This window comes from Leucopleurus acutus (genome assembly GCF_964270905.1).
Source record: "Leucopleurus acutus genome assembly, chromosome: 1".
NCBI lineage: Eukaryota > Metazoa > Chordata > Mammalia > Artiodactyla > Delphinidae > Leucopleurus > Leucopleurus acutus.
In genome coordinates this window covers 21,496,939-21,554,094 of record NC_139142.1, presented here as the reverse complement: position 1 = coordinate 21,554,094, position 57,156 = coordinate 21,496,939, and the positions used below count along the sequence as shown (strand labels likewise).

At 36.5% G+C, this 57,156-nt stretch overlaps 1 protein-coding gene across 1 annotated transcript; it reads right to left on the bottom strand.

The window, feature by feature from the left end:
* Window positions 1-3,709: 3,709 nt before the first annotated feature.
* GTF2A1 (general transcription factor IIA subunit 1) lies at window positions 3,710-48,927 on the bottom strand. Its single transcript, XM_082846232.1, has 9 exons — window positions 48,513-48,927; window positions 44,556-44,657; window positions 35,298-35,499; window positions 33,566-33,630; window positions 29,637-29,712; window positions 27,251-27,384; window positions 24,381-24,701; window positions 16,020-16,109; window positions 3,710-8,005 (listed from the first exon to the last, which is right to left on the bottom strand). Exons 1-9 carry the CDS (start codon window positions 48,540-48,542, stop codon window positions 7,898-7,900), a joined length of 1,128 nt encoding a protein of 375 aa, XP_082702358.1. The 5' UTR covers window positions 48,543-48,927; the 3' UTR covers window positions 3,710-7,897.
* Between the last annotated feature and the right edge of the window lie 8,229 nt (window positions 48,928-57,156).

Here is a 57,156-nt window from a genome sequence, read left to right as displayed (position 1 = left end):
TGGCTTAAGCTAACCAGGACCTCATCTTTATTAAAATACTATCCTCTTTGACTTGTAAAACACCAACCTCTCCCCTTTCTTCCTACTTAACTGGACTTGTCCCTTACTGACTCCCAGGACCAGCTTCGAAGGTATGTGACAAGTGCAGTCACAAAGGGCTCCACTGTCACCATCTTGAAATTCTTAATACATTTTGAACAATGTGCCTCGCATTTTCGTTTTGTATTAGGTTCTACAAATTACGCAGCCATTCCTGTTACCTAATCCTTTTCCCAATCTGTCTTGGGAGTGCCTTTAGGGTTGGTCCTGGATCCCTCTCTTTTTACATTCTTGCTTAGGTGAATCATTTCTATGGCTTTAAATCCTCTCAATATGTTAATAAATACCAATGGTCTTATTCAGCTCAGACATCCCCGCTGAGCTCCATCTGCTTATATCTTGCCTTCTTGATACTTCAACCTGAATGTCTAATGGGCACCACAAACTTAATATATCAAATATGGATCTTTTTATTTCTCCCCCAAATATCTGTACTCTCCCATGCTTACTACACTTGAGCCTCTTAGATAACTTTTGTACCTTGTAGATACCATCCCCCTGTCCTGACTTGAAGCACTTGTGTTTCTTGTTCCCTCTGTCCACCAGAAAGCTGTTACCATTTTGCACTCCTGCAAGCAATGCATCATAAGGGCCATTTATCCACACCCTGACCATGACAGGGTATTTTTTTCTGGTCATTGGGTAGATGGAAAAATGATTTACTATTATTGTCTTATTTTGTATTCCTTCAATTATTAAAAGGGTCAATTAATTGACATCTGCCTTTCTTCTTAGATGAATTGACTTGTTATATATATGTATTTTCCCTAATGGAGTATTCTATTCATTTTTAAGAGTCCATTATATTAAAAATATCAATTGTCTTCATAAAAAGTGAGTTAGAGCAAACCTGGGATGAGGAAGGACAAATCAAGAAATGTCAATGTAAGACAAAGCATGGTAGAAGCAAAAGAAATGTTCTTGACAATGGGAATATAAAGATCTAAAGGGAGAATGTTGCAGGCATAGGGGAAAATCAGGTGTAAATGCCTTGCTTAGGAACTGAACTTTGTGTTACTAGGTGGGTCCCCCTATGTAGTTGCCACCTGCGCCTCCAAACTGTGACTCACTTCCACGTGAACATATATTAAGAAATGGGCTTTGGTGAGACAAATCTACTAAGTCAGGGTCAGCAAGAGAAGAACGAGCAGGGGCCCACATCCTGTCACAGAGAGGCAGGCCAAGGCCAGGGGCTCTGATAGACACAGTTGAGATCCAGTTGAGGGAAGTTGCCCCAGGTTCTCCCTTCATAGGAAAGGCCAAGTGTAACCTTTGTCAGACTAGTTGATGCCAGTCTGGTTTTGGGGTGACTCAGACTAGGTACCCGTGGAAAAAAGAAGGGAATCAGGAAAAACTTGTGGGTTTTGTTTTGAGCACCTGGTAGGCAGTGGAGCTATTTCCTAATATTGGTGAAGACTAGGTTAGATGATACTGAGCTTCAAATCCCAGTGACTGGGAGAACAGTAGTCACTGATACACACAAGGTTTGGGAGTGGGGAAATAGAAATTGGAATGAATTCCATTTCTGTCACATTGTGTTTAAGAAAGCAGGCTATTCCAGAAGTGATCAGGAGGTAACTGGTATCATTTCAACTCAACAACCTTCAGAAAGATGAAGTTTGAAGATAAGATCCAGAACATTCCTGATTCAAGAACACAGAATTCATTTCCAATGTGAAGACCACAATTATAAGTAAGCTTCTAGAATTATCTCCATTGGCAAGCTCAATGCTCTCTATAATTGCTAGTTTTTAGTCCTCTGATCTCTCACTTTAATCTGCAGAAGCATCAACCCAGACGGTAAATGTGTTTCTATTATGACAGGAAGATAAGGAAAATTCAAGGTAACCTAGCCAGTCTAAGATCTTTTCTGTGACCATTATGCCTTACTAAAACATATGGATATATACACATGTGCCAAGGACTGTGCTAAATGCAATGTATGCATCATGTCATTATCTTATCTTCACAACAACTCTATGAGGTAGTAGGTTTGGTAACATGCTGAACCTCACACTGCTGTCAATCCAATCCACACTGGGATTAGAACCCAGACAATCCAACCTCACTGCTTTTAAAGGCAGCAACCATCTTAACTCATCTCTGGCTCAACCAATAATACTGATCATAATTCCTGGCCTATGGGAGATCACCAAAAAGAGTTGAATGAGTGAATTAATACGTGCTCTGTGCTCGATTCCCTTTCAAACTAAGAAAACTTGTATTTCAGAACAGAAACAAAAGTAACCGATTATTTATATATGCATCTTCTTCCTTGGCTGGGAAGTAGAAGCATTGACACAAAGGTTATTTGCCTCCAGAAATAGGATTGCCAACAATCCCTAGGAGAGGGGTTCAGGTCAGACTCAAGAGTGATGTAATCATAGTTTCAATGTCTTTCAATAACAATAATACTTCATTATCATTTTCTCCATAAATGAAATGAGCAGAATCCACTGATATTTAGGAAAATCATGCAATTTTTAAAATGTTGTATTGCTACTACAGTTTTAGCTTTGGGAAAATTCAACCTATTTTAGACATATAGTTCAAGAAATGTTTACTTTAGGGGTAAAAAGGCTTAAAGCCTTCTGGTGTGTTTCATTATTCCTATCCATACCCATCATTCCCTTTTCTTCCCTCAGGCACTTTCTGCTACAGACAGATGCACTGCTTCACTAACTCAGCCTCCCAGGCTTAATTTGCTTGGCTGTATCCACATCTTTCACTGCCCCTCCTTAAATCAGACCACATTCTCTTTTGCTATTTTTGACCATTTAAAAACATTTTTTCCACTCCACAGGTCATTTTAAATTATATAATTATGAAATTAAGTAAATAACTGGGATATCTGAGTGCTTACCATGTACTACAAAAATCTTTACATGTATTATCTTTAACCCTCAAAACCATATTGTTGTCATTTTACATATGGAGAAACTGAGGCCAAAAAGGTTAAGATCATCAATGTAGGAGCTTGAATTAAACTGCAAAAATACAAGATTTGCTGGCAATAAACAAAATATCTTTATTATGATTGTTTTAATGGTTAAAATTTGCATGTTTCCTAGATAAAGTAGTCCATAACAGGATTAAAAAATTACAAAAAAGCAAGCTTCTTAATGATTCATTTGAATTAACTATAAATTAAAATACTTGCTAATTATTTAATACCTTCTAAAATAACACAAAATATATTCAATATGTAATACAAGCCTTAATAATCTGATTCTCCTTTTATGCAATTATTTACAAACTCTGAACTAAAAGAAAAACATATGGCTAAATGGTGGAATTAAAGAACAAGTATGTTCTCAAATAATTTTATCCTAAGTAATCTATTCTTTGGAGTAGAAATACTCACTTAATACAGTATGTTAATTATAATCAATTTTAGCTACACTTTGTTGGTGCGAATTTAGCCCAATTTAAATTCCTGTGTGCCTAGAAACCACAACTATTCTCTTTAAAAGCTACTAAGAATTTATAACACAGTGTAATATTCAGACTGATATCCCACCCTACTTATTTTAAAGGTACAGAATTTAATGATACCTTCTTTTGATAGATGGAACTTACTAACAATGTAAAGCATTTTCCTTTCTAAACTGTATAGTTTTATTCAGTTATCTATATAACAATGTTATAAACTAGTAAGCAAAGCAAGCAGCATTACTTTTTTTAAATAACATCTTTAATTAAAGTTTTTGCAAAGGTAAAATATTAAACTTAAAATAGGTCTTAGTACATCAAAATACTAAGTTCTCTAATTGTATTCCAAGATGGTCTTTAAAACATAATATCCCATATATCACAGAAGAGCAACCTTGATCTGCAATTGTACAGAATGAATTTTACAAACATAATAAATATATTTACGCCCTTACACATAACAGTATGTACAACAGCAGTTGACGATAGTAGCTCAGAACAGCAAAAAGGATTAGCCCCTCCCCCCAGTTGTAGCCCTGATACATACTGGATGATTTAAGGAAACTTGAAATAGTAGCTACTAACTCAATGTAGTTCTTCCCTTAAGAGAGAAGAAAAAAACAAGTTTATCTTGTTCCTCAAAATAAACAAAAATATCAAGTTTGGTGTGCTCTTCCTTAAACCATAAAAAAATGACAAAAAACAGACTAAGGCAGGCTTAAAAAGGGAATACAAACTTCAGAATAATTTCCATAGCACAATAGATTAAAATGCAAAACTATTTAAAATAAACCCATGAGGAGATATATAAAGTAACTATTTTTTAACCAATGAATTCAAAATCTGAAATAGCTGATTCAGACAGATAGGTGGGAAATAGACATATGAAATAAAATGAAAATGTACAAAGATGGATCAATAAAATATTACATTGCACAAAAGCTCAAAAAAGTTCAAGATGAAATAATCTGAAAATATAGGAATTTCTCAAGTGGAAGAAAAAGCTAAGTTATAAAGGAGACTCCCAAGAAAATTATGTCTGATTTCCTATACAAGGTGTATTTATCTTCTGAAAAGAATGGTGACGTTATTGCTATAAGATAATCAAAAATTACTCTTAGAAGGAGATAACCCTCTTCATTCCTCCATAAAAGCCAGAAAAAAAAGAAAACCAAATCCTTGATTTTCATATAGCAAAAGAAAATCTTTATACAAAAGCTATTATATTTTTATGTTCTTGCTGTCCAAGCCAGTCGATTACAGTATGCTCTTCAAGAACACATTTTAATCACTATACACACTGCTCAAATCTTGATGTATCCCTAAAAGAATAACATCAAGGTGGCTTTGATTTTAAGAGAGGCAACAATATAAACGTGGTATTATGGTGGCATTTAATAGAAAGAAATGTGAACATTTAAAAAAATATAAAAGCCCAATATAAAGATCCCCCTCATATAACAGACATTTTACTCTAGAAACTAATTGCACATTAAAGAGTTGTTTCAGCCAAATGTGGCGCTCCACAGAATTTAAATGTGCTCTCAGCCATTCAAATGGTCTGATTATCCAAACGACCACCAAAAAAGAGTACATACACTGAAAGGCACGCATTTCCACACTTTTATCTAGTACTTTTGCGTAAATTTCCTTAGCACTGCTGATTGTTTTTTAATAAAAGGTGCCATCACCATCTGTGCAAATCTAAACAAATCCTTTTCTGAAACCTTTACTTATTTCATAATACTAAGTCTGAACTATTTTCCCTCTTTGAATAAACATGTTATTTTCATTTCAAAATTCTGAAAGTGGGAATCCTTGCCTTTTCAAAGGAATGACAGAACCTAATGAAACGATTTGTTAAATAAAATGTTAAAAGCATGATTAAGAATTCAAGTACAATAAAAGATAAGCAAGTGGCATTCTTATAGCAAGCCACTATAATAAAACTAAAACATGCTATTTGATTAAAAAGGAACACGATGCAGTAATATATAAGAGCACAATTTGGTATGCAGTGTTGTTTGGACCAGCTTTCAGAATATTCACAGGTAAAAGAAAAGCACTTGCCAAGTATGTCATAATTAATATGCAATATACACAGGTGCAAATATAAATGGCTATTTCCTGCTTCAAAATAACCCTAATGAGTCACTCTGAAAGCAGTGGTTGTTCATGTTTGAGTATAAAAACAGGCCAGTATACAATTCTATTATGAATACGAATGTTTTCGTCTACATAGAGAGCCCAAAATATAAGCTGAGTATCATACAGTAATCCAAGGTTCAGTAGCATAAGAACTACTAGATAGCGAAAGGGTTTTAATCAACACTGCAGCAATGCTAAACTTTTATAGGTAGTTCAGGTCATTGACTTCTTCACTGGGTAAATATAAACCTACTAGCAACTATACTCAAGGGCAAACAACCAACAGGACTTCTGTGATTTTACCCCCTCTCCCTTCTCTCCTCCCAGTCTCATTAATTAAAAAAAAAAAAAAACCTGTGTGTGCTTTGAGCATAGTGGGGTAAACAAATAAACCTCCAGAAAACTAAATTAATATAGTAAAAATTAAAACCGTATCACCAGTTATGGCATCTAAATAAAACCTAACTACTAGCATGCTAGAAACCACATTTATACCAAAGTTCAGAACATAAGTTAAAGGGACCAAGGTGGTATGTGGGGTGGGAAGCAGGCAAAAAAAAAAAGAAAAAGAAAAAAGATTAGCCTTTTCAAGAAAGTTTAAAGATTTGTGTTAAAAAAGGAAAAACAATATATAATACCTCACAGTTTTTCTTTGCAATGTACTTTAAAGTGTTTCTATGTTACTTCTGGAAACACAAAGGCAAATAAAAGGAAGACAAAAATGGAAGACTTAAAAAAAAAATCAATATACAAGTAAGTTAAACACATGTGAATTTTGTCAAAATAAACCATGAAAAGAATTAGGTGTAAGAACAAAGGTGAATACACAAGTTCCTACAGTTCTCCCAAGCAACTCGTTCACACTGAACATAGCACTGCCACATTGTTCTTTATAGCCCCTTACAGAATACAGAGCTATGCATTCTTAATATCATATAACATTTCTATTATTTTTAATATACAAGTCAAATTTCTATGCTTTCTTCCCGATGTGCAAACTGGAGCCCATGTCTATATTATCAATGGCCTGGAAGGGCCACCAAATGAAAGAGGTAAATATGTACTTAGTGGCCCACCCTCCTCTAACCCCAAAATTTCTCCCTCAAATTACAAAGTTGCATTTTAAAAGTGTGTTCACTTAGAATCATTTTAAAATTCTTTACTAGTAAACACAAAAAAACTTTTATAATTACTAAATTGTTTAATAAAATTCCAGGTCCTCACCACCTGCCCAATGCTTCAATCAATGCACAGAATGTTATCTAAATGTTTGTTTAGCTTGAAGACTAAACACATATATAAGCATATACTCTTCAGCCCAACAGGAAAAAAAAATCTATCTATTCACATGTATATAATTTCAGCTAGATGGTACCTTTGTGCAATAACACTGTATTCCTGAGGAGCCACTGGGGTTTCTTTTTAAGGTGGGGGGGCTAAAAGAAACAAATACAATTTTTCTGTTAGGAAATTGAAGTTATTTTAATTCTGCTCAACTCAGATGAGACCCAAGTCTTTAAACTACATTTAATGAGTTTCAAAACCTAATTAAAATAAATACCCATTCCTGGGTAAATTTTGTCTCCAAACTGTGATCACTGTTTACTTCCTTTAACTCTTAAATAGATGTTCCATAAAGCAGGGAAGGAAGAGGTATATATTACTGAAGGAGAACAGCAAGTAAAAATATTTAAGACCTATTATGAGAGTTCTAAATTGTTTCCTTATACAAATGAATTAAAATTCAACACATATTCTTACCCTTTTGTAAAAAGCTCACACGCAATTTTTACCAAATATAACCACGTACAATAAGCAGTTTCGGTTCAACCTATCAAAAGGGAAGTTTCTTCAGTTCATTCCAACAAGTATCTTCTGACTGAACTCAAGTTGGAGGAAGGAATATAAACCAAGCTTTACATGCTAATTACCAGTGGCAGGTACCTGTATTTAAAATCGACAATTACGGTTTTCTTACACAAAATCCCAACCCTCGCCACCCCAACAACCCCAGGTGCTACAGTTCCATGGCTTGCCAGTTAGAAGTAGTGTCTGTGTTGTCAAGGTCTCTTTGTTCCAGTAGCTCTGCTTCTACTGCACTTCTCTGACATGCAGAAGTTAAGTTTTGGTTGGTATATGTCCCAAGTTTCAAACTGTCCACTTTAAATTTTTTTTTAAGTTTCTTTTGTTTTATTTATAAAAGGAAAGAACCAACTCTTCACCATTCTGCATCTCCAATGGCTTTGGAAAATATATAATCTCTTCCATTAAGATTCATAATGCCATCCTTGAGATGAAATTTCCATTTGTTTTTACTTCTGTGTATCTAAATAAATAAGTAAAAAATGTATGAGATAAAATAAAAAGAAAACAAACAACCACAGAAAAATCATTCACACATCAAACTTGTGTATTACTGCAATTGCAAACTGGTTTCTTTTTTAACTATAACTGACATGTAACGTATTAGTTTCAGGTGTACAAAGACCATAAATAGTTACAAATATTTTTCCTGTGACAAGAACTTTTAAGATCTACTCTTTCTGTAACTTTCAAATATACAATGTTATCAACTGTAGTCACCATGCTGTACTATATCCTCCTGATTACTTATTTTATAACTTAAACTTTGTATCTTTGACCACCTTCACCCATTTCACCTACCTCCAAACCCTCATCTCTGGCAATCACCAGTCTGTTCTCTGTATCTATAAGTTCACTTTTTTTGTTTTAGATTCCACATGAGATCACATGGCATTTGTCTTTCTCTGTCTGATACTTCACTTAGCATAATGCAAAGTCCATCCATGTTGTCATAAATGGCAAGACTGCCTTCTTCTTAAAGGCTGAATAATATTCAACTGTACATATACATACACCACAGCTTCTTTATCCATTCATCCACTGATGGACACCCAGATTGCTTCCATTCTTGGCTGCTGTAAATAATGCTATAATGAACGGGGGAATGCACATATCTTTCAGAGTCAGTGTTTCTGTTTCCTTTTAATAAACACTCAGAAGTGGAATTGTTAGATTGTATGGTAGTTCTATTTTTAATTTTTTTTTTTTTTTTTTTGCAGTACACGGGCCTCTCACTGTTTGTGGCCTCTCCCGTTGCGGAGCACAGGCTCCGGACGCGCAGGCTCAGTGGCCATGGCTCACGGGCCTAGCCCGTTTTTATGGGCCTGCCCATTTTTAAATTGGGTTGTTTGTTTGTGTTTGTTTTGATGTTGAATTGTGTGAGTTCTTTGTATATTTTGGGTATCAACCCACTGTCAGATATATCCTTTGCAAATATCTTCTCCAATTCAGCAAGTGGCCTTTTTGTTTTGTTGATGGTTTCTTTTGATGTGCAAGAGCTTTTTCGTTTGATGTAGTCCCACTTGTTTATTTTTGCTTTTGTTGCCTTTGCTTTCTTGTCAAATCAAAAAATCACCAATAAGACCAACGTCAAGGAGCTTATCATCTCTGTTTTCTTTCTTCTATGGTTTTGGGTCTTACATTCAAGTCATTTTGCACTGATTATTTTGCATGATAAAAGATAGTAGTCTAGTTTCATTCTTTTGCATGTGGCTTCCCAGTTTTCCCCACACCATTTACTGAAGGGACTGTCCTTTCCTCATTTTATATTCTTTGCTCTTCTGTCATAAATTAATTGACCACACAGGAATGGGTTTATTTCTGGGCTCTCTTTTCTGTTCTATTGATCTATGTGTCTGTTTCTATGCCAATACCATACTGTTTTTATTACTATAGTTTTGTAATACAGCTTGAAATCAAGAAGCATGATGCCTTTGTTCTTTCTCTAGATTGCTATGGCTCTTCAGGGTCTTTTGTGGTTTGATACAAATTTTAGGACTGTTTGATCTCTTTCTGTGAAAAATGCCATTGAAATGTTGATAGAGACTGCACTGAATCTATAGATTGTTTTGGATATTATGGACAATTTAACAATATTAAGTCTTCCAATCCATGAGCAAGTAATATATTTCCATTTACTTGTGTATTTTTCAATCTCTTTAATCAATGTCTTAACAGTTTTCAGTGTACAGGTCTTTCACCTCCCTGGTTGTGTTTATCCCTAGATATTTTTTTCTTTTTGATGCAGCTGTAAATGGGATTGTTTTCTTAATTTCTCCTTCTGATAGTTCACTATTAGTGTATAGAAACTCAACAGATTTTTGTATCTTGAAATTGACTGAATTCATTTATTAGTTCTAACAGTTTTTTGGTGGAGTCTATAGCATTTTCTATGTAATATCATATGCAAATCACCTGCAAATAGTGACAGTTTCCCTTCTTCCTTTCTGATTTGGATGTCTTTTATTTCTTTTTCTTGCCTAACTGCTCTGACTAGGACTTCCCATATCATGTTGAGGAAAAATGGTAGGAGTGAGCATGCTTGTCTTATTCCTAATCTTAGAGGAAAAGCTCCAGCCTTTCATTGATGAGTATGTTACCTGTGGGATTTTCATATATGTCCTTTATTAAGTTGAGGTACATTCCCTCTATACCAACTTAATGTTGAGACTTTTTATGTTGAATTTTGTCAAATGCTTTTTCAGCATCTATTGAGATGATCACATGACTTTTATCCTTCATTTTGTTAACATGGTGTATCACACTGACTGATTTGTAGATGTTGAACCTTCCTTGCATCCCTGGAATAAATCCCACTTGATCATGGTATATGATCTTTTCAATAAATTGCAAATTCAGTTTGCTAATATTTTGTTGAGGATTTCTGCATCTATGTTCATCAGGATGATACTGGCCTGTAATTTTCTTTTCTTGTGGCATCCTTGTCTGGTTTTGGTATCAGGGTAATGCTGGTCTTGTAAAATGAGTTTAGAAGTGTTTCCTCCTCTTCTATTTTTTAGAAGAGTTTGAGGATTGGTATTAATTCATTAATTGGTATTAATGTTTGGTAGAATGTACCCATGAAGCCATCTGGCCCTAGACTTTTGTTTATTGGCAAGTTTTTGATTATTGATTCAATCTCCTTACTAGTAATCAGTATGTTCAGATTTTCAATTTCTTCACAATTCAGTCTTAGAAGGTTGTGTGCTTCTAGGAATTTATCCATTTCTTCTAGATTGTCCAATTTGTAAATGTATAATTATTCATAGTAGTCTCTTATGATCCTTTATATTTCTGTTATCAGCTGTAACATCTATTTCTGATTTTATTTATTTGAGTCCTCTCTCTCGGTGAGTCTAACTAAAGGTCTGTCAATTTTGTTTCTCTCTTCAAATAACCAGCTTTTAGTTTCATTGATCTTTTCTATTGTCTTTTTAGTCTCTATTCATTTATTCCCACTCTGATCTTTGTATTTCCTTCCTTCTACTAACTTTGGGCTTCTTCTTGTTCCTTTAGGTGTAAAGTTGGTTTGTTTGAGATTTTTCCTTATTTCTTGATGTAGGCATTTCTCTCTATGTACTTCTTTCTTACAACTGCTTTTGCTGCATTCTACAAGTTTTGGTATGTTATATTTCCATTTTCATTTGTCTCAAGGTATTTTTCTAGTTCTCTTTTGATTTCTTCTTTGACCCATTGGTTGTTCAGTAGCATATTTAATCTCCATCTAATTGATTTCTAGTTTAATACCACTGTGGTCAAATTGGTTTTTAATAGTTTAATTTGACAACCTCTCTTAAAAAAAAAATTCACTAGGTGCGTTTTTCAAAAATAAATTTATCTATAATTAGTAATACTTATTTTATAGCTCTCAGTACTTGTGTTCATTAAAGTAGTTAATAATATTTCTCTGAAAAATATCTTATCTCTACCAGGTATGTGTATACATGTCATTTCATAGGAAATTTTATACTGGCAAATATTTCAAACAGCAATACCCTTTGTTCTCCCTGATGCTTCTAGACCATTTTTTTTGGTCTTTTCTCTGTAACTCCTTTTATGTCTATGCCATTGATTTGACCTTAGGCTTTTCTTCATTCCTCTTATCTACTGACCACCAGGACACTATCTTTTCAATATTGGTATCATGTTTACAACTACTCTCTTCTTCTTCCTCACATACAGTAACAACTTCCATATTGCTGACCTTTTTAATACCATGGCCCCACTGTATTAGAATTCACACTAATATTAGTATTTCTCTAATTATTACTTTCTCTCTAATTCTATTTTAGTTGTCTTCAGGACACCTGGCAACTGTTTTCTAAAAGGCCATCAATAATCTTCTAGTTACCATGTCAACAGCCTCTTGTCGTATGATTTATTACAATATCCCTTAGCTGATTTCCAGGACTTCACTCTCTCCCTTCCTTCCAATCATCTTTTAAGTATCACTGCCACTTCAGGCTTTCATGTTCAAAAGAGAAAATTATAGCCTGGAGAGGTTCCATGGCATGACCAAGGGCATATCACAGTTAAGTGACAAAGATGATTCTCTTGCCCCAGTCCAAGATGCTTTCTATTAATCAGGCTGTTTTATATAATAATGCAGAAATTCTCACTATATACAGGTATTTTCTTATCCCACTGCTAAAATTCCATGGTCTAACATACCTGTGCAGACAGTCTCCATGACACATTCTTAGCAAATCACTGTTCGGTGTCTGCTTGAGTATGGTTAAAAGTGGGGGGTAAAGAATTGCAAATTAAGTTATCCCTTCCTGGGATAGCTCTCTTATAACTCTTTCATACTTTACCCCTTACTAAAACTGCTTACTCCAAACTTCTACTTATTGATCGTAGTTCTGCCTTTTGGGAGTTAATTTAAAAAACAATCAAATACTTTGTATGTTTGAAAATCACTCCCATACCTTTCCTCTAGATCACTAACTTAAGCTATATATAAATTTAACATGTGTCAATTTTTTCTCACTTATTAAAACAAAATAGAGTACAATAAAGTGAAACAGTATTCAGGACAGAGACTCCAGCATTAAGTGGTCTTATAGCTCTGGTCTAATTACATTATGTAGATTATTACACCTAACACCTTAGGATGGATGATTTGAATGTCTAACAGATACAACACTTAACATGCCCAAAACCAGCCACTCTCCTTTCCCAAACTTGCTCCATCTGCAGCCTTTCCCATCCAAGTTGATGATATCTCCATGCTTCTGTCTGATTCCTCATCAAAAAAAATTCCTATACTCATTCTTGATCCCTCCTTTTCTACTGCACATACAAGAGTCAGGAAATCCTGTTGACTCTTCCTTCAGAACATCCAAGATCCAGCTGCTTCTCACCACTTCCAGTACTATCATCCTAGCCTCAGTCACCATTATCACTCACTTGGATTATGACAATACCCCTCTATTAACCTCATTTCAACCTTTGCTTCTTCTCTGCTCTCACAAAGAAAGCTAAGTAATCTTTTTAAGATTAAAATGTAAGTGATATCACTTTTGTCTATTTGAAACCTTCCAATAGCTTCCCAATTCACTCAGAGGAAGAGCCCATGTCCTCCTACACCATCTGCCTTCACCTAGCTCTGACTTAATCTACTACTATACTACTCTCCCAAGTCCAGTTACACTGGCCTCCTTTTTGCTCCTCACACACAACAGGCAGGTTATGCCACTGAGTAATGACAGGGCTAACTTTCTTCAAGTCTTTGTTCCTGTTCCGTTTTCCCACTCTAATAATTTCCCATACCAATTATCAGCTTCTAGCATAGCATATTAATTACAGTTGACCCTTGAACAGTATGGGTTTGGAAGTGCAGAGATCCACTTATACATAGGTATTTTTCAATAGTAAATACTACAGAATTAAGTGGTCTGTGGTTGGATGGCTACATCCATGTGAAGGAAGCGCAGATACAGAGGACTGCCTATATGTTACATGCTGATTAACCCCAGCATTGTACAAGAATCAACCGTAATTTATTTGTTGTTTGTTATGTTTTAACATCTGTCTCCCTCAACTAGAGTAAGCTTCTCAATAGCAGAGGTTGTTTTGTTTTGTTCACTGGTGTATCTCAAGTTCCTAGAATAGTACCCTGGGACATCATAGACACTCTGTAAGTATTTTTTGAATAAAAAGATGTCTCCTCTTTTCTTTGACTTCCTGTAGAGAAAGTATTAACTATCCTAAAATTGGATATACAAATTTATTTCCAGTACAAACCAAGTGACTACAACCTGAAAGACATGGAATTAAATAAACAAGTGACATATATATAAAATAAATAAATAAATGAGCAAACAAGTGCTGAGTAGCCAGAAAAAGGAATTCCACAGACAAGTAAAGAAACTGACTGCATTCTGCTGCAAGACAACTTGCAAAAAGCAAATGTAGAAAAGTTTCATTAATCAAATAATAGTCTATATACTAAGCACTGAAGTCATATTGAGTAATAAGTAGTAAATATTTTTACTTGAATAAAATCACAAAATACAACTTAACAATTCATTGGCCTTAAATTAAGCCCTTCCTGAAGGAGTGTCCTGAGTGCCAGGAAAAAGGCCTCTGAAATTTCCTAATGACAAACATATTAAATAAAATTACCTGCAAATAAGGCTGAAGACTCAATACCTGATGCCATACTTATGGGAGAACCCTGCCTCATTATTAAGTTTAAGGTTCTCATTTGATTAGCAATACAGTAACTCTATGATTGCTTCTAAAATTGACTCGTTGTTGAAATTCTAAAGTTTAGTCTTTAAAAATAAACTCCTGAAGTTCAAGTTGCCTCAAACCACAACCATGCCCATTTCAGAACACACCATTCTTTACTGTTGGCTAAAACATCAAGACTCAACCCTCCAGTCTCCAGAACTCATTTGATTATAAAAATTAGATCTCTGCAAACTTTATAACTGTTTATCATTCAACACACTATTTAAATCTATTTTTTAATTTCTTAGTTTAAAACATTAAAATATTGTCTCTTGGAGCAAAACAACCAATTTTAACATTTAAAATATTAAGTGTACAAAGGAGAATACAACTAGTCACTTATAATATGAAAATACTTAGAAGCATATTCTTAAGTCAAGCTAAGGTAAAGGTCCTCTCTTGACTGATAAATCTGACATCTTGCTATCATGAAACTGTGCCCTGGATAATTTGGCTGCCAAGAGGTTCCCTTGAGTCTTCCTGGCAATAAAGATTTACTGGTATCTCCCATTGTTTTAACTTTAATACGCTTCCTCTATGTGCATGTAACGAGAAATTACTTTTATTATAATGTGCTTGGTGTAGGGTATTAAAAGTGCTTACTTAGCAGTCATAATGTACAAAAGTGGATGCCTGATAACTCTGAATCAATGACCTCACTAATTTAATTCTATAATTTCACGGGTATTCAACTCTCTTGACTTTACCTTTTCATTAGGAAATGATAAGATTTATTTTCTTAACATTTTCCCTATAGATCTGGTTTGCAGTAAACATGGCTATTTATAATATTCATTTCTATAAAAGCAACACAAATTTAAGATTTTCATCATTTGTAAAGGAGGGCATGCAGGGCACAAATCTTGTATAATAATGACTTCAGTTCCAGTACCTGACACATTTAGGCACTTAATAAATATATGTTTACTGAATGAGTAGTGCTTATAAACAAAACCCAACTACTTCTGTTAGAGTTTTCAGCACATTTTAAAGACCTCTGCTAAAATTAAATTATAAAAATGCAATATAATTTGTGGATTTACTATAAATTTAATGATTATAACCAGAAAAAAATTTATTCCAAATTAAATGTTTCAGCAAATAACCAAAATTTTAACAATGCCAATAACTATAACAAAAATACTTGGGAAGTAGCATCCTTTTTAAGAATTAAGATATCAAGGAATCAATAACTAATTCTCATAGAACCTAGTTTAAAAACTTTTTACTGCTACCAAAGTACAGCAAAGCTAAATAATTTAAAACAATTTTCAGTAAAAATTATCTTTTGTTAGTTATCAATCTTGTTTTTTGCCGTTGTTCTTTTCTCCTTAGCAATAAAAAAAGGTTACAGAAATTTAATTAAAGCCTTTTAGTTTTGAGGTAGTTGAAGTCAGAGGGAAAACAGGGTTATCCCACTGAGTTACTATTCATGTTAAAGGACAACCACAAAGTAGCTTTACTTTGTTAACAGGTTGGGAGACAGTCTAAATTGAAAACAACATACTTCCCATGAGTTCTTTCATAACTTTTTTTTCAACTGTAAAGTTATACAAATTAATTTCTCATTCTATTAAAATAATCTAACTAAACTATAACATTGTTTTCATTCACACTGTTTATACTGAATATAAGAGGCATCAATCAGCTGACCAAATGCTTGAACAAGGCAGACAGGATGGTTTAGGGAAGAAATTACAACAGAAAAAATGTCAGTAACCTGATCATAAAACCCTTACCTTATCATATTGGCATACAACAACATTTTCTGTATCAAAGAGTTCCTGTCCTTCCTCATCACTCACATCATCTTCACTATTGAGGGGTTCCTAAAAATGAAAAAGGGAGAATTCATTTACTTATACTTCATGTATTACTAGAAAAGGCCCTTCTAATATTCAGAGAAAAGAAACACAAAGACCTTGATGTTCTTTGAGAACCAAGGGCCAGACAGATGCATATATACCATGAATATATTGTTAACTGGCTGTGTTAAGACTCTACCAATGTCACTGAAATTCCAGCAAGAAATTAAATACAATAATTAAAATAGTTAAGCTATATAATTTATAAGCCTGAAAAGATGTTTAACTTTACTTCCTTTATTCTTTCCTAATAGTACGAAAAGATGATTCTCTTTAGTAACTGTTTTAAGATGCCTAGAAGTAGACCTAACAAAATATGAAGGTTTAATGAGATAATGGTAGTATGTACCACCAAAAGCAGCAGTGTAAAAGGGAAAACAATGGTGAAACTGGCATAGGAAAACAGGGTTATAAAACAGCTTGGCAGCCTGGATAGTCTTTACATTAAGGACTAGGACTAGGGATACAAATTAGTATTAGTGGAGGCTTAGAGCATAGTTAAGGCAATCATATTTAAAAAGAAGGAGAGGATCTCGGTCTCAGTATCAAAGAGAATTAAAGGCCAAGATCTAACTAGAGCATAAAATGACCAACTAAATTAACCTTGACCTCAGTCATGGCAGAAAATAAAACATATAACTCTGATTTCTAATTAATGAAGAAAGAGAAGCTAGGACAAAATGAAGGTGGAAAGAAAAATAATCAAGATGATATTAAGTCTAGGCCTATACCTACTCACACACATGTATATGTATATATATTCTTTAATTTAAAATAGGTATCACCAATGTAAATGTAAAAAGAAAATTTACTGAGGTAAAATTCACCATTTAAACCATTCTAAGGTGTACAATTTGCACTTAGTACATTCATAATGTGTGCAATTACCACCACTATTGCCATTTCTAAGCAATATTATAGAGCTTAGGCAACAAGGCAAGAAAAACTACTTTTTCACTTTTGATTTGACTGCCTACAGAAAAAGCATGAAAGAATCAAAAGAGGCCACCTGGTAAATAAAGATGACGGTAGCCCCCAGCGCCCCCACCTGAAAACCCCATTTCCCTTGATCAACCCGCCGTGTCCAGGGAAGGAGCTGGGAAGCACAGCGAGGTTGCCTTAAGTACACATGGGAAATCAAGAACTACGATATTTTTCTCTGTTCAAACAGCTTTTTAAAATTTGCTATGGTGTTTATAACAAAAAAGAAAATTGAAAAAAAAAATAAGTGGAGTAGCAGAAGCCTTTTGCTACTCATCATTAATCAAGGAAATAAAAATTAAAACCGAAATGAAACAAAAGTTTCTACCTACCAGACGCAAAAATTAAGCAGCCTGACAATGTCAAGTATTGGTGAAGATGTATAGACATATGCACCATTATACACACTGACTGCCAGAAGTGTAATTAGTACAACTATGTGGCATTTTATCGTAAGTTGAAGATAGGCATGTCTTATGATTCAGCAATTCAAGGTTTAGGTACAACACTTAGAGAAACTCTTACATGTGTCCCCAGAAGACACATACCAAAATATTTTATAACTGTAATGGTTAACAAGTAGAAACAACCCTAATGCCCAACACATCACAAAAATGGATAAATTTTTAACATTTAACAGTGAAAATAATTATATGTATATGCAACAACTCAGATGAACCTCAGGAATACCATGTCGGCAAAAAAAATCAACTTGCAAAAGAATACACAATTATTTCACTTTATTATAAACAGACATGTAAAACAAAACAATATGCTCCTTAGGAATATAAATACATATGGTAAAATATAAAGGTAAGTTAGCGATAAACACAAAATTCATGAGCAAGGTTACTCTGATGGCAGAAGGAAGAGGATGGGGATTGGAGACGGGCACCCAGGGGACTTTATTTAGGCAGTGGTATTTTTTTTTTTTAACTAGATGTGGACATTGGGTTTTTTATATCATAAAATATTTTTGTTTCATTTATTCAATATTTAATAAAACAGTATTCTTTAAAACAACATTACTTAGATCAGCAGTTCCCAACCTTTTTGGCACCAGGGACCAGTTTCATGAAGACAATTTTATCATGGATAAAAAATTGGAAGGGGAGGGGCCTCCCTGGTGGTGCAGTGGTTAAGAATCCGCCTGCCAATGCAGGGGACACGGGTTCGATCCCTGGTCTGGGAAGATCCCACATGCCGTGGAGCAACTAAGCCCGTGCGCCACAACTACTGAAGCCCACACGCCGTGCTCCGCAATAAGAGAAGCCACTGCAATGAGCAGCCCGCGCACCGCAATGAGGACTCAGCGCAGCCAAAAAAAAAAAAAATTGGCGGGGGATAGTTCAGACGGTAATGGAAGCGATGGGGAGTGGCAGAGGAAGCTTCGCATGCTCACCTGCCGCTCACCTCCTGCTGTACGGCCCAGTTCCTAACAGGCCACAGACCAGTACCAGTACACGGACCAGGGGTTGGGGATCCCTGACTTAGATAATTTAGAAGAAGTTTGTACTAAGATAAACCAGAAGATTACATCTTCGGCTGCAGAAGGCAATTAATAGTGAAAACTGTGGTAAGACAAACACCATCTTGAATACAAGTAACTAAGCTGGAATACTGAGGAAAACAAAGATATAATCACATGCTTCTAAAAATACACAACAAAAAATCAATAAGAAAGAATGGTTTGATCAGGAAACTTGCACAAGCTTCTTAGATAGCCTCATCCACCAAAGGGCAGACAGCAGAAGCAAGAAGAACTACAATCCTGCAGCCTGTGGAACAAAAACCACATTCACAGAAAGACAGACAAGATGAAAAGGCAGAGGGCTATGTACCAGATGCAGGAACAAGATAAAACCCCAGAAAAACAACTAAATGAAAAGGAGATAGGCAACCCTCCAGAAAAAGAATTCAGAATAATGATAGTGAAGATGATCCAGGACCTCAGAAAAAGAATGGAGGCAAAGGTCGAGAAGATACAAGAAATGTTTAACAAAGATCTAGAAAAATTAGAGAGCAAACAGAGATGAACAACACAATAACTGAAATGAAAACTACACTACAAGGAAGCAACAGCAGAATAATTGAGGCAGAAGAATGGATAAATGACCTGGAAGACAGAATGGTGGAATTCACTGCTGTGGAAGAGAATGAAGAAAAAAAGAATGAAAAGTAATGAAGATAGCCTAAGAGACCTCTGGGACAACATTAAACACAACAACATTCACATTATAGGGGTCCCAGAAGAAGAGAGAAAGGACCCAAGAAAATATTTGAAGAGATTATAGTCGAAAACTTCCCTAACATGGGAAAGGAAATAGCCACCCAAGTCCACGAAGCGCAGAGAGTCTCATACAGGATAAACACAAGGAGAAACAAACCGAGACACACAGTAATCAAACTGGCAAAAATTAAAGACAAAGAAAATTACTGAAAGAAGCAAGGGAAAAATGACAAATAACATACAAGGGAGCTCCCATAAGGTTAACAGCTAATTTCCCAGCAGAAACTCTACAAGCCAGAAGGGAGTGGCATGATATACTTAGATGAAAGGGAAGAACCTACAACCAAGATTACTCTACCCAGCAAGGATCTCACTCAGATTCGACGGAGAATTCAAAAGCTTTAGTGACAAGCAAAAGTTCAGAGAATTCAGCACCACCAAACCAGCTCTACAACAAATGCTAAAGGAACTTCTCTAAGTGGGAAACACAAGAGAAGAAAAGGACCTAGAAAACAAACACAAAACAATTAAGAAAATGGTAATAGGAACAAACATATCAATAATTACCTTAAAATGTGAATGGATTAAATGCTCCAACCAAAAGACACAGGCTTGCTGAATGGATACAAAAACAAGACCCATATATATGCTGTCTACAAGAGATCCACTTCAGACCTAGGGACACATTCAGACTGAAAGTGAGGGGATGGAAAAAGATATTCCATGCAAATGGCAATCAAAAGAAAGCTGGAGTAGCAATACTCATATCAGATAAAATACTTTTAAAATAAAGAATGTTACAAGAGACAAGGAAGGACACTACATAATGATCAAGGGATCAACCCAAGAAGAAGATATAACAATTATAAATATACATGCACTCAACATAGGAGCACCCCAATACACAAGGCAACTGCTAAGAGCTATAAAAGAGGAAATCGACAGCAACACCATAATAGTGGGGACTTTTAACACCTCACTTACACCAATGGACAGATCATCCAAACAGAAAATTAATAAGTAAACACAAGCTTTAAATGACACAACAGACCAGATAGATTTAATTGATATTTATAGGACATTCCATCCCAAAACAGCAGATTACACTTTCTTCTCAAGTGCGCATGGAACATTCTCCAGGATAGATCACATCTTGGGTCACAAATTAAGCCTCAGTAAATTTAAGAAAATTGAAATCATATCAAGCATCTTTTCTGACCACGCTATGAGAGTAGAAATCAATTACAGGGGAAAAAAATGTAAAAACCACAAACACATGGAGGCTAAACAATATGTTACTAAATAACCAAGAGATCACTGAAGAAATCAAAGAGGAAATCAAAGAATACCTGGAGACAAATGATAATGAAAACACGACGATCCAAAACCTATGGGATGCAGCAAAAGCACTTCTAAGAGGGAAGTTTATAGCTATACACGCCTACCTCAAGAAACAAGAAAAATCTCAAATAAACAATCTAAACTTACACCTAAAGGAACTAGAGAAAGAACAAAGAAAACCCAAAGTTAGCAGAAGGAAAAAAATCATAAACATCAGAGCAGAAATAAATGAAATAGAAACAAAGAAAACAATAGCAAAGATCAATTAAAGTAAAAGCTGGTTCTCTGAGTAGATAAAATTGATAAACCATTAGCCAGATCCATCAAGAAAAAGAGGGAGAGGACTCAAAACAATAAAATTAGAAATGAAAAAGGAGAAGCTACAACAGTCACCACAGAAATACAAAGCATCCTAAGAGACTACTACAAGCAACTCTATGCCAATAAAACGGACAACCTGGAAGAAATGGACAAATTCTTAGAAAGGTATAACCTTCCAAGACTGAAGCAGGAATAGAAAATATGAACAGACCAATCACAATTAATGAAATTGAAACTGTGATTAAAAATCTTCCAACAAACAAAAGTCCAGGACCAGATGGCTTCACAGGTGAATTCTATCAAATATTTAGAGAAGCGCCAACACCCATCCTTCTCAAATTCTTCCAAAACACTGCAGAGGAAGGAAGACCCCCAAACTCATTCGATGAGGCCACCATCACCCTGATACCAAAACCAGACAAAAATACTAAAAAAAAAGAAAATTACAGGCCAATATCACCAATGAATATACATGCAAAAATCCTCAATAAAACACTAGCAAACAGAATCCAACAACACATTAAAAGGATCATACACCATGATCAAGTGGGATTTATCCCAGGGATTCAAGGATTCTTCAATATATGCAAATCAATCAATGTGATACACCATGTTAACCAATTGAAGAATAAAAAACATATGATCATCTCAATAGATGCAGAAAAAGTTTCTGACAAAATTCAACACCCATTTATGACAAAAACTCTCCAGAAAGTGGGCATACAGGGAAACTACCTCAACATAATAAAGGCCATATACGACAAACCCACAGTAAACATCATTCTCAATGGTGGAAAACTGAAAGCATTTCCTCTAAGATCAGGAACAAGACAAGGATGTCCACTCTCACCTCTATTATTCAACATAGTTTTGGAAGTCCTAGCCATGGCAATCAGAGAAGAAAAAGAAATAAAAGGAGCACAAACTGGAAAAGAAGAAGTAAAACTGTCATTGTTTGCAGATGACATGATACTATACATAGAGAATCTTAAATATGCCACCAGAAAACTACTAGAGCTAATCAATGAATTCGGTAAAGTTGCAGGATACAAAATTAATGCACAGAAATCTCTTTCATTCCTTTACACTACTGATGAAAATTCTGAAAGAGAAATTAAGGAAACACTCCCATTTACAAACAAAAAGAATAAAATAGCTAGGAATAAACTTACCTAGGGAGACAAAGACCTGTATGCAGAAAACTATAAGACACTGTTGAAAGAAATTAAAGATGATACCAACAGATGGAGACATATACCATGTTCTTGGATTGGAAGAATCAATATTGTGAAAATGACTACACTACCCAAAGCAATCTACAGATTCAATGCAATCCCTATCAAATTACCAATGGCATGTTTTACAGAACTAGAACAGAAAATCTTAAAATCTGTACGGAGACAAAAAAGACCCCGAATAGCAAAGCAGTCTTGAGGGGAAAAAACAGAGCTGATGGAATCAGTCACCCTGACTTCAGACTATACTACAAAGCTACAATAATCAAGACAATATGGTACTGGCACAGAAACAGAAATATAGATCAATGGAACAGGAGAGAAAGCCCAGAGATAAACCCACACACCTATGGTCAACTAATCTATGACAAAGGAGGCAAGGATATCCAATGGAGAAAAGATAGTCTCTTCTTCAATAAGTGGTGTTGGGAAAACTGGACAGCTACATGTAAAAGAATGAAATTAGAACACTCCCTAACATCATACACACACAAAAAACTCAACATGGATTAGAGACCTAAATGGAATACCAACACTGTAAAACTCTTAAAGGAAAACATAGGAAGAACACTCTGACATAAATCACAGCAAGATCATTTTTGATCCACCTCCTGGAGTAATGGAAATAAAAATAAACAAATGGGACATAATGAAACTTCAAAGCTTTTGCAAAGCAAAGGAAACTACAAACAAGGCGAAAAGACAACCCTCAGAATGGGAGAAAATATTTGCAAACAAATCAATGGAAAAAGTATTAATCTCCAAAATATATAAGCAGCTCATGCAGCTTAATAGTAAAAAAACAAGCCATCCAAAAATGGGCAGAAGACCTAAAGAGACATTTCTCCAAAGAGGACATACAGATGGCCAAGAAACACATGAAAAGATGCTCAACATCACCAATTATTAGAGAAATGCAAATAAAAACTACTATGAGGTATCACCTCACACCAGTTAGAATGGGCATCATCAGAAAATCTACAAACAACAAATGCTGGAGAGGGTGTGGAGAAAAGGGAACCCTCTTGCACTGTTGGTGGGAATGTAAATTGATACAGCCACTATGGAGAACAGTATGGAGGTTCCTTAAAAAACGAAAAATAGAACTTCCATACCACCCAGCAATCCCACTACTGGGCATATACCTTGAGAAAATCATAATTCAAAAAGACACATGCACCCCAATGTTCAATGAAGCACTATTTACAATAGCCAGGTCATGGAAGCAACCTAAATGCCCATCGACAGACGAATGGATAAAGAAGATGTGGTACATACATACAATGGAATATTACTCAGCCATAAAAAGGAACAAAATTGGGTCATTTGTAGAGATGTGGATGGATCTAGAGACTGTCATACAGACCGAAGTATGTCAGAAAGAGAAAAACAAATGTCATATATTAACGCATATATGTGGAACATAGAAAAATGGTACAGATGAACCAGTTTGCAGGGCAGAAATTGAGACACAGATGTAGAGAACAAACATATGGACACCAAGGGGGGAAAGTGGCGGTGGGTGGGGGTGTGCTGAATTGGGAGATTGGGATTGACATGTATACATTGATGTGTAGAAAATGGATGACTAGTAAGAACCTGCTGTATAAAAAAATAAATAAAATTTTAAAATTAAAAAGAAGATAAAGTATGGTTTGTTTAACTGAAGATAGACATTAAGAGTAGATAAGGTTATCTACGGAACTGGTATGGAATACAGAACAAAAGGAGGTTTTGAATAAATCGGTCACATTTAGCTTTTTCTTAAGTTTCTTCCCTTTCGAAATGTTGTTTTAAATTACTGAAGGAAAAGATTACCTCATCTATCTGTTCTACCAATGTTTAATCTTTAAGCTACATCATGATGAATGCATAAGCCAAAGAATGAGAATTACATGCACTGTCTCCATCACCTTTATAAGTACAACTTAATTTGGTATTCATTCATTTTTTTGTTACCAGCTATAGAAATATTTTATAAAGATAAATACATCCAGAACAATCTAAAAATCTTAGGGTACAGTACCCTAACAGCCTCTAAGAAAATATAGTTCATCAGTTTGGTACCAAGTAAAAGAAGAAATGATTGAGTAGTTTCTTACTTCTAGTCTTTTACTAGAAACTTACCTCTTCTACCTGCCCATCTTCAGCTCCATCTTTCTCTTTGTCTTCTTCCTCCTCATCATCATAGTCTTCTTCTTCATCTTCATCTTCTTCAGATGACGTATCCCCAGTCCCATCAACCTGCAACACCAGCGGGGCTTGCTGTTGAGCAGGCTGGGCCTGTGGCTGCTGTTGGCCAGCTGCGGTTAGCTGTGCTTGTGCTGGTGTAGGTGCTGCCACTGTTGTAGGTATAACTTGAGTCTTATTTCCTGTAAATAAGATTTGCTGGGGCTGGATGATAACACCTGTTTGTGGTGAAATCCCTCCAGGAAGAGGGGCCAGTACCTAAGGCAAAAGAAAAACTACAGATTAGTAACCAGCTAGAGGATCAAGTAGCTCAGTTTCATTGCTTGGCACACTGAAATAGGCCCCAATGCTAAAGAATCACCCCAAATTGCCATATCTCACACATAGTTAAAACTACCAAAGCACAGGAGGAATGTTTAGTGAGTGTACTGATCCACTAAATTTTCATTTTACCATTCAAATTTCTAAAGGAAAAAGATTTTCTGAAGATAACTGCTCCATTAATCAAGTACTTGCTATGTATATGCCAGACTCCAGGCTAAGAGTTACACGTTATTAGTTTATATGCTTGAGGTATAGAGGTTTAATAACTTGCAAAGCTTGCAGTCAAGTCACTAAGAGGCAAAATGTGAACCTAGGTTTTCTGGTTCTGCTCTTATTATGCTACACTGCCTCCCTATGAAGAACACTGCCCTGAACTCTGAAGCCCTGGGTTCCAGTTTTGTCTAAGATCACAGATAAAGATGTAGCAGAGGCAAGTCTTTAACCTCTCTTCACTGTTAGATTAGGGTCAATGGTTCTCAATGCTGGCTACAAATTATAACAACCTAGTAACTTAAAAATGCTGATACCTGGGCTTCCCTGGTGGCGCAGTGGTTGAGCGTCCGCCTGCCAATGCAGGGGACACGGGTTTGTGCCCCAGTCCAGGAAGATCCCACATGCCACGGAGCGGCTGGGCCCGTGAGCCATGGCCGCGGAGCCTGTGCTCCACAACAGGAGAGGCCACAATAGTGAGAGGCCCGCATACCACAAAAAAACAAAACAAAACAAAAAAAAAACAACTGATACCTAAGTCCCCACTCCTAATATTGATTTAATTGGTACAAGATGACATCTATTCATTTTATTTAAAGTTCCCCAGGTAATCCTAATCATGCAACCAAAGCTGTGAACCACCAGATCAGATGATTTCTAAAGTTCCTTCCAGCCTCTGCATCCTAGGATTCTAAAGTAAACCACAACTCAAAAAGAACCTATTAACAAATAGTAATTATATCTATTATAATGAACATATTTATAATTATAGTTACTAAATAAAAAGCAGAGAATGCCTAGAGATAAATTAAAAGCACTAAATGGCAATTCCTTGTCATTAGGTTCAAGGAAAGCAAAAATAATAAGACTATTTCTTTTAAGAAGTTTACAGATTAATGATGCAATAGACAAAGCAATAGCAACTCAAAAAGACAGAAGATGTCTGAGAACTGCAATATATAGCATTATGAAAAGACAGGAGAGAATACTAAATTCAGCTTGGGGGGACAAGGCCTGGTCAGGGAAGCCTTCCTAGTAGGCAACAGTTGAGCTTCTATTTGTGTTTTGGGAGATTAGCCAGGCTTTTTCTGTTTGGTTTGTTTGTTTGCGGGGGACTGGAGAGAACTGCTAGAAGGAAGGCCAAAGGTGGCATTCTAAACAGAACAGCATCAAGTGAAACCCAGAAGTACCAACAGGACAAATTTGGAAGGCTGTAAGTAGGCTGGATTAATGTTCCTCCTCTGTATCTCTATCATTGTACTATCATATTAACGTTATTTGTTTATGTATCTGTCTCTTTTTCAAAGTACACAAGTTTCTCAAGAAAATAACCGTTTCTTTCATCTTTGTCCTCACAGTACAAGAGTTTAACACCTGGCACACAAGCATGTGCAAATATTTGTCAACTTTGATATAAACAGCAGCTGAACCAGGTAACAACTGGAAGCATGGCAAAAAATAAAATGTGGAAAAATTTTAAAAAAAAGAACCCAAAAAAGATCTCATAACCCACACTGAGGAGTTTACACTTTTTCCAATAAGCAATGGGAAATCATTAAAAGATTTTAAGATTTTTAGAACAATGATTATAAATATAGAGTAGCAGTCAAGTTAGGAGGGCACAAGGCTGGAGGCAGGGAAGTCAATTAAGAGGATAACACAGTATTTTAAGTGAGAAATTATGAGAGCATGAACTAAGGAAATGACAAAAGAGAGTGTGGGAAAAGAAAACTAGTTTCAAATATATTAACGGACTGAAAGCATGTTTAAACTGCAATCTAAAAAAAAGAAACTATTAAGAAGAATTGGTAGGATTTCATGATACCTTGGATATTAGAGATAAGCAAAAGGGAGGATTCCACATACCCCCTTCCAGACAATACATAACCATCATGAAACCAGACTCATGCCTGCTTCGTTCACTCCTAAATCTCTATAGTCTCTTGCAAAGACTCTGATACGTAGCCACCCAATAAATGTGTGTTGAATGAATGCTGATTAGGAGGCTGGATGGAGAGTGGTGCCACTTATAAAAAGCGGGGGGGAGGATGATAAAGGATGAGTAGGGATAACAATTTAGTCTTAAACATACTGTAAGTTAAGCTGTGAGGTGTACAGGAGGAATTCAGAATGACAGGTTGTGTAGTATTAGAGAAGAGTCTAAGAATTTGTATAGACAAAGCTATGGAAAAAGGGATGGTAAACACCCAGAGAATTCATACAGAGGCAGAAAAAAAAGAACCCCATGGTGGTCAAAACTTAAAGATTTTTACCTGTTGTATAACAGGAGCTTGTACTCCACCAGGCTGCATTTGTGGTATAACCTGTTGTTGTAGAACTACTGACTGCTGAGGCTGAAAGATATACTGGGCACCATTGGCTGCTCTGACCACTTGAAGAAGCTGGCCTAAAGTAAAAAGCATGTATTCCAAATTACCACTTTAGCAGTGACCACCTCAAAACAAACAAATTCATAGTGAATGTCAGACCATGGTGAATGACAAAAATTACTAAGAAGGCTAACAATTTTATTAAGGGCTGTCATCCATACACAGTAAACTATAGTCCTTACCTTCTCTGACTTTACAACATGCTCTAATACATTGCTTAATATGTTTTATTTTCCTTATAAAGCTGTTTCCAACAAAGTTTTAACAACAGATTATGAGAGTTGATTAAAAGTGTAAATTATCTTCACTAACAAGTCATGAGAGAGGAATAAGTAACATCAGCAGACATTTCAGGGGCTGTTCATTTTTAAAGATTTAAAGAAACAAAAGTATAATAATGCATTAATATCTTGAACAAAAGCACAGCATTCCATAGCTTCAAGATGACTTAAAAAGCAGTAAGAGTTTGCTGAACCAATTATTATTGCCACATAACACTAACAGTATGACTGGCTTATACCAAATCCCTCTAATATATTGTTTTAAATGATGCAGAATGTTGAATTAATTAAGTAGTAAGCAATTATATCTCATTAAAATATGTAGCAAGCTGCTAAATTTGTTCTTCAAACATTTAGAAATTAACAAAACAAGAAATTGTATAATCATTGTACTTTTTTTTTAACATCTTTATTGGAGTATAATTGCTTTACAATGGTGTGTTAGTTTCTTATTTATAACAAAGTGAATCAGCCATACGTACACTTATATCCCCATATCCCCTCCCTCTTGTGTCTCCCTCCCACCCTCCCTATCCCACCCCTCTAGGTGGTCAAAAAGGACCGAGCTGATCTCCCTGTGCTATGCGGCTGCTTCCCACTAGTTATCGGTTTTACATTTGGTAGTGTATATATGTCCATGCCACTCTCTCACTTCGTCCCAGCTTACTCCTCCCCTTCCCCGTGTCCTTAAGTCCATTCTCTACATCTGCGTCTTTACTCCTGTCCTACCCCTAGGTTCTTCAGAACCATTTTTTTTTTTTAGATTCCATATATATGTTAGCATACGGTATTTGTTTTTCTCTTTCCGACTTACTTCACTCTGTATGACAGACTCTAGGTCCACCCACCTCACTACAAATAACTCAGTTTCATTTCTTTTTATGGCTGAGTAATATTTCATTGTATATATGTGCCACATCTTCTTTATCCATTCATCTGTCGATGGACACTTAAGTTGCTTCCATGTCCTGGCTATTGTAAATAGTGTTGCAATGAACACTGTGGTACATGACTCTTTGAATTATAGTTTTCTCAGGGTATACGCCCAGTAGTGGGATTGCTGAGTCGTATGGTGGTTTTATTTTTAGTTTTTTAAGGAACCTCCATACTGTTTTCCATAGTGGCTGCACCAATCTACATTCCCACCAGCAGTGTAGGAGGGTTTCCTTTTCTCCACACCCTCTCCAGCGTTTATTGTTTGTAGATTTTTTGATGATGGCCATTCTGACTGGTGTGAGGTGATACACCTTACTTTAGTTTTGATTTGCAAGAAATTGTATAATTAAATTACAGAGAAAATACTTAAAATCCAGGTAAATAAATTCTTCAAACATTATTATTAAAAGTAAATTTTGCCTGCTATGGAGAGATACTATATAAAATAGAATGTAATAAATTTGCTCTTAAGATACTATAGGATTTAGTTTGATATCACAAATTAGTTCAAATAAGTTGTTTAACTTATTTGGTAAGTTAAAAGTGTTTAGCAAAAAACCAAGTAAATAAGCACTTCTAGGGCTTCCCTGGTGGTGCAGTGATTGAGAGTCCGCCTGCCGATGCAGGGGACACAGTTTCGTGCTCCGGTCCGGGAAGATCCCACATGCCGTGGAAGAGGCTGGGCCCGTGAGCCACGGCCGCTGAGCCTGCGTGTCCGGAGCCTGTGCTCCACAACGGGAGAGGCCACAACAGTGAGAGGCCCGCGTACAGCAACAACAAAAAAAGCACTTCTCTATAATCATACTTCATTCAATAAATAGGATTCCATTCATGGATCAAAAGTTCAAGTGCAATTCTCATCTTCTCTACTGCATCCTCAGCAGTGATTACGGTTTAATATGCCATGGTCCTCAAATCATCTTATTTTAATAACGTAAGCCAAATGGTAAAAGAAGTATTAATATCTTCTGTCTTTCAATGAAGACAAAACAAAGGCTAGACAGTACAATTTTCTGAGTTATATAAATAATGGATCAGTTATTCCTAATTACCTGAATTTGTTAATATCTGTTGAACAGGAGTCACACCGGCAGGGAGTGCTAAGGTAGCAGCTGTAGCAGCAGCACTCTGGAAAAAACAATGAAAAACAATCAAAACCATGTATGTTCATAACAGCACATCAGTTTATCTCTGGCATATTTTAATAGTATTTACAGTTTCATTTAGTATAGACTAAAATGAAAAGTTCTAACAATAAGACTAACTGCCATTTTATAAAATGGTACAATAAAGACCATTGAGCCTAAAAATCTTACCTAATTATTTCAAGCAATTAATTAGAATAATTAGGAGGTTTTTTCACCTGGAGAATGTACTCTAAGGAAATATAACCCACACTAACAGTGCTGTACAATAAATAAAATATCCATTCCATTATTTCCTTATTTATTCTGTTTCCTTACTCCCAATTCCTTGTTGTCAATTAATATACTTATGGCAAAAGTGTAAGTATCTTCACTTTAGAAATCCTAATATTTTAAATTTATACCATGATTAACAGGTCTCTAGAGAAAACCTTGTATCAGAAGACTGCAATTCTTAGCTGGCAACTCTTCTAAGATGCCATAAGGTGACAACACTGGCATTATCTAGGTGAAACATATATTACTGACAGTTTTATCAATATAGAAAATATCTTAAAAATCTTAAGTCACAAAAATTAATTTCTACACTTTAAAATGAAGTTAGTATCTGACTTTAAATTATAAAAACATACATGGAATTATACTCCGAATGTTTTTAAATCCAGGATAAATTCTTGATTTACTGCTTCTGGAGACTTCTCCCCTTTCCTCTGAAAGAATTACACTACATTTTTACTGTTTTTTTAAAATCCTGAGCTCAAAGTATTTCCATGTATCTCACTGTAACTATATACAGGTAGGTTTTTTTCCCCTCCCCCTTCAATCTTTTTTAAGGTACCAAACCTTCATATACTCAATCTAACTTATACATTTTTAGAAACACCTCTATTTGAATACGCTTTAAGAAATAAATATTAACTGTGCTTTGAAGTCAACAAAACTTGGAAAATTACACTCAGGTAGGTTACTGATACAACTATCTAGTCAGGCTCTAAGTATAGCCTTCCAAGAAAATATGCTTGTTGCCATTTGACAGGCCTAAGTAATCTCTATATCTTAAGCCTGAAACTCCCATTATGTCCCCAAAATCCAGCTATCTAGCTCACCACGCTCTCTTTATAAAATGCAGGTTCTGCATTTCATTTTATTAAATAAATGAAAGATTTAAATAAATCTTGTCTATATAAGCAAATGAAAGGTAATCTAAATTTAACGAATATATTAACAACCACTTACTATTGAGAAATATTATTTAGGAATATTAAGTGCCTATAATTCACATTTTATAAGATTAATAGATCTCCCTCTACTAGCAAACTGACCTAGCATTTTCCTTATAGCATACATGAGAAAATAACCACCTGCATACCTCTGCACACTCAAGTTGCTATAAATATTTGTTGTGATGTATCACACACAAACCATCTTTTATTAATGTCTGCTGAAAGTTCCTTCCTGTATTTTGTGAAAAGGCCCTAACGTGAATAACGCATTTGAGCAATTTCATAAAGAGAACCTGCAAAACTAGTTTGATATAAGGTCCTGTTTCATAAGTTCCCTGAAATAGCTTTCTACCAAATATATTATCACTATCCCATATTCTTATATTAAAAAAATTCTTTTTTCAAAATGAAACTATTTTTAATGGATATCTTTGAATCAGGAATAATAATGCAAACAAACAAAAACACAAAAAACTTATTTGTAAAAAGCCTATACTGATTACATTTTAGAACATGAAAAACACATGAAGCAAACACTAACTGAAAACAAGTAAAATGCTGAAATACGTATAAATGCTAACATTTTATTGCTTGAAGTCTACCTATGATCTGTTTAAATACATATGCTCTTTAGCATCAAGGAGACACAGCAAATCAGTAAGAGATGGGCCATTAACTTTACCAGTCTTTTTAAACACAATTTTAATTCAAAATTCTCTCCCACAACACTTAAAATTCTTCAAAATTAGATGGGTCTACTGCAAGTGATTCTACTAAACTTTCTGTTTTAAAATGATACAAGTTATTCCCTAGGAAACAGTCTCAATAGTACCAACTACAATATGGATCCTACAGTGAGACTTATTTTTAAGGATGGAGGTTAAAAAGAAATTTGGTGCCTTAAACTTGAAAGGGAATTTTTTTTGAATAATAAAAGTTCTTGTGAGAATCGATAGACATGGACTTTTGTGATTTTCATGCAAAAGAATTGACTCCAGGAACTTGAACTGGAAGTACAAACAGAGATTCTTGATTTTTTGTGAATTTAAAAGTTCCAATTTCTATCGTGTAGAAATTTGCAATTCTGTAAAAGTTATACATTTGTTAAGGCTGGTATATATCAATAGAAAGAAGTCGTTTGTCTAGTAGGTAAGCCCTGCTTCCTATATGGCTTATAAAACACAAAGGAGCTTTCAGGTTCACTCATCACTCACAAAATATAGTAACTGTTTTTTTTTTTTGTGGTTCACGGGCCTCTCACTGCTGTGGCCTCTCCCGCCGCGGAGCAAAGGCTCCGGACGCGCAGCCTCAGCGGCCATGGCTCACGGGCCCAGCCGCTCTGCGGCATGTGGGATCTTCCCGGACCGGGGCACGAACCCGCGTCCCCTGCATCGGCAGGCGGACTCTCAACCACCACGCCACCAGGGAAGCCTAGTAACTGTTTTTTAAAATATTGCTTTTTCGTTTAAAAAAAAAAAAAAAAAATCTGGGTCTGAAAAGAAAATCTCACTGCTAACACTAGACTAAGAGATCTTATTTAAAATAATGATTCTTTCCTATTAAAAGGATTTGGCTGGATTTAAGAATGGAATGTCAGAGCAGAGACACCACTAACAGTCTGTGTAGTTTAAACAGAAGAAAAGCCATTTACGAGAAAATGCTGGAACAACGATTCTAATTAAACTTTGTTTTAATGTTTTATTAAAAAAAAAAACTGTGAGGATAGAAGTAAAGATTTTCTAAGGTTTTGAGGGTTTCTTTCAGTTTTATCGTTATATCTGATGGGATATATTATATGTGCTAAGTGAAATTTGAAAATTTGAGTTCAGTGGCTATCTCTTAGAAGTATCAAAAGTCTAATATATAATAAATGCAACTGAAAAAATGCATTTTAAAGTAGCAATTTACATATTGTAATAAAACTTATTAGGCTATGCTATGGTTAAATCAGAGCAAAATTTGTAAATGTCTGATCTTAACGATACTAGTTATCTTTATCCAAATGGTTCATTTTTTAAAAATTTATAATTCTTAGCATTCCTAACCTCTTTCAGTTGATGGGTCTTCTGCAACATAACTATACTTGGCATAATGTTTGGTAGGTCCCGTAAACCTATTTTCAAAAAATAGCAGAAGAAGGGCTTCCCTGGTGGTGCAGTGGTTGAGAGTCCGCCTGCCTATGCAGGGGACACGGGTTCGTGCCCCGGTCTAGGAAGATCCCACATGCCGCAGAGTGGCTGGGCCCATGAGCCATGGCCGCTGGGCCTGTGCGTCCGGAGCCTGTGCTCTGCAACGGGAGAGGCCACAACAGTGAGAGGCCCGCGTACCGCACAAAAAAAAAAAAATAGCAGAAGATAAAACAGCTCCCACAAAGCATCATTCTTTTGGTATTTTCAACAGAAAGTTGAATAATTTTATGAACCTTAATGTCTAAGTACCAAGCTAAACTTTAGATTTGCTGTTAAATCCAATACTTAGGAAACCAAACAAAACAGCTATTTTGCCTAAGTCCTGAATAAACTTCAAGTTGTTAATATACAACATACACAAGCATAATCACAATTTGGGTTAGAATAAATAGAGCCAAGCAAAGTGCTATGTTCTGAGTCTTACCATGTTTGATGCATTCATATGTTGTATCAGCTTAGAATCAGGAACAATAACTTGTGGTGCTGCAGCTATGAAAAAAAACAGGCACACATAAAAACAAGGAACCCTGAGGCTATTCATAAGAATGCTGTGTACTATACCGAAAATTTTTTTCATGCTTTCCACATTTTCTGCATGCAAATGCACTCAACCACTTGATATCTCAGAAAGTTATAAACTTTTACGGTAAATAACAGCTGTGACATACCCACCTTATACTGGAAAACCCACAATTAAAAAAAAGATTTAACAACACCTAAGGACACAAGGGACCTTGGGAACATGACATAATGAGATACCTAACACCTAAACATATATATTTCTATGCATTCTTAAACTGGAAATTTTCAAACATAATTTAATACTGTCTTGCCAACTCAGCAATAACTGTGTTATTAATATAATGATACTACTGCTGGAATGCATTATTGACCCATTAAAAGGGAGCTCAAAAAGTTATAATCTACATAGTCTTTTAAAATCTTTTTCTCCCAATTTGACAGTTTCCAGTATCTTATTTCCATCAACTTTTTAAAAAATACAAATCATAAATAATGGCAATATCACGTAAGCATAAAAGGAACTAAGTGTTTGATTCCGCAAATTTCAGAGAATAAACAGATAATCCCATTATCCTAATATTCTCTGAGTGAAGAAAATCAAATTTTAATTTATGATAACCTAAAATCCTAGTGCCAGGCCTGAAGGCAATAGGAGGAACGGTCATCAAGAAACATTAAAAGGATAAAATTACTTGATGCAAGGTACAGAGTAAAATCAAATATTAAGTCTTATTTGATATAAACAGTAAAATAACTCAAACAGACATTTCTAATGTGCATCAATATCAGTTTTAAGTCTTACATACACTCTCAGATGAGACAAATAAGTAACTCAAGTTACCTTAAGATGAAGTTTTCATTTATCTTTATTCTCCTCTCTGACAACAAGATTTACAAAACTTGAAGGCCTAGGAAGTTTTATAACTGAACAAATGTTTGTCATGACAGAAAATACTCCATGTAGAGGATCAAGCTTCTAAGCCTTTTCAGGGCCCAGATTTTCCTCAGCTGTGATGTTTTAAGAGCTACTTCACAGAGCCTCTATTAGACTGCAATGAAACAAAACCTATAAAATGACTTGCACGGTACAAGGCACTATGGATGCAGTCTATAAATACTTGTTTTTTCTTATCTTTAAACCACATGATATAAATTAAGATGTCGTATATCCACTCTTCACTTAAAGGAAATCTAATTCAGTCAATTTAACTACATAAATTAATAAGGAATTAGAATTTCAGATTGCCAAAGTATAGTTACAAAAACCCTCCAGTGTTTATTTATAAAAACTAAACTCAAATGCCTTTGTAGGAACAAATCAGTTTCAAAGAAAGTAATGATTCTACTATATAAAATAATGAAACCCTTAGTAAATAAACCTTTATAGATCTGACTTAGGAAATCCACCATTGTGTAGCCATCTAAAAAAAGTAATAATATACTTACCTGAATATCATTTTAAGCTTTCTGTTAGTGAATTACTTGTTTATCATTACTACATAAATAGGAACCACATTTTATACACACACAGATACAACCCCCTCAGCCAATAGAAAGGAGACACCCAGAGTGTTTCTCTTCTTTGAAAATGACAACTTTCATTTCCAAGTTGCAGTAGGATCAGACAGCCTCACCTTGCTGAGACGCAGGAATAAGGACCTGCTGGGTCTGCGCTTGCTGAGGTACTGTCTGCTGTGGTTGAGCCTGGTGGTGATGGTGGTGGTGATGCTGCTGCTGCTGGGGTTGCTGCTGCTGTTGAACTTGCAGTAAAAGCTGCTGCTCTTCTGAATGAAATCCATCTACTGCCCTAGACTGCATTAGTTTATTCTCCCATAACTAAAGCAAAGAATATTAAAGATTTCTAAGTAAGAGTCAGGGAAAACAACGCTGGACATATGGATAAAACATACTTCATTAGTCAGTTTATAAAATTCTTACATTTTCAAAACTGATTAATCTACAAATCTCTAATTCTTACCCAAGTGTATGCCATAATGAAAACCAATTTTTAAAGTATCAAACCTCATTTTTGCTACTTAAGAGTACTGAAGAATTCTTTTGTTTCTTTTTATATCTTCAACAAACTTTCCATAGTAATTCCTTGGTTGCCAAGCAGTTTCATATAATCAATTTTTCAGTAATCAAAAATCATCCTTTTTAGTATCAAATCCATTGTTAGCTATTTTATGGAAATCTTTCTTTCCTAACTTTTAAATAACATATAAAACATAAATTCATCTTTCCTTGAACTATGAGAAACATTATAGAGGCAGTCCTCAGGTTAGAAAACCCTACCTTTCTATCTGTCCAACCTTACATAAGGAAAAAGAAACAGCAATGCCTAATATGCTTTCAGAGGTATTCTCAATCCTCCACACTTCTTGAAATTCCCTTCCCTCTTTCATTATGACAAGGATTGACAATCCTTTTTTGCTTAACCACTTCTATTTTCTCATCTCTCCCTTGGACAGCTTCTGTGATGAAGGAAAAAAAAATCAAAAGTGGGCAAAAACAAGGAAGTAAAAGAAAATATTTACAACTATTCCATCCTTCTCCCTACCACACATTTCCTCTCTACAAGGTTTAGTGTTCAATCTATAGAGCCCTTATAAAAAAACTGCCCAAGAAAGTTACAAACCATTCCTTAAACATACATATAAAATTTAATTCAGTCATTCTGTACACAAGGATCTACAGATACTTTGTTTTCTCCCCTAGGATCTACTCTTGGGATATTGCCTAGCTCATGTAAGGCTTCTATCAGATCCTTCAAAAAGCTCCCTTTGCCATACTAACAGGGATTTTTATAAACTGCTGACACTTCCAACTGTTCTAGAAATTCTAGATCTACATGTTAATAACAATTCCAGCACATCTCTAACAATTTAGCGAAAAAGTAAACTAAAGGTCAATTTCCCAGAGCAACCATTCCCTTAGCAGTCTCAGTATTTAGGCTCACCTGAAGACTATTCTTACAGAGACAGTAACAGTATCTATTTCATGCGTTGTCGTGAGGAGTAAATAAGATTTCCATGTAAAACATTTATCAGAGTCTAGCATAAAGTCAGTCATCAATAAATGTTAGGTATTACAATTATTGTAGTGATGGTATTAATTGTGTAATAAAGCATTACAACAGAAGTCAGGAACCCAATTAGTCCTGGTTTGGCCACTAAACGGCTTGGTGGACAAATTATTTGTCTTCCCTGGGCATTTTACTCATCTAGAAAGGGAACACGCTGAATTAGATTACTTCTAAACGAACTTCCAGCTAGTAAATCTAAGTCGGTGCAAATCCCAGACTAAAAACAGCTAGGGTTCTTCCTAGGGTAACAAAAAACTACTTTTTGAGAGCCCAAGTTTTGTCTGGTTCATTTCTATAAAGTGGGCACCTAGCATAACACACAATACAAAATAGGCTCAGACACTGAATAAAATACACTCTACACTCTAAAATACACTCTAAATGTATTATATAGTAAGGCTATATAGGTAAGCCTCCCAAACAGTTATCACCCAAACTGTTTACACTTCTTTTCCCTGTTTCAAAACAAAACAAAACCTCACTTCTTGTAGGCCAAAATCAAGGTGCAAAAAGTACTATTAATTAATGCTTTAAGAAACAGGTCTTTAAGGGACTTCCCTGATGGTCCAGTGGTAAAGAATCCGCCTTCCGACACAGGGGACGCGGATTCAATCCCTGGACAGGGAACTAAGATCCCACATGCCCCGGGGCAACTAAGCCCACACGCACCACAACTACTGAGCCCGAACGCCGCAACTAGAGTCTGCATGGCGCAAACTACAGAGTCCACACGCTCTGGAGCCCATGCACTACAACTACAGAGCCCATGTGCTCTGGAGCCTGTGTGCCACAACTAGAGAGAGAAAACCCACACACCATGACTAGAAAGAAGCCCGTGTGCCGCAACAAAGAGCTCGAGCACCGCAAGGAAACATCCTGCACACAGCAACGAAGATCCCATGTGCTGCAAGTAAGACCCAACACAGCCAAAAATAAAAATAAATACTAAAAAAAAATAAAGAAACAGAAAAAAAGAAAGAAAGAAACAGGTCTTTAAACCATAATTTTCTAAATTTAAAGCTTCAGTTTTTATCACCTCCAATTGGTCTTCCCACTGCAATCCTGACCCATCACTTTAATGAAGCTTCCATGACAATGGTAAATATTAACAAATACATATTATGTGCTAAGTGCTGCGTACCACTACTCACCTAGTCTCCCAAGTCAATGATCTGTGAGTCAGAATGCACCCCAATGCCCTATCATTATTGTCAATTTCCTTTCCAAAGCATTATTCCAATCTATCCCTACTATAATGGCCCCAGTTCAAGTCCCTTCCTCCCATCAGTATTATTGCAAAGTGTTAATGACTAAGCTAATTGAGCTCCCTGCTTCAAATCATACATTCTACACATAATTATTGAATATCTCCCAGCTAGACACTGTTAGTGGCATTGAGAACAGACAGTGAACAAATCTGACAAAGATCTTTGTCCTTACAGAGCCTACATTTTAGTGGAAACTTGTGCTTCCAATCTATTCTCTATAAATCAGTAGTCCTCAAAATGTGATCCTGGACCAATAATATCAGTATCACCTGGGAACTTGTTAGACATACCAATTCTAAGGCCCCACCCCATCGAATCAGCAACTCTGGAGTTAGAGCCAGGAATCTGTTTTAATAACCTATCCAGGTTATTGTGATGTACACTAAAGTGAAAGCCACTGCTTTAAAGTATAAACCAATACTTTTCAAACTGCAAACTGCAACCCATTAATGCATTATTAAAAGTTAATTTAGAGTTTTTGATAAATGTAATCAAATTTTTCTTTTTAAATGTCAGACTGTACCCCTATCAGCTGAGACTCTTTGAAGCAGAAGTCCAAAACTCTGTCTTTTAACTAGCACCCCAGAGAATCCTTCTCACTCTAAAGACCAAGCTCCTTAATGCAATATTATGTTAACTTCTCCAACTGCTACTATAACTTGCACTCTATTTTCCAAACTACTTGCAGTTCCCTGAATATAGCATACATACCTCCTGTCTAAACTTTCGTAAACTACTCCTTATGACTGACAGTATTGCCACACAATTCCCCAAAGAATGCAAATGCAAAGTCACATAGCCGCGAAGAAATCGCTCACTGCCTCTATACCTTAGAGATATTTCTATTGGTACACTTTTCACACTAAGTCTACCTTCTATATTAAAGTATGAACTCCTTCAGGGTAGAGACTATGTCTTATTCATAACCTAACAAAATGACTAAGAACTTATCAGAAATTTAATATTAATTTCAAAAAGAATGGAAAACGAACTTGTTTTCTAAGGTAGTTTCTCTATAAAAATGCTACCAACATTTTAGGCAGAATAACTCTTTATTTACAGGGTATTACCACAGGAAGTGTACATGAAATACAACACTCCTCTAGCCTACTAAATGCCAAAGATGCCCATTAGTCATTATAACAAGCAAACATGGAACCACACATTTCAAACTGCTTCTGGGGGAGCAAGGGGATGCTGGAGTAGTGGGCCACTGAGAATCCATATTTACTAAGTACCAAATACTGCTCTAGGTAATGTGAAAAATACAAGAATAATACCATACAAATATTTAGCATTACGCTTATAATATCAAATAATGTAAAGTTCAAATTAGTTGAATGTTTTCTGTTTCTCTCCAATTTCATTTTAAAATAATTTTATTTATCAAAATATTTTATTTTTAAAATATCATCTGTTTAAAATAATGTAATACTGTTTTGGCAACAGTAATCATACTAATACCCCTAAAGACTACCAAGAATACTGAATTGTTATTTATGTATGTATTTATTTATTTAGCTAGCTTAGAAAATAGGAAGAACTCTTTTCTCCACATTTTTATAGTACTTTTTCCCCCCAACACCATAGCTATTGTTTCTGGCAGTCCTATTTCAACAATCTTTGCCAGGTCTCCGGAATTAGACATGGAGAAAATTCATTTTCTGTTCCCAAAATGATTTGGATATGCATCATGTTATGCCCATGATGTTTACTAGACTAACACTGAATTCTTAACGTGCACTTAAGTACTTTCCGTGTACACTCGTTTTTCACAAAAATTCTTTAAAATAGACATTATTATTATCTCCTTTTTACAGAAAAAGAACCTGAGGAACAAGAAGTTAGGTACCTTATCCAAGATCACCAACTAACAGCAGGAAAAACCATCATACAATCCAGGCAATCTGACTCAACAGGGCTGGACCCTAAGAGTGAAGAGTAAATGTCCTTTAAATTTTAAATTTAAAGTTTAAATTTTGGACTCTAAGCCCTCACTTGCCTCACCATAATCCCAGCTCTGGTCCAAAGTTCTAATCTCTAAACTGTACTGCTGCTATCAGAGCAGGTCTAGTCACAACTCCGGTACCTTCCTTATCTGGAGACAAAAGGCTTAGCTTCAAGTCTCTACCACTTGCTAAATGATCTGTCAAAGCATATTTATTCAATTTTTTGATCTATAAAACGTTACCAGATCTACTGCTCCCTGGCAGTATGCTGGGCTAGAAATTCTAAAGGATTCTCCTACTCTCACAAAAACAACTAGCTCCTGGATAAAACATAAGACAACTGAATTTTTGGGCTCTTTAGAAATGATGTTGGGGAACAGAGCTTTCCCCAAGGCCAAATGATGTAGAACAGTAGATCATCGTTCAACTTATGGTTCAAGTATTTATATACAACTAGAGTATATTTAGAATAGTGGTTCTCAATCAGGGGTAGTTTTTCCCCTTCTGCCCTGGGGACATTTGGCAATGTCTGGAGATATTTTTGGTTGTCAGAACTAAGGGGTGCTACTGGCATCTAGTGGGCAGAGATCAGTTATGCTGCTAATATCCTACGATAACTAGCCTTCTACAACAAAGAATTAACAGGTCCAAAATGTCAGTAGTGCCAAGGATGAGAAAACAGATCTAGGGGCAGATTAACTTTTTCAGATTTGTCTCCAAATGAGGAATTCTTCTCACTTTGTTTTATTGAGAGGCCATGTTTTCTATCTCCCATTGTACTTGCTATTTGGATAGGGGTGGGTCTGACAGTTTAGAAATCAGGATAATTTTATCACTTACTTTGAAGAGGACTTCTAGACTGTCATTTCCACCCATAGTCATTTACCAATCTAAAACACAATTTACATTCAAATATAGCTTTATTGAAAATCAAGTGGTGATCATTTTCTAATGTATAGAAATCCTGAATCACTATGTTGTGCACCTAGAACTAATACAGTGTTGTAGGTCAATTACACTTCAATTAGAGAAAAAAGCAAGAAAACCAACATTGTGCTTTATGCATCTTTTCTATCTCCCACAGTTCATACATTAAAGGAGACCCACAGTGTTAACAGATAACCTCAAGAATCAGGTTGAATTATTTTAATGTAGAAGGTCCCTTTCTGAATTATCTAGTTAAACTTCAAATTACAGGCACTCTCATTACTCATCTTAATTCATAATCTAATACACCACTGTATCCTTCACAGCCGTTTGGAAGCTTTTGATAGAAGTTTGTGAAACACTATAAAATGGTGAGAAAGGGGATAGAACTAATGACAGAGTCTTTTATAAAGCTTAAAATATGAAATATTGTTAGTTTTCATTAGCAAGAATATCCAAACCTACAAGGTCTAATACAGTGGCCACTAGCCACACGTGGTGATTTAAAGTGAAATTAATTATAATTAAATAAAAATTCAGTTCTTCAGTTCCACTAACCATATTTCAAGTGTTTAATAGCCACATGTGGCTAGTGGTTACCATACTGGAGAGCACAGATATAGAACATTTTCATCACCACAGAAAGTTCTACTGCATAATGCTGGCTGTCACTGTTAAAACTAGGGCACATTCTGGAAATTCTAATGAGATCCTGAAGAAATTTAGTGCAGAGAATTAAAATAACAAACTCATTTCAGTCTAACAGTTTTATATTTAAATTCAGCTACAACCCAGAATAAAAGAGTATGCCCCGTTTAAAAAACAACAAAAACATTAAACTACCTTTTTCAGTTAGATTCTGGAGCAACATGTTATTAATTTGTTTAATTAAGTATTTACTGAATGCCAACCACATATGCCAGGCATTGTGGTAGAGGTTGGAGATTCAAAGTTGAATAAGTCACAATTTTTGTCATAGAAAACTAAGCATTAAACAAAAAATCAGTGCATAACCTATAAAACACAGATATTACTTTTTTTATACTTTATACTGTATTATATGTACATATATCTATATATATGTGTATACATGTATAAAGTCTTATGTACTAAAAATGCAGGTGGAGCTATTTGGTCTCAAAGATAGCTCATTCTGTTTGGAAAGAACATCTTGATTCTAACTGGGACCAGTAGGAAAATATCAACAGACTCTGTGAAAAGCAAGAGGAGATAACAACTTGGATTGACCACTAGTCTGACGTACCACAAATTAAAGCCTTTGGGACTAATTTTTTGCACCTAAAAATGCTGTACCTTCTACATAAGATCACAGATCTACAAGGACAACCATTATAAGGGTATAACATATTTATAAAATATTCATTACATGTAACATGAAGGAATCAAAATAAGCTTATTCTCTTCTTATTCATATCCCTGAGATACTTTATGTTTGAGTAGTTTATATTGCTATTCTTCCAACTCATGTCTCAGAGTTGGCATTCCTTCACTTGTATTTTTAAATACCTACTCTTCACTTTCAGTAACCATTACATTTCTCACAAGGTAAATAAATATTTCCTCATCTCATTCAAACCTATATTTTCCCTTCCTCACAGGGGCAGATTCATATTGAAAATTCTATAGAAGCTGCCCACAGATGCTGCAACATTCTAAGATATATTTTATCACCACAACACAGGTGAGATTTGCTTTATTTAAAATAGTAAGTTGCTAAATTGCAGCCTCCACACCTCTGTTGAATGGATAAATAAGACCACAACAAATGTTCCTTAGCATTCATTAACTGTGATTACTTATTTATACATAGCTCTAAAGGAGCTCAATTCCCAATCTCTAAGCCAGCAGTTCTAAAACTTTTTAGTCTGAGTCCTTTATCATTTTTACAAATTAATGAGGACCTCAATGAACTTTTATGAAATTTTAAATAAGATTTTTTTTTAATGTTGACATTTAAAAATAACAACGTGGGCTTCCCTGGTGGCGCAGTGGTTGAGAATCTGCCTGCTAATGCAGGGGACACGGGTTAGAACCCTGGTCTGGGAAGATCCCACATGCCGCGGAGCAACTAGGCCCATGAGCTACAACTACTGAGCCTGCGCATCTGGAGCCTGTGCTCCGCAACAAGAGATGCCGTGATAGTGAGAGGTCCGCGCACCGCGATGAAGAGTGGCCCCCGCTCGCCACAACTAGAGAAAGCCCTCGCACAGAAACGAAGAACCAACACAGCCAAAAGTAAAATAAAATAAATAAATAAAAGAAATGCATTTCCATTTAAAAAATAAGATCCAGAGGAGTAAAGAAGAAAGAAAAAGAAAAAACAACGTATCCATTACATGTTAACATAAATACTTTCAATGAAAATAACCATATCTTCCAAAAAAATTCGTGAGAAATGGCTTAAAAGGAAAATAGCTGGATTCTCATATCTGCTTCTACATTCAGTTTTCTTTCATTGATGTATATGAAGAAAATCTGCCTTCTCATAGCTAAGTAGTTGGGAAAGGAAAAAGTATTTTAAGTGATGGTTTCTTAACAGGTAGCTGCAATGTACAATCTGAAACCATATACCAATTAACTTTTCAAACTCTTCGATTAAATGGAAAATATGAGTTCAGTGAAGTATGCAAATATGCCATATGTTAACACATTTCATTATAGAATATCATGAATAGAATATCAAACAATTGCATGTCTTAATATCAACAATGATCTCATCTCAACCTTTACGTAAACATCTTTTTAATATTTGGTACATCAAAATGGGAAGCATGCATAAAGCCCTTCTGCTGCATATGGAACAGTTATCTCAAGGAAAAGCACTTGTACATTTGAGTTGCAAGTTTAACTGGTCACTTTTTTCATGGGATACAACTTTTACTGGAAATATGACAAACATACTATGATTATTCAGATTTGGGCATCTGTCCAACCGCATGGACCCCTGAAAGAGCCTGTGGGGAAGTCCACTGACCATATTTTGAGAACCACTGTTCTGAGCAGTAAGGCAAAAATATTCCATGATTTCATGAGTCATTACACCATCAAGAAAACACAAATGCTAAATAAAAGTATCTATATATTTCTGCTTAAATCCAAGTAAATAGAAGAGGCAGAAAAGCAGCTCCCAAACTAGAATACATTGTAAACCAAATATTTGGCCCACATAGAGAATCAGACTCCAGAACATGAAATTTATCAAGCACTTAATCTCCACAACATAAATACATTTTAGAATACCAGTGCATTAAGACCACAAAAAAAGAAAAAGTAAAAAAAAAACCTTACAGGAATGTCAAGTAATTAAAACATAAATGGATATTAACTGCCCATTAATAATAGCTAATACTATTGCCAGGCACTTTGCTAAACACTTTATATAGTCATTACATTTAATCCTCAAAACAAGCCTAAAAAGTAAGTACTACTAATTCTCATCTCACATATAAGGAAACTGAAATATAAGCACTTTGCCTAAGGTCAGAGGAAGAATGGATGGTAGAGCTGGGATTCAAAACCAGCACCCTTCACATAACTATACTGCTTCCTGCAACAAAGTCAAATGGTCATCATATGGCAAAATTATGGAGTATAGTTTCTGACTGAAGAGAATGTTAAAAAAAAAAAAAGCAGCAAACTCACAGTTTTTAGTTCCATCAGAACTTGTTCATCGACTCCATCATCCAAAAAGATGTCTCTCACATCGTTAATTACATCTTCAATCACAGATCTGTATAATTTAGGCTTTAAAGGGAAAATAAAAGACTGCTAAAAAACACTGCTTTTCACATATTAAAATATATAACATTTTCACAAATTCAAAACAAATGTAATACAACAGTCCCTTTTCCAACTCTCTAAAACTTATTTTAGAAGATGTAACTTTAAAGGTATGGCCATTCCCATAAACATCAATTGCCTTAGTTAAAATGAATTATTTGATGACTGCATATTTTAATAAAGGTTTTACGACTGTTTAATACAATTCATACACAGAAGATCATCACAGATACAAGGTCTATACAGTTTCCAGTTGTAATTTCCCATGTTGTTATAGTCAAAACACTTAATGTGTTTTGACTATATCCAACGATATAGTTTTATGGGTTGCTATGTCTGGTTTTTATTATTCCTTGCTTGGTTTAACCCGTTGTATCTCCTAACGTCATCGCTGTCTTAACAGAAACTTATGTCCTGTGATTTGCCTGGTAATAATTTGCAACCTAATAAGTATTCAAATTTAAAAATCACCTAATTTTAGTTTTTGTTACCCAGTCTGTACCTTTAAATTATACCATCAAGCTGTTCATATAACCACAATAACAGGTCTCAAAGTCTCAGAGGAACAAGACACAATGATCTCTTTTCCAGGATTTCTCTCCTACTACTGCCCAGATGATGCTATGGAATAGAACTATAAGCAGCCTCGATATTTATTTTTAAACTATTATTATTGTAACTATTATTGTTGGCATTACTTGGGGGGAAGCTTGCTTTTAGAAGGTTGCCAGAAAAATAAAATGAGAATAGATGTGAAAGCACTTTAAAAGCATAAAGTACTTTTTAAAAACCAAAAGGTAAGAGACGGAAGACTTTGCCCAACCCACATCCTATTTTTAATGGACAAAAGGAAGTTTGCTTGTCAGAGTGTAAAACCAGAGATGCCTTGCTATAAATCTTATCCATTATCACACAGAGCTAAGATCAACAGCCTTTTTATTTTAATACTTTGTCACTATCTGTGTTTTATATCTTGCTTAAAAATTACTGCTTACCCAATAAAACCAAGGGTTTGCTCTCATAAGCAAACCTCAAACATAAATAAATGCTTCATTAGCATCTCTCCCAGCAATACTGTTATCACAGGGGAAACCTCTTATGTGTCCTTGTCCAGGCAAAAATATAAATAATGAGTTCCTCTATACAACTTACCTCAACCATTAAAAACTATTTGTTCCTTTTCATTACAACCAGAAAAACAATTCATGTATCTAGTTTCTCACCTTTGCCGTTCCACTCACTCACCTTTTTATTTTGCCAAATCTGCCTCTATGAACTAAAATTATTCATGTGATTTCTGCATCTCTACAGTGCCTCCTTATGTTAGCATTCTGATTCTATATATAAAGGAAAGTCTGTCTGACTATGGGTATCACCTTATCTATGGCAATTCAACTACTGAATTACAAAAATACATTTATAAAGTGTTTTTTTTAAACCAATGACTCAAGGCATTATAAAGATACAGTGTAATTTTAAATTGGTAGTATAAATCTCAAATTGACGATATAAATTATTTTTTCAGCAAAATAGATGTTGTTCTGGTGTTTCTGAAGTCGGTCATCCCTAAAAATATTCTGCTTGGATATCCACACATTTATAGGTACAATGTGCTTTCTTCTGGCACTCCCTACTTAATGAATCAATCTTGCTTTAGGATTTTGCTTTTGTGCTTTAATTAACCCACAACTTGACCACTTAATGGATTCATATGCACTATAGTTAAAGAAAGGGAAATGTGTATTATTCATGAGTATACGCAATTTAAAATTGTTCAAGAGTTAAAAAGCGTGCAAAATACTGACGTTTTTCAAAGTATGTGAGTACACAGGCATTATTTGAAATAAGCAATTTCTGAATTATTTAAAATACTAAAATGTACTTAAGCCAAAGTTTTTGCCTTTTATGAAATACACATTAATTTAGGTTTGTCCTAGTTTTCAAAAACCAGATATTCCAAACTTAAAAACTTGTAAATTAAAGGGCCATTAGTACCATTATCTAATGATTAAAGGATTTCTTTTAAAAGTGTTAGTACCTGGTACAATATTGGAAAATAAGTTGGATTAATTTCTCTATTGGATATCACATTAACAGCCAATGCAGCAAAAACACCGTCTACTTAGAATTTTATTTTAATACCCAGTTTCCACTAAGCAAATTACTCACAATTCCCCGATCCATAAATGTACTGTAGACATAGGTCCTACGTCGAAGCTTTAGGCACTTACTATTTCTTTGAAAAGCTTCGTATCTCAAATATTTATTATAGGAAAACATAATGAAATATTAGGAGCTATATTTCTAACATTTCCTGAATACGTGATAAACAAAATACTACCAAAATCAAATCCTCCACAGCTAACAATTAATGTAGAAAACTTTTCAAAAAAAAATTACCGACAATAATGCATGCATCTTCTCAATACAAGAACGATTAGACATCTGAGCTTAAATTCTCTTTAAAAAATAAAAATAAAATAAAAGAGGATGGCAAGTCTATTTTCCCCTATTAAAGACCGCAAATCCCAGCTGCTGTATGAAAACAAAAACTTGGGGCTCTAAAAGCAGACCCGGTTGGGCACGAAATTACAGTGTACGCAAAGGATTTAGGAATAAACTGAGCTCTGCACGCGCCAGCCTCTCGCCTCGGGAGCACGCACCTCCCAGCCCCGCTCTCAGCAGCTCTCACTATTTAAAGCCGGATCTGGTGTTTAAATGGAGAGGCGGTGACGTAGGCCTGAAAAGCACCTTCCCATCCTGGCAGAGTCTATATTAGAGAGCGGCAATGGCTCTATATAAACAGGGCAGCCAAAGGGAGGAGGACCACAAGGCTCAGGGACTGAAAAGCAGGGTAAGCGGCCGCAGCCATGATGGATCGACCCGAGTCGTCAACGGTACGGAGCCGGGCTGCCGTGGGCTTGTCTGCATTTGGGACCGGGCAAAAAAGTGTTTTATTGTCATAATAAAAATAAGAGAGTGGGGTGGGCTAGTGATCACATTTTGCGTTGGTGACTGAAAAGGTTATTTATGTGACTGCTTTTTGCAAACCTACGTGATCGCAAGTAAGAAAAAAGGGACAAACGGTGAGAAGTAGGCAAATTTCAAGGCGAAAGCGGGGCACTTTGACCACTACTGTAGGCTTTGTTTGTTTTGGTGCTTTTGCTAGTCGAAGATACGATGGGGGTTTTGCTTCCCCTTCGCCATTTTACCGATTCGGAAGGAACCGAGATAAGTGCTTTTCAACCTTCGTCCTTTTTTTTTTTTTTAAAACATAAAATGGCCCCAATGAAGGCTCTTTAAGCACAACCGCCAAAACGCCCAAAGTAACCCCCAAAGTAGCCATTAACCTTTCACTGCGTTAAAGTGGATCGCGGTGGGTCTTGGGGATTCGCCCAGCTCCCCAAACACGGTTTTTGTTTTGAGGCTGCTCCGGGAGCCCTCCTCCAGCCGGCGCGGCCAGGCCCGCTTCGGGGAGAAGCGGCGGCGCCCCTCCCGCCCTCCCTCCTGGCGGCCGGGGTCTGGGGCCGGGGCCGCGCGCTCGCCCCGGCCCAACCGCCCCGCGGCGGCCCCAGGCCCAGCAGGCGCCCCCGCCCTCCCCGCCGCCGCGGCCGCAAGCCTCGGCACCCCCCCGCGCCCGCCGCCCGGCGCACCGGCCCGCTCCGCCTGAGGCGGGAAGCGGCGGCGGCGGCGGCGGCGGCCGCGCGGGCGGCTGAAGAGAGTCGAGGCCGGGAGTCGCGGCCGTCCCCGCCCCCGCCCGGTCCGGCCGTTGCTGCCGCCTGAACGAAGCCCCCGCCGGCCACCAAACCACGTCCTTACCACGGTGTTTGTATTTGCCGAGTTCGCCATTTCCACACACAACACAAACAAGAGGGGGGCAACCCCGAGAAAAGATAAAAACAAAAACAAACAAACAAAAAAAGAACACCCGGAGGGTGACCCAAGCCACCGCAAAATTGGGGGAAAAAATTTTTCAAACAAAATCGTATCCTGACGGAGGAGAGGGGAGCGGTGAGAGGAGGTAGAGGAGAAGAGCAGTCCTCGGAGCTAAAAACTCGAGAATCGCCCTTAAAAAAAAAAAGGCCACGACCCTTCAGGGGTCCTGGGGGGCGTTGCCCGCTCCCCACCCCGCACCAAAGAGGGAAACCACCACCGGTCGCCGCTCCCCGCGCCGCCGCTGCCGCCACCGGCTGCAGCTCCAGCCGTCCGGTCTGCCCGCTTCTCCCCTTTATATAGTGAGCCAACAAGCTGCGCGAGCCGCCGCCACCGCCGCTGCCGCCGAGAGACAGGGCGGAGGGGGAGGGAGGGGCGGAAGGGGCGGGGGCAGAGGTGGGCGGGTCTGAGCGCGAGACACCGCGAGAGCCGCGTGCGCAGGCGCGCCGGGGCGGAGGCCGCCGCGCGTCGTCACGCGCAATGGAGGCTGTTGTGAGGGCAGGGCCCGGGGACTTAAGTAGTGAAGTTGGACCTCTGTCTCCCCAAGTCTCGCGTGATCACGTGGTCGGCACCCAGGCGGAAGTCTCCTGCACCTGCTTTGGGATGAGGAACTTGCTAAGCATTGCTGGAAAACGCGTGAGTTCTGGTGACACAGGAGTCCAGAGCTAGCTGGGATCGCCTCGCGTCGGGCATTTATATGCCGTCGCGCGGTGGAGGGGATACGAAATGCTGAAGGGGCGCTGGCTGCTGCCCCGCTAGGAATGGCCGCGGAGGAGGGCCGGTCACGTGGCCCAGCTTCCTGGTCCTGGCGCGCTCGGACTGAGGGAAGTTTCAAATGCGGAGTCATCTCCGAGAACGGGCTCGCCTCAGATTCCGATTTCCGAGGCGTTGGCACCTCTTCCCTAGGATGGGCCTTTAGCTTGCAGAATTGTGTACGAGTTCCTAAAAGGGATGAAAGCTGATTTGGGCTCCCCGTAAACACATTCCAGAATTAATAAAACCTGAAGCCGTATGAGTTCTCTCCATCAGTAAGCTACAAAGTCTCTGGGTTTAAGTTCCCCAAAGGTCCGGCCTCTACTATCCCACGTACTTTAAATGACTTTTCAAGGTGGTGGAAATGCCACCACGCCCCCCCCCCCCCACCGCCAACCCGAAACACTGATAACCGGGATTACGATCGCACAACTTTTCCCGGTTTTTAAAAATATTGCCAAAATTCAGTGACTCCACATGGTCAGGACATACTAACATCTGAAATACTTGGCATGTGACACACCAAGTCACATGGCCTCTCGCTGCGGAAGAGGGGCAGAAAATGTCCATGTCTTGGACTGCAACTCAGTAGACTTTTGACCTGTTCTGTCCAAGCTAATCTCGCCTTTACATCAACATTTCACGCAGAACAGAGAATGCTCTGTTTAGAAGGCAGAGCTCACAGTACCTAATTTTCTTGTCCCTAGGAATTTCCAGAGACATGGAATGTAGTCTGGACAAGTGAGGGAGTTTATCCTCAAAAGGCAAAGCAAAACAAAATGTCAAACTTGTATGCCTCTGAAACCATAGTTGAGGAATATCAGTTGCTTCTCAGTTCGCTGCACAGCTGCTTGTTTGGGAGCATCAAAAGAACAACAACAACAAAAAAAAAATCACAGGAAATCATAGTGTTCTTTATGTATTATATAAAATTATGATTCCATCAACATTTGTAATTCATTTAATAGTCGGGTGACCATTAGCCGGAAAAGTTATACTAATACTTTTCACTTCTTACTATTTTAAGAGGACTTGTTACCTCCTTATGTAAGTACTACTTTTTTAAAAAATTTATTTATTTATTTATTTATTTTTGGCTGCATTGTGTCTTGGTTGCCGCCTGCCGGCTTTCTCTAGTTGCCCCCAGCGGCGGCTACTCTTCATTGCAGTGCGCGGCTTGTTAGGAACCAGGCTGCACAGCAGGAGGTGAGTGGCTGGCAAGCAAAGCTTCATCTGTATTTATAGCTGCTCCCCATTGCTTGCACTACCGCCTGAGCTCCACTTCCTGTCAACATTATGGTGAGTTGTATAATTATTTCATTATGTATTACAATGTGATAATAATAGAAATAAAGTGCACAATAAATGTAATGTGCTTGAATCATCCCGAAACCACACACCCCCTGCACCGCCACCCCCCATCCCCAGTCCGTGGAAAAATTGTCTTCCATGAAACTGGTCCCTGGTGCCAAAAAGGTTGGGGACTGCTGTTTTGGAGAATACAGAAGTTGAGAGGAAAGATCTTATATCTCAAATTTGCTAATCCTAATGGAAGTCTTACTGTAAAGTATACTGCATAATTATAGCATTCATTCAAGATATAAAAAGCACGGATATATTTCAGCCCTACCAAATAAAATTATAATCAGGTTTCACCTAATTTTTATTTGAAGTATAGTTGATTTACAATATTGTGTTAGTTTCAGGTGTCCAGCAAAGTGATTCAGTTATATATATGTAATTTTTTTCAGGTTTTTTCCATTATGGTTATTACAAGGTATTGAATATAGTTCCTTGTGCTATACAGTAAATCCTTGTTGTTTATCTATTTAGTTTGTATCTGTTAATTCCATACTACTAATTTATCTCTCCACCCTCCCTTAGATCTTCTGCCCATTTTTTTATTGGATTGTTTGTTTTCTTGATATTGAGTTATATGAGCTGTTTGTGTATTTTGGATATTAACTCCTTGTTGATCACATTGTTTGCAAATATTTTCTCCCATTCCACAGGTTGTCTTTTCATTTTGTTGATGGTTTCCTTTGCTGTGTAAAAGCTTTTAAGTTTGATTAAGTTCCGTTTGCTTACTTCGGCTTTTAGTTCTTTTGCCTTGGGAGATTGATCTAAGAAAATATTCTTACTATTTATGTTTGAGAATTTTTGCCTATGTTCTCTTCCTGAGTTTTATGGTGGCATATCTTATAGTTAGGTCTTTAAACCATTTTGAGTTCATTTTTGTATATAGTGTGAGGGACTGTTACAATTTCATTGATTTACATGTAGCTGTTCTGCTTGCCCAACACCACTTGAAGAGACTGTCCTTTCTGTATTGTATATTCTTTTATATCCTTTGTTGTAGATTAATAGGTGTGTGGGTTTATTTCTGCACTATCTATTCTGTTCCATTGATCTGTTTTTTTCTGCCAGTACCATGCTGTTTTGATTACTATAGCTTTGTAGTATTGTCTGAAGTCTGGAAGGGTTATATCTTCAACTTTATTCTTTTTCCTTAGGATTGTTTTGGCAATTCTGGGTCTTTTGTCATTCCATTTAAATTTTAGGATTATTTTTTCTAGTTCTGTGAAAAATATCTTGGGTATTTTGATAGTGATTGCATTCGATCTGTAGGTTGCTTTGGGTAGTATGGCCATTTTAACAATATTAATTATTCCAATCCAAGAGCATGGGATATCTTTTCATTTCTCTGAATCTTTTTTTTAAATTTATTTATTTAATTTATTTATTTTTGGCTGCACTGGGTCTTCCTTGCTGTGCGGGCTTTCTCTAGTTGTGACGAGTGGGGGCTACTTTTCATTGTGTTGTGCGGGCTTCTCATTGAGGTAGCTTGTCTTGTTGTGGAGCACGGCATCTAGGCACATAGGCTTCAGTAGTTGTGGCATGTGGATTCAGTAGTTGTGACTTGTGGGCTCTAGAGCACAGGCTGAGTAGTTGTAGTGCATGGGCTTAGTTGCTCGGCGGCATGTGGGATGTTCCTGGAGCAGGGCTTGAACCTGTGTCCCCTACATTGGCAGGCGAATTCTTAACCACTGAGCCACCAGGGAAGCCCTCTCTGAATCATCTTAAGTTTGTTTTATCAATGTCTTATACTTTTAAAGTATAGCTACCTCCTTGGTTAGGTTTATTCCTAAATATTTTTTTGATGTGATTTTAAACAGGATTGTTTTCTTACTTTTTTTGATATTTTATTGTTAGTGTAAAGAAATGCAACTGATTTCTGTATATTAATCTTGTATCTTGCTACCTTGCTGAATTCATTTATTACTTCTAATAGTTTTTGTGTGGAGATTTTAGGGTTCTCTATATAGAGTATCATGTCTTCTGCAAATAGTGACAGTTTTACCTCTTCCCTTCCAATTTGGATGCCTTTTATTTCTTTTTCTTGTCTGATTGCTGTGTCTAGGTCTTCCAATATTATGTTGAATAGAAGTAGTGAGAGTGGGCATCCTTATCTTGTTCCTGAATTTAGTAGGAAGGCTTTCAGCTTTTCATCATTGAATATTATGTTGGCTGTGGGTTTGTCATAAATAACTTTCATTATGTTGAGATATGTTACCTCTATACCCACTTCGGTGAGAGTTTTTATCATGAATGGATGTTGAATTTTGTCAAATGCTTTTTCTATGCTGTTGAGTTAATCATGTGGTTTTGTCTTTTCTTTTGTTAATGTGGTGTATCACATTGATTGAATTGCATATGTTGAACCATCCTTGTAACCCTGGAATAAATCCAACTTAATCATGGTGTATGATCCTTCCTGTGTATTGTTGAATTAGGTTTGCTAATATTTGTTGAGGATTTTCACATCTATATTCATCAAACATATCCTGTAATTTTTTTTTTTTTTGTAGTGTCATTGTCTGGTTTTGGTATCAGGGTGATGGTGGCTTCATAGAATGAATTTGGGAGTGTTCCTTCCTTTTCAGTTTTTTGGAATAGTTTGAGAATGCTAGGTATAAGTTCTTCTTTATTTGGTAGAATTCCCCAGTGAAGCTGTCTGGTCCTGGACTTCTGTTTTCAGAGGGTTTTTGTTTTTTTGTTTTTGTTTTTGCAGATTCTATTTCACTTGTAGTAATCAGTCTGTTCAAATTATGTTTCTTCTTGACTCAGTTTTGGCAAGCTGTATATTTCTAGAAACGTCCGTTTCTTATAGGTCGTCCAATTTGTTGGCATATAACTGTTTATAGTATTCTTTTATGATTTTTTATGTATCTATGGTATGAGCTGTTATTTCTCCTTTTTTCTTATTTTGTTTATTTGGGTCCTCTCTCTTTTCTTCTTGGTGAGCCTGGCTAGAGGTTTGTCAATTTTGTTTATCCTTTCAAAAAAAAAAAGGTTTTATTGACCTTTTCTGTTTTTTAATCTCTGTTTTATTTATTTCCTGTCTGGTCTTTATTATTTCCTTCATTCTGCTGACTTTATGTTTTGTTTGTTCTTCTTTTTCTAATTCTTCTAGGTGGTAGATTATAGAACAAAGTTAACTTTTGAAAAGAAATCCCAAAATTGAAAATAAAATGAAGCAAATTAACCTAACAGTGTATTCCATAACACACAAAGAGGAACTTTTTCAAGTGACTTTAAAACACGGTCATTAAACTATATATATCTGTAGTGGGATATTCTCTAAGGACAAAAATATGAAAAGTTCTTTTCACTGCTCTCAGTATTTTTATTTGTGGTGGTAATGTTGTATATGTATTCTTTTTTTTTTTTTGCGGTACGTGGGCCTCTCACTGTTGTGGCCTCTCCCATTGCAGAGCACAGGCTCCGGACACACAGGCTCAGCGGCCATGGCTCACAGGCCTAGCCGCTCCATGGCACGTGGGATCTTCCCAGACCGGGGCATGAACCTGTGTCCCCTGCATCGGCAGGCGGACTCTCAACCACTGTGCCACCAGGGAAGCCCTCTTTTTTTTTTTTTGTGATATGTGGGATAAAGAAGATGAGTAATTATATGATGTAATTATACCATCCCAGTCATTGTTGAGAAGCGAGATTCCCAACATAGGAGAAATGAAATTCAGATTTAAGACAGAAGAGGATAAATGAAAATTCTGTAGTCCTGAATTTAAATTAGAAGTGTCACGGTGTATTTTGTCTCAAATATTTCTCCCTGGCTCTGAAAAGTCCTAGAAACAATAACCAACCCATTAACAATGTGTATACCTGGTACCTAGATTATGGTACTTTAAGACCAATGCTCCTTGGAGAAATATCTTATTCTGATTCTAGGTCAAAAGCAGGAAATGTCTTTTTTTTTTTGTAAGCAACAAAAACCCAAACTCAATACATTTTAACTTATAAAATATATTGAATACATAGTTCTGAAAAAGTCTGAACACCTCACTGGTGATCAGCCCAGTATCTGTGAGCACTACTAGCTCCCGGATTATGATCTTGAAGTACCATTTTCCACTAAAAGGAATTAGAGCTCCTTGGAAAGATTTCTCACTCCAGGACTGGGGCAAGAAACATATTAATTTAAACCAAATGAATTGCCTATTATTGCCCTACCTAATGCAAAATGAATCTAGAATATATTTTCATACAGATAGCATGAAAGTGTATTAGTGTCCTAGAGCTGTTGTAACAAAGTATCACAAACTGGGTGACTTAAAACAATAGAAATTTATTGCCTCATAGTTCTGGGAGCTGTAAGTCTGAAATCAAGGTGTCAGCAGGGCCATGCTCTGTCTGACACTATGGGTAGAATCTTTCCTTGCCTCTTCCCAGCCTCTGGTGGTGGCCAGCAACCCTTGGAATTCCTTGCCTTGGGTCTCATCACTCCAATATCTGTCTCCATCTTTACATAGCATTTTCCCTGTGTCTTTACATTGTTTTCCTTCAGTTCATGTCTATCTCTGTGTCCAAATTTCCCCTTTTTATAAGGATACCAATCATATTGGATTAAGGCTTATCCTAATGACCTCATTTTAACTTGATTGCGTCTGTTAAGACACTATTTCTAAATAAGGTCACTTTCTAAGGTACTGGGGGTTAGGATTTCAACATATCTCTTTGGGAGGAGGTAATTCAACTCATAACAGAAGATATCAAAGACTTCTAGTGTCATGTCAAAAGAATTTAGGAGCCAACATGAAGAGGCTCCCACTGGCCAAAGATGAGACACTTTGAGTATCAATAGGATAGTACGTGCAGCAAGTTGAATTGCATCAAATATTTAAATGCATTAATTTATAATGCTGCTAAAAAACAAAACATTAGGGCTTCCCTGGTGGCGCAGTGGTTGAGAGTCCGCCTGCCGCTGCAGGGGACACGGGTTCGTGCCTCGGTCCAGGAAGATCCCACATGCCACAGAGTGGCTGGGCCCGTGAGCCATGGCCGCTGAGCCTGCGCATCCGGAGCCTGTGCTCAGCAACAGGAGAGGCCACAGCAGTGAGAGGCTCATGTACCGCAAAAAAACCCAAAAAACATGAAAATTCTGATTGGTCACCATTGGAGAATGGTAGGGAAACGACTCATCATTTTGAAGACTGGTAAATAAAGAAATATAATCAAGAATTTCCAGCCTTTCCAACATGAATTGTACCAATTATCAAATAGTAGATGTAGTGGTTTGAATGGTAGCCCACCAAAAGATACGTTCATGTTCTAATCCTCAGAAACTGTAAATGTATTTGGAAAAAGGGTCTCTGCAGGTATAATTAAGTTAAGGATTTTGTGATGAAATCTTTACTGTGTTAGGCCCTACATTTATTGACAAGTATCTTTATAAGAGACACGGAGATGAACAAACAGAAGAGGAAGAGGAAATGTAACCATAGTGGAAGAAATTAGAGCAATGCAGCAACAAGGAATGCCAACAGCCACCAGAAGTTGGAAGAAGCAAAGAACAGATTCTCCCTTAGAGGATCTGGAGGGAGTATGGCCCTGCCAACATTTTTGTTATGGACTTCTGGCCTCCAGAACTATGAGAGAATAAATTTCTGTTGTTTTTAAGCTACCACATTTGTGGTTATTTATTACAAAAGCCTCAAGAAACTAATACAGTAGATAAGAGGAAGATTCTCTTTAAAGAAGTATTACAGCTAATAAGTGAATGAAGAATAATAGAATATCACTATTTTGCAACCTCTAATGAATTAAGAAATGGAGGTGTTAAGCACTGACATCTGCCAACATCATAAAAAAAGAAATAAAATAGCCAGGTATTATGTGCTTCTTGATGAAGAGCATGCTACCACCTGTAAGGTAGTCTTACCCACACTCCCACCCCAAAATATATACCCTGAATGTGATCAAGCTTCTGTATCCAGCTAACAATGTACAAAAAATACACAGGTTGCAGGGACATTTTCGTCTATGTATCAGAAATGCAGTCAGCAAAATCCAGACCCTGGGAAGCCACAGGATAAATGATGTAATTTCTTCAACAAACAAATTCAGAACGAGAAAGGAGCCTACAGAGAAAGACACTTGAAAGACATATCAGTCAATCACAGTATATGGAACTTATTTAGATCCTAATTCAAATAAACTGTAAAAGAAAGATGACAATTATGAGGCAATTGGAAATTCAAACACTTACTGGATATATGATGAAATTAAAGAATTATTGAATTAAATGAAATCTTCCATTAAAAAATTAAAAATAAGCCAATGAATCCTTATTTACAATCAGTAGCAGTTCTTTATCCATACAGCTTGTCTTCCGGTGGAAAGACCGTTGGTATTCCCAAGAAGGCCTGGTAGGTATTGTGTTATAAATGTAATTAATATTAAGCATTGTGTTTAATTA

Coding starts and splice junctions, on each gene's coding strand:
- GTF2A1 (XM_082846232.1), bottom strand. CDS start 48,542: ATGGCGAACTCGGCAAATACAAACACCGTG. Junction 33,631..35,297: donor TATTCCTGCGTCTCAGCAAG/GTGAGGCTGTCT, acceptor TTTTTTTCATAG/CTGCAGCACCACAAGTTATT. Junction 27,385..29,636: donor ACAGATATTAACAAATTCAG/GTAATTAGGAAT, acceptor TTTTTACTTTAG/GCCAGCTTCTTCAAGTGGTC.